Raw genomic sequence first — 72,089 nt, 5'->3', positions numbered from 1 at the left:
ACAAAATTTATTTTTTTATAAGAATTTAGGTAAAAATATTTTAGGTTTATGTCTTTAACAATTCTCTAAAAATAAATTTTACTTGCTAAAAACTAAATTTGCACTAAACATTAGGGAGTGTGACTAAAATTAACCCTTTAGGTATATATGTTTAACAAAAATTTTATTGTTTATTTTTCATTTAATGTTAAATTTTTCAATAAACATTGAAAGGGAATTGTTTTTTCTATATGTTAACAAAAAATGATTTGAACACCTATAAAAATGAAATCTTGTAGTAAAATTGAAGTTGCATTATGAGACTTTTAACGAGTGTTTATGTTTAGAGATGCCAATTAAAGCAAGCATGCATTTAGAAATTGTAACTTAGATGTCATACTAAAATAGTAGTTCTACTTGAGTATATCATAAAATTTGGTTTGAAGTAGACTAAATCATCCTATAAATTTTCAAGTTCCAATTAGATGCATCAAACATGAGCAACATGTTTGATATGACTAATAATTTCTTAAGTAACTAAACACTTATTTTTCTATAAATTTACTTGATTATCGATGAATACTTACATATATTTACATTGTTTGATAAATATTTAAAATAGTATTAGAATAACGTTGTTTTTTCTCAATTAACATATATATTATGAAACTATATATTTGTTTATTGAATTTAATGGTCCCACAAATCATTAGTTACTTATAAATTTTATATCATTTTCTCAAAGTCAAGTCATTTACAATTATTTTTATCTAGCCTTCTCCATTACGACAACTTTTATATGATAGTCGTTGATTGAAAGAATCTACATGTCTTTTTTGATTGGGTAGTTATTTTTTTTTGTTTTTTTTTATTCCAAGAATTTGCTTTTATCGTTGAAACATTCAAATCCTTTATGTATATTACCAATCATTTTACAAGTGAGTTAATTTCACTTAAGGTAAATATACTTAGCCACAAATGGTTTCAAATTTCATTGATTTGCACTCTTATAGATGTAATTTGTATTTAAATTTTATTCTTTATTTATGTAAAAATATCTTGGGTATATGTGTTCAACAATTCTCTAAAAATAAATTTTCTTATCTAAAAATAATGTATATAAACAAAATACATCTATAGAAGTTCTAACTAATGAAATTTAAAATCAATGGTCGTTTAGTGTATTTACATTAAACCTTATGGGGTATGATTGGAATTAACCATTTTACAAACACTTGTAACTAATATATTTGAAGTTGTGGTGTTGGAAATTGATAAAAAAAAAAAAAAAAAGGATTTGAAGACTCCTAAAAATGAAATATTGCAATAAAATTAAAGTTTACACTATAGGACTATTAACGGGTGCTTTATAGTTAAGATAGGCCAATTAAAGTAGAAATACTTCTAAAATTATAATTTAGGTAACAATAATAAAAAGATAATATTTTTTGAAACAATGTGGACTTTCCATTAACATCTTGGGAGACATGATAAGGAGCAAAATCATCCTAGAAGGTACTATAGAGGTACCTTAACTCCATTCATCTAGACTATATAATGTTTAAAGATCAAATTCAATTACTAGATTTCAAAAATCAATATAAGCTTTCTCACATTCTACCCTCTATAAAACAATGGTATGATACCTCTCTTGTGTCGTGGAATGCACATGAAAACCTTATCATTTTAACATTAGTTTGAAGTTTAAAAGTCACTTAGCACATTCTAGTTATTAATTTAAGAGCATTAAAAGAAAATATAAAAAAAGTTACTTTATCCTTGTGATTTTGACCTAGGACTTTTAATGATATTAAAAAAACAAAATAGAAAAATAGGAAATAAAATCAAAAAATTAAACAATTGAATTAAATTAGTTTAATTTTTGCATCGTTAAATGGGTAAATAAAGACTCTTAGATTTGATATTAATATGAATATCATGACTTTAATAAATCTTACAAGAAAATTTTAGTTTGAAAGACTTCATCCTTTAAACGTGTGGCACATATTAAAGTAAAACCAAGTCTTCTCTATAATTTGTAACTATCACGGTTTCTTTCATCATAAATAGCCTTAAATATAATATAGATTTCAGCATGCATGGTGGGGCCTATCAAACTACTAGTCAAGACAACTCATGGGCAAGAATGATGTACCAACTACATTAAATACTCTTCATCTATTTCCATATCAAGAGTAATTTAGTAGTGTCTTTCTTATGTACCTCATTTCTAAACTTTCAATGGAGAGTTCTTCATGTAAAAATTTGACGTGGTTTTCACATTAGTTTTGGTTTAAACATGTGGATGCAAAGGTTGCATCAAAGAAGAGAAGTAGGCTAAGTCATGTTAAAAATTTTCAAGTTCAAATTAGATGCATCAAACATATGCAACATATTTGATATAATTAATATTTTCTTAAGTAATTGAATACTTTTTTTATTATAAATTTACTTGATTATTAATGAATACTTATATGTATGGTATTGACATAGTTTGATAAATCTTTTAAAAATAGTATTAGAATAACTTTGCTAAAAAAAATAAAAATAAAAATAAAAATACATCTATATTTAAATATATATATATATATATATATATATATATATATATATATATACTCCAATGATACTATTGTTCCGTACCATTATGGAAGCAGATCCGGGTAAAATATGCACTTCCTCGGGAATGAAAAAAAATCGATCTACTTTCATTTGGTATTTTGGCTTAAATTCGTTGACTCCTTGATATTCAATCAAATCCTCTTTTTTAACAATTGAATGCGCCTCTATAGTCCCATATTTAGTAATTCCTGAGCTATTTCTTCTGTAGCGAGGATCGTCGAAATAAGCAAGAATACTATTTCTACGGAAAATATCATTTATAGGTATTTCAATCGAGATACCTAAAGGGGGCATTAGTTCTTTCTCTCCTTCTTGAATCGATTGGAATGGAATGATGAATCTATTTCTTCGCCTCTTTGCCAATAAATCAAAATTCTCGTGTAGAATGGCAGGATCTATGAGATTATAACGACCAGTATATATGATTTGATTAAGCTTTGAATAAGTAGGAATCCTACCTTCTGTTTTACCAGAAAGATTAGAACTAAAGAATTCGTGTATCACTTGATATTAGTCACTGAGGGGTTAGAAATATATCTTCGTTCGACAGAAAGAGAACGAAAGGTAGGATTTCAGGTCTTTTCCCAAGCTATGAATCTTCATCAATGGCATAGTATAAAGTTAAGAGATAAAGAAATTTTTTCTTTGATGAAAGAAAAACCGCAAACACGACGAAAAAGGTAGCCGAACCACCTCCCTCAAGTGCTAGCGTACAAGAAGTAGCTTTCGACAGTGAATCACATGTCGAAATACCGAAATGTTTAATCATCTATATTTGTGCTTGGTCTTTCGCCTATCGTGTATGGTGTAACGACATCTTGTGCCAAGAAAAAAGAAGAGTTGAACCTGGTGTATATATATATATATTTGCGTGTATGTGTGTGTAGTCCCACAACTCATTAGCTACTCATAAGCTTTATATCACTTTTTCAAAGTTAAGTCATTTTGTAATTATTTCTATATAGCCTTCTCTATTACGACAACTGTATAAGATATTGATTGATTGGAAAAATCATCATGTCTTTTTTGATAGGATAGTTTTCTTTTATTCAAAGAATTTGCTTGTATTATTGAAACTTTCAAATCCTTTATGTTTAGTGGTCCTACAATTCCCTATTCGTTGGTATTTCATATTACCAATCATTTTACAAATAAGTTAATTTCACTCGGTAAATATACTTAACCACCAATGGTTTCAAAATTGTAGCACTCTTATAGAAGTAATTTGTTTTTAAATTTTATTTTTTAGAAGAATTGTAGGTAAAAATATTTTAGGTATACATGTTCAACAATTTTCTAAAAAAAATTTATATAGATAGAATACATTCATGGAAGTTCCAACTAATGAAATTTAAAACCAATGATGATTTAATGTATTTGCACTAAATCTTATGGGGTGTGGACTAAAATTAACCCTTTTTCAGATATTTATAGCTAGTATATTTGTAGTTGTGGTGTTGGAAGTTGATCATTTTCTTAAAGGCCACTAAGATATTGGAAATATCACCAAAGTTAAGAACTTTTTGTTTTACACCTAAAAAGAATATCATTAATTTAATATATATACATATATACTCTTCACTTGAAAGTATAGTCTCGCAATATTGTATGAGGTCCTAGGTGACAATATTTGGTAAAGTTTTTTTTTTTTTTTGTTTACTACAAAATATAAATAATTTATTTATTATATGATAAAATTTTGTACAATATATTGTTATAGATGCAAAATTATTGGTAAAGGAAGACTCTTAGATTTGATATTAACATGAACATCATGACTTCATTGAATCTTACAAAAAAAAATTAGTTTGAAAGATTTCATCCTTTAAACATGTGGCACATATTAAAGTGAGACCAAGTCTTCCCTACAATTTGTATTTATTGCAATTTCTTTCCTAATGAATAGCCTTTTTGAATAGAATATAGACTTTAGCATGCATAGTGGGGCCTACCAAACTACTAGTCAAGACAACTCATGGGCAAGAATGATGCACCAACTAGATTAAGTACTCTTGATCTATTTGCATATCAAGACTAATTTAGTGGTGTCTTTCTTATGTACCTTATTTCTTGACTTTCAATTGAGAGTTCTTTATCTAAAAATTTGATGTGAGATTTCATACTAGTCTTGGTTTAGATACGTGGATGCAAAGGTTGCATCGAAGAAGAAAAGTAGGCTAAGTCATCTTACAAATTTTCAAGTTCAAATTAGATGCATCAAACATGTGCAACATATTTGATATAACTAATATTTTCTTAAGCAACTGAATACTCTTTTTTTATATATAAATTTACTTGATTTTCAATGAATACCTACATGTATGGTATTGACACAGTTGGATAAATTTTTTAAAATAGTATTAAAATAACTTTGCTAAAAAAAAAAGTAAAAAATAAAAATAAAAATACACACACACACACATATATATATATATATTAGTGGTCCCACAACTCATTAGCTACTCATAAGCTTTATATCACTTTCTTAAAGTCAAGTCATTTACAATTATTTATATCTAGCCTTCTCCATTACGACAACTGTACAAGATATTGATTGATTGGAAAAATCATCATGTCTTTTTTGATAGAATAGTTTTTTTTTTTATTCAAAGAATTTGCTTTTATTATTGAAACTTTCAAATCCTTTTATGTCTAGTGGTCCTACAATTCCCTATTCATTTCATATTACCAATCATTTTACAAATAAGTTAATTTCACTCGATAAATAGTAATTTGTTTTTAAATTTTATTTTTTAGAAGAATTGTAGATAAAAATATTTTAGGTATATATGTTCAACAATTCTCTAAAAACAATTTATATAAATGGAATACATTCATGGAAGTTCCAACTAATGAAATTTAAAACCAATGATGATTTAATGTATTTGTACTAAATCTTAGGGGGTGTGGACTAAAATTAGCCATTTTACAAATATTTATAGCTAGTATATTTGTAGTTGTGGTATTGGAAGTTGATCATTTTCTTAAAGGCCACTAAGATATTGGAAATATCGCCAAAGTTAAGAACTTTTTGTTTTACACCTAAAAAGAATATTATTAATTTAATATATATACTTTTCACTTAAAAGTATAGTCTCTTTAATTTGTATGAGGTCCTAGGTGACAATATTTGGTAAAGTTTTTTTTTTTTTTTTGTTTACTACAAAATATAAATAATTTATTTCTTATATGATAAAAATTTGTACAATATATTGTTATAGATGCAAAATTATTAATTGAGTTTTATTTTTTACTAAATTATCATTTCAATAAATAAGAACTTATTTGTTAAAAGAAAATTATAAAATATATGCAGTTGAAAAACATTTAGTTTTTTATTTAATTTAGTATTTTATTCGAATTAATAATTGATATTTGTAAGATCTTTTAATATTAAAAGAAGTTAACATACTTAAAAAGATATTCAAGATTAAGAGAGTATTTGATATGAAATTAATTTCTTTATTTTTTCTATTTTAATAATTTTTCACATCCATTAAAAAAAATTTATTGTTTATTTTTCACTTCATTATTTTTATTTTGCAAAAGAAATATAAATAAAATCAACAAATAAAACAATTGAATTAAGGTAGTTTAATTTTCCATTGTTAAATTGGTAAATGAAGGCTCTTAGGTTTGATATTAATATGAACATCATGACTTCATTGAATCTCACAAGAAAATTTTAGTTTGAAAGACTTCATCCTTTAAACATGTGGCACATATTAAAGTAAGACCAAGTCTTCCCTATAATTTGTATTTATCACAATTTCTTTCTTTATAAATAGCCTTTTTAAATAGAATATAGACTTTAGAATGCAGGGTAGGTCCTATCTAACTACTAGTCAAGACAATCTGGTGGCAAGAATGATGAACCAACTAGATTAAATACTCTTCATTTATTTGCATATCAAGAGTAATTTAGTAGTGTATTTCTTATGTACTTCATGTTTGAACTTTCAATGGAGAGTTTGTCATCTAAATGTTTGATATGGGTTTTTATACTACTCTTGGTTCAAATATGTGGATGCAAAGGTTGCATTGAAGAAGAGAAGATGGGTTTGCTTGAATTCAAGGCTTTTCTTAAATTGAATGATGAGTATGCAGATTTTCTTCTCCCTTCATGGATAGATAACAATATGAGTGAATGTTGTAACTGGAAGTGAGTTATTTGCAATCCCACCACAGGTTGAGTTAAGAAGCTTTCCCTCAACAATATAAAGCAACAACAATAGTGGTTGGAAGACAGTTGGTATAATTATAAAAATGTCAAATTCTGGTTATTAAATGTCTCCTATTTCTTCCTTTTGAAGAACTTCACCATCTAAATTTGTCTGCAAACTCATTTGATGGGTTTGTTGAGAATAAAGCTATGTTACCTCTAACCTTTAAAATTTATTTTCACTTATACTCCAAACATTCTAAAGGAACTACTAGCATGTATTTTTAAAAGTGTTTAGGTGGAGACCAGATGATCACTAGTAACTATTGAATTTAATATAAGAACAATTACTAATTATTAAAATTTATAATGTAAATCAACATTTAAATAGAGCAATAAAAAATTATTATTTTAGAATATTATAGATTACATTAGTCTTATATATATAAGCATACTTGTTATTTATGCCATCACATCATCTCACAATCAACCCAATAAGTGGGATTCAACTAAAAGTGAGCAATTTCACAATTATTAATTAACATGAACACTTAGGCTCCCATATCCTTATCCCTTTTGTTGAATTCTCTTTTCTTATCATCCATTCCTAAAAAGCTTGATTTTCTATATTCCAAATTGATAGAGATTGGTTAAAGAAAGGTGATCACAAAATTTGACTATTGATTTCAAATAAGGAATCACCATTTTCAGAATTTCACATTTACAAAAAAATAAAAAATAAATAAAAATAAAAAATCCTAGCCTTGGGTAGGGCACAGGCCTTATTGTTTTAAGCTTATGTCAGGTTGGTTTAACAATGAACAGAGTAAAACCCAACCCATGACCATCTACGCATTTCCAAATTCGACCCATCCACAACCCATTGATATGACATTTTCAAGGACAAAATTTAATCAATTAAACCTATTAGATGGATTCTACATACATTGTTAAAATGAATATAAAAACTTTAATTCAAAAAATAATTTCCTTTATTTAGTTAGGATTAAGATTATAGGGGCACGAAACATGAAAATTTTCATGTTTAAATTCATAAAGATCACAAAAGCTCTTTGAAGCTCTATGGACTTTTTTATTTCTAACATTTAAACACAAAAATCACAAAGTTGAATTAGAAATTTGGATACATATTCTTATATTAAAGACATGTAAGCTTACAGATTTAAATATGTAGATCACAAAAGCTCTTTGAAGCTCTATGGACTTTTTTATTTCTAATATTTAAACACAAAAATCATTAAAGATTTTATCTTCTTCATTTGCTTGATCTTTTCTATTAAGTTTAGGTGTTGCGATTTTGCCAACAAGTGGTATCTAAGTCGTGGCGAGAAGATTATGGGAAAAATTATTTTGAGGATGGAGTCAAACTTAAAATATGACATTGAACCCTTTGATGGAAAGAATAATTTTAATATTTGACAGAGTATTATTAAAGATGTTATGATACAACAAAGACTTCTCAAAGCATTACAAGGAAAAAAACTAGAGAGCATGACAAATAAAGAAATGGAAGAATTAGAAGCAAGAGTTAGTGAATACCTATTACATGCATCAAACATGTGCAACGTATTTGAAATGACCAATATTTTCTTAAGTAATTGAACACTTTTTTCTATAATTTACTTGATTATCAGTGAATACCTACATATTACGACAACTTTAGAAGATATTTTTATTGTTTATCTCTCATTTAATGTCTGGATTTTTCAATAAACATTGAAAAGGAATTGTTTTTCCATATATTAACAAAAAGAAATTTGAACACCTATAAAAATGAAATCTTGTAGTAGAATTGAAGTTACATTATCATACTTTTAACGAGTGTCTACGTCTAAAGAGACCAATTAAAGCAAGCATGCATCTAGAAATTATAACCTAGATGTCATACTAAAATAGTAGCTCTCCTTGAGTATATCATAAAATTTGGTTTGAAGTAAACTAAATCATCTTATAAATTTTCAAGTTCCAATTAGATGCATCAAACATGAACAACATATTTGATATAACTAATAGTTTCTTTAGTAACTAAACACTTCTTTTTCTGTAAATTTACTTGATTATCGATGAATACTTACATATATTTACATAGTTTGATAAATATTTTAAAATAGTATTAGAATAACTTTGTTTTTTCTCAATTAACATATACTTTATGAAACTATATATTTGTTTATTGAATTTAATGGTCTCACAACTCATTAGTTACTTATTAACTTTATATCATTTTCTCAAAGTCAAGTCATTTACAATTATTCCTATCTAGCCTTCTCCATTACGACAACTTTTATATGATAGTTGTTGATTGGAAGAATCTACATGTCTTTTTTTTTTATAAGATAGTTGTTTTTATTTTTTTTATTTCAAGAATTTTCTTCTATCATTGAAACTTTCAAATCTTTTATGTATATTACCAATCATTTTACAAGTGAGTTAATTTCACTTAAGGTAAATATACTTAGCCACACCCCTATAGATGTAATTTGTGCTTAAATTTTATTTTTTATTTAGGTAAAAATATCTTAGGTATATGTGTTTAACAATTCTTTAAAAATAAATTTTCTTATCTAAAAGTTTATATAGATAAAATACATCTATAGAAGTCCTAACTAATGAAATTTAAAATCAATGGTTGTTTAGTGTATTTACATTAAACCTTATGAGGTATGATTGAAATTAACTCTTTTACAAGCACTTGTAGCTAGTATATTTGTAGTTGTAGTGTTGGAAATTGATCATTTTCTTGAAGACCTCCAAGATATTGGAAATATTGCCATACTTTTAGAATTTTTTTTTATTATACCTAATAAAAAATATTATTAGTTTAACATCTATATTCTTGACTTAAAAGTAAGGTCTCTCCATATTGTATGAGGCCTTGGGTGACAATATTAGGTGAAGTTTTTCTTTCGTTTATTACAAAATATAAATAATTTATTATTGTAGGATAAAATTTTATGTAATATTTTTTTATAGATTTAAAATTTTTAATTGGGTTTTAAAATTATAATTTAGGTAACAATAATATAAAAAGATAATATTTTTTGAAATAATAGTTCTCTTGGAGTTTTAATAAGATGGACTAGACTTTATGTAACAATGAATATACGAACTTTCCATTAACATCTTGGGAGACATGATGAGGAGCAAAATCATCCTAGAAGGTACCATAGAGGTACCTTAGCTCCATTCATCTAGACTATATAATATTTAAAGATCGAATTCAATGACTAGATTTCAAAAATCAATATATGCTTTCTGACTTTCTACCCACTATAAGACAATGGTATGATACCTCTCTTGTGCTGTAGAATGCACCATGAAAACCTTATCATTTTAACATCAATTTGAAACTTGAAAGTCGCTCAGCACATTCTAGTTATTAATTTAAGCGCATTAAAAGAAAATATAAAAAAAGTTACTTTATCCTTGTGATTTTGATATAGGACTTTTACTGATATTAAAAAAAAAAACACAAAACAGAAAAATAAATGGAAATAAAATCAACTAATTAAACAATTGAATTAAGTTAGTTTAATTTTTGCATCGTTAAATGGGTAAATAAAGACTCTTAAATTTGATATTAATATGAACATCATGACTTCAGTGAATCTTACAAGAAAAATTTAGTTTGAAAGACTTAATCCTTTAAAGGTGTGGCACATATTAAAGTAAAACCAAGTCTTCTCTATAATTTGTACCTATCACAGTTTCTTTCCTCATAAATAGCCTTTTTTTTAATATAATATAGACTTCAGTGATGGGGCCTATCAAACTACTAGTCAAGACAACTCATGGGCAAGAACGATGTACCAACTACATTAAATACTCTTCATCTATTCGCATATCAAGAGTAATTTAGTAGTGTCTTTCTTATGTACCTCATTTCTAGACTTTCAATGGAGAGTTATTTATCTAAAAATTTGACGTGGGTTTTCACACTAGTTTTGGTTCAGACATGTGGATGCAAAGGTTGCATCAAAGAAGAGAAGTAGGCTAAGTCATCTTACAAATTTTCAAGTTCAAATTAGATGCATCAAACATATGCAACATATTTGATATAACTAATATTTTCTTAAGTAATTGAATACTTTTTTTTTGTATATAAATTTACTTGATTATTAATGAATAGGTACATGTATGGTATTGACATAGTTTGATAAATCTTTTAAAATAATTTTGCTAAAAAAAATTAAAAATAAAAATAAAAATACATCTATATATACATAAATAAATAAAATTGAAAATGAAAAAATAATATATATAGTATGTGTGTGTGTGGTCCCACAACTCATTAGCTACTCATAAGCTTTATATTACTTTCTCAAAATTAAGTCATTTTGTAATTATTTCTATCTAGCCTTCTCCATTACGATAACTGTATAAGATATTGATTGATTGGAAAATCATCATGTCTTTTTTGATAGGATAGTTTTCTTTTATTCAAAGAATTTGCTTTTATTATTGAAAATTTCAAATCCTTTATGTCTAGTGGTCCTACAATTCCCTATTCATTGGTATTTCATACTACCAATCATTTTACAAATAAGTTAATTTCGCTAGGTAAATATACTTAACTACCAATGGTTTCAAATTTAAGTGATTAGCACACTTATAGATGTAATTTTTTTTTAAATTTTATTTTTTAGAAGAATTGTAGGTAAAAATGTTTTAAGTATATGTGTTCAATAATTCTTTGAAAACCATTTATATAGATGGAATACATTCATGGAAGTTCCAACTAATGAAATTTAAAACCAATGATTATTTAATTTATTTGCACTAAATCTTAGGGGGTGTGTATTGAAATTAATCCTTTTACAAATATTTGTAGCTAGTATATTTGTAGTTGTGGTGTTGGAAGTTGACCATTTTCTTAAAGGCCTCTAAGATATTGGAAATATTGCCAAAGTTTTATTAAAGTATTTGTTTTAGGTAGTTTGTTACTGATTTGTTTGTATTCCTTATTGATAAGGGATGTGTTGTTTAGTTTGATCTATTCTTTAGTCATAGACCACATTTCTAGGATTGTTAAACATGGATTACTTTCAATTATGTTTGATTTATCTTTGTAGGGCTATTCATAAGCCAGTAAGTTATTTATTCAATAATAAAATTTCTTAACAAGTTTTGAACTTTTTGTTTTACACCTAAAAAGAATATCATTAATTTAATATATATATATATATATATATATATATATATATATATATATATACATATACACTCTTCACTTGAAAGTATAGTCTCTCCATATTGTATGAAGTCGTAGCTAGGTAACAATATTAGGTGAAGTTTTTTTTTGTTTACTACAAAATATAAATAATATATTTATTATATGATAAAATTTTGTAAATATATATTATTATAAGAACTTATTTGTTAAAAGACAATAATATATTAATTGAGTCTTATTTTTTACTAAATTATCATTTCAATAAATAAGAACTTATCTATAAAAAGACAATTATAAAATATATGCAATTGAAAAAAAAAAGCTTTTTATATCTAATTTAGTATTTTATTTGAATTAATAATTGATATTTTTAAGATCTTTTAATATTAAAAGAAGTCAACATACTTAAAAAGACATTCAAAATCAAGAGAGTATTTGATATGAAATTTATTTATTTATTTTTTCTATTTAAATAAATTTTTACATCCATTAAAAAGAATTTATTGTTTATTTTTCACTTCAATATTTTTATTTTATAAAAGAAATAGAAATAAAATCAACAAATTAAACAATTGAATTAAGTTAGTTTAATTTTGCCACCGATAAATTGGTAAATGAAGACTCTTAGATTTGATATTAACATGAACATCATGACTTCATTGAATCTCACAAGAAAATTTTAGTTTGAAAATTTTCATCCTTTAAACATGTGGCACATATTAAAGTGAGACCAAGTCTTCCCTATAATTTGTATCTATCGCAATTTCTTTCCTAATGAATAGCCTTTTTGAATAGAATATAGACTTTAGCATGCATGGTGGGGCCTATCAAACTACTAGTCAAGACAACTCATGGGCAAGAATGATGTACCAACTAGATTAAGTACTCTTCATCTATTTGCATATTAAGGGTAATTTAGTAGTGTCTTTCTTATGTATCTCATTTCTAGACTTTCAATGGGGAGTTCTTTATCTAAAAATTTGACATGGGTTTTCATTCTAGTCTTGGTTCAAATATGTGGATGCAAAGGTTGCATCGACGAAGATAAGTAGGCTAAGTCATCTTACAAATTTTCAAGTTCAAATTAGATGCATCAAACATGTGCAAAATATTTGATATAAGTAATATTTTATCAAGCAATTGAATATATATTTTTTTTTTATATAAATGTACTTGATTATCAATGAATCCCTACATGTATGGTATTGACATAGTTTGATAAATCTTTTAAAATAGTATTAGAATAACTTTGCTAAAAAAAGTAAAAATAAAAATAAAAATACATATATATATATATATAATTAAAATTTTAAAAAGAATATATACATATATATATTAGTGGTCTCACAACTCATTAGCTACTCATAAGCTTTATATCACTTTCTTAAAGTATCATTTACAATTATTTCTATCTAGTTTTCTCAATTATGACAACTATATAAGATATTGATTGATTGGAAAAATCATCGTATTTTTTTTTATAGGATAGTTTTTTTTTTAATTCAAAGGATTTTCTTTTATTATTGAAACTTTCAAATCCTTCATGTCTAGTGGTCCTACAATTCCATATTCATTGGTATTTTATATTATCAATCATTTTACAAATAAGTTAATTTCACTCGGTAAATATACTTAACCAACAATGGTTTCAAATTTGTCTTTTAGAAGTAATTTGTTTTTAAATTTTATTTTTTTAGAAGAATTGTAGGTAAAAATATTTAAAGTATATAAGTTCAACAATTCTTTAAAAACAATTTATATAGATGAAATGCATTCATGGAAGTTCCAACTAATGAAATTTAAAACCAATGATGATTTAATGTATTTGTACTAAATCTTAGGGGGTATGGACTAAAATTTAGCCCTTTTACAAATATTTATAGATAGTGTATTTGTAGTGTGTGGTGTTGGAAGTGGATCATTTTCTTAAAGGCTACTGAGATATTAAGATATTAGAAATATCACCAAAATTAAGAACTTTTTGTTTTACACCTAGAAAGAATATCATTAATTTAATATGTATACTCTTCATTTGAAAGTACAATCTCTCCATATTGTATGAGGTCTTAGGTGACAATATTTGGTAAAGTTTTTTTTTTTTTTACTAAAAAATATGAATAATTTATTTATTATATGATAAAATTTTGTACAATATATTGTTATAGATGCAAAATTATTAATTGAGTTTTATTTTTTACTAAATTATCATTTCAATAAATAAGAACTTATTTGTTAAAAGACAATTATAAAATATATGTAGTTGAAAAACATTTAGTTTTTTTATTTAATTTAGTATTTTATTTGAATTAATAATTGATATTTGTAAGATCTTTTAATATTAAAAGAAGTTAACATACTTAAAAAGATATTCAAGATCAAGAGAGCATTTGATATGAAATTAATTTCTTTATTTTTTCTATTTTAATAAATTTTCACATCTATTAAAAAAAATTTATTGTTTATTTTTCACTTCATTATTTTTATTTTGTAAAAGAAATAGAAATAAAATCAACAAATTAAACAATTGAATAAAGTTAGTTTAACTTTACCGCTGTTAAATTGGTAAATAAAGACTCTTAAATTTGATATTAACATCAACATCATGAGTTCATTGAATCTCACAAGAAAATTTTAGTTTGAAAGACTCTATCCTTTAAACATGTGGCACATATTAAAGTGAGACCAAGTCTTCCCTATAATTTGTATCTATCACAATTTCTTTCCTCATAAATAGCCTTTTTGAATAGAATATAGACTTTAGCATCCATGGTGGGCCCTATCAAACAACTAGTCAAGACAATTTGTAGGCAAGAACGATGAACCAACTAGATTAAATACTCTTCATCTATTTGTACATCAAGAGCAATTTAGTAGTGTCTTTCTTATGTACTTCATGTTTGAACTCTCAATGGAGAGTTTGTCATCTAAATATTTGATGTGGGTTTTTATACTACTCTTGGTTCAAATATGTGGATGCAAAGGTTGCATTGAAGAAGAGAAGATGGGTTTGCTTGAATTTAAGGCTTTTCTGAAATTGAATGATGGGCATGCAGATTTTCTTCTCCCTTCATGGATAGATAACAACATTAGTGACTGTTGTAACTGGGAGCGAGTTATATGCAATCCCACCACAGGTCGAGTTAAGAAGCTTTCCCTCAATGATATAAGGCAACAACAAAATATGTTGGAAGTCAATTGGTACTATTATGAAAATGTCAAATTCTGGTTACTAAATGTCTCCCTATTCCTTCCTTTTGAAGAACTTCACCATCTAAATTTGTCTGCAAACTCATTTGATGGGTTTATTGAGAATGAAGGTATGTTACCTCTCACTTTTAAAATTTCTTTTCACTTATACTCCAAACATTCTAAAGGAACTACTAGCATATGTTCTTAAAAGTGTTCAGGTGGAGACCAAATGGTCACTAATAACTATTGAATTTAATATGAGAACAACTACTAATCATTAAAATTTAAAATGTAAATTAATATTTAAAAATTATTGTTTTGAAATATTATAGATTACATTAGACTTATATATATAAGCATACTTGTTATTTATGCCATCATCTCGTACCCAACCCACTTAGAGTGAGCAATTTCGCAGTTATTAATTAATAGGAACACCTAGGCTCCCATATCCTTATCCTTTATGCTAAATTTTCTTTCTTTATCTTCCATTCCTAAAAGGCCTAATTTCCATTTTCCAAATTGATAGAGATTGGTTAAAGAAAGGTGATAATAAAATTTGACTATTGCTTTCAAATAAGGAATCACCATATTCAGAATTTCACATTTTCACCCCAAAAAAAAAACTTAGCCTTGGGTAGGGCCTAGACCTTATTGTTTTAAGTTGATGTCGGGCTAGTTTAACAATGAACAAAGTAAAGCCCAACCTATGACCATCTACGCATTTCCAAATTCCACCCATCCACAACCTATTCATATGACATTTTCAAGGACAAAATTTATTCAATTAAACCTATTAGATGGATTCTACATACAATGTTAAAATGAATATAAAAAACTTTAATTTAGAAAATAATTTCCCTTATTTAGTTAGGATTCATATTATAGGGGCACAAAGAATGAAAAATTTCATGTTTAAATTCACAAAGATCACAAAAGCTCTTTGAAGCTCTATGGACTTTTTTTATTTCTAACATTTAAACACAAAAATCACAAAATTGAATTAGAAATTTGGATACATATTCTTATATTAAAGACATGTAAGCTTACAAATTTAAGTATGAAGATCTCAACTTGTAATTACATGCTTCTAATTAAAATTATATTACTCTATTTTACAGGATTTAAAGGGTTATCAAGTTTAAAGAAATTGGAGATCTTGGACATAAGTGGTAATGAGTTTGACAAAAGTGCCTTAAAATCTTTGGGCGCAATAACATCACTCAAGACATTAGCTATTCGCAGCATGGGACTGGATGGATCTTTTCCTATTCAAGGCATGTTATGTGTCCACATTGTTTCTTTGAAATTAAGTATAATATATTTCTAACCTTTAATGTTCCTTAGTTAATCTCTCTTTTGATTCATATTTGTTGTAGAGTTAGCTAGTTCGAGAAATTTGGAAGTGTTGGATCTAAGCTATAATGATTTAGAAAGCTTTCAACTAGTGCAAGGTACTTCATTAACTTACTAAAAAAACTTATGATATTTTGTTATTAAATTAACAATATTAGCTAACAATTTCATCTCTGTTTTGATTCATATTTGATGTAAAATTAGCTAGTTTGAGAAATTTGAAAGTGCTAGATCTAAGCTACAATCATTTGGAAAGCTTTCAATTAGAACAAGGTACTTCGTTAACTTGCTAAAAAAACTTATGTTATTTTGTTATTAAATTAATGATATTAGCCAACAATTGCATCTCTCTTTTGATTCATATTTGACGCAAAATTAGCTAGTTTGAAAATTTTGAAAGTGTTAGATCTAAGCTACAATAATTTGGAAAGCTTTCAACTAGTGCAAGGTACTTGATTAACTTGCTAAAAAAACTTATGATATTTTGTTATTAAATTAAAGGTAAGATTAATCAACAAGCATCAAGCATGCACAAGATGTTTGATATAACTAACATTTTCATAAGTAATTGAAAACTTTTTTTCTATGAATTAATCAACTTGATTATCAATAAATACTTACATGTATAATATTGTTATAGTTTCATAAGTATTTTAAAATTGTCTTACAACACACACACACACACATAAAATACTTTTATGCTATGTTTGGTTTTCAAAAAATTTGAGGGAAAATGAAAGGAAAAGAAAGTAGAGAGGAAAATTAAAAGAAAAAAAAAAGTGAAGAAAAATATAAAATTGATTAAAGTGAATAAATTATTTTTATATGTTACTTTAAACTTGTTTCACTTATTTTAATTCTTCAATATAAAGATGAAAGATTTGAAAATGCATAAGTTTCTAATTATTTTTTATTATATTTTCTTTTACTTGATATTTTCTACAATACAACCAAACATGATAAAATCATTTTCTTTAATATTTTTTTTCCTTTCTTAATACTTTTCAAGAAGCAAACATAACCTTATAGTATGTTTGGTTCACATAAAATATGAGTAAAAGAAAATAAAGAAGAAAATTAGAAGAAAAGAAAAAATGAAGTAAAATAAAATAGATTTAAAATTAATAAATTATTTTTATATGCTACTACAAACTTATTTCACTTATTTTGAATGATTTAAATTCATTTCTAGTAAATAATAATGGAAATTGTAGAGAAGTTTGCATTATTCAAGGTTCACAATGACTTTTCAAGGGAAATAAAATATTTTTGCTGAAACTGAAAAAGGAATACCCTCCTAAATATAAAAATTACCCTAAGATATACATGCACCATTATTATTTATACAATCATGTAATACTTAACCAAGTCAGTGGTATTTTGGTGGTCGTTTCTGTCTTGGTTTCCAATATTTCCAATTGATAGTGCTCGGTTTATGAAAGATCATAAAATTTGACTCTAACAAGAACCTCAATTAGGGCTAATCCCTATATTTAACGTAACTAGATGACCTGAGCCTAAATGACAAGCCCAACTCATGGAAACACATCTTTCTAATGGAGCCTAAATAACCTAGCCTTAGGTAGGGCCCATGCCTTACCATTTTAAAATGTAGTCTAGTTGGTTTGACACTGGGCTAAGTAAAGCCCAACCCATGAGCATATGTGCATTTCCATCCATCCACAACCCACCAACATGGACAAACTTTGATCAATTAAACCTATTAGAAATGTATACAAAATTTTAAGTTGAGAAGATAGTTTTCCTTATGGAGTTAGGATTCATATTAAAGGGGCACAAAGCATGAATTTTCATGTTAAATTCACAAAGATCACAAAAGCTCTTTCAAGCTCTATAGACCATTTTATTTGTAACATTTCAACACAAAAGGCAAAAAATTGAATGAGGAATTTGGACATCACACACATATATGAACTTACAAATACATGTATAAAGATCACAACTTACAATTACATGCATTTGATTAAAATTATATTATTATTTTTTTACTAGATTTAAAGGATTGTTGAGTTTAAAGAAATTGGAGATCTTGGCCATTAGTGGTAATGAATTTGACAAAAGTGTCATAAAATCTTTGGGCGCAATAACATCACTCAAGACACTGGTTCTTTGCCGCATAGGACTGAATGGATCTTTTCCTATCCAAGGCATATTGCATATCTATATTGTTTTTTTGAAATTAAGTACAATATATTTCTAAATTTTAATGTTTCTTAATTAATCTCTCTTTTCATTCATATTAATTTATGCATAATTAGCTAGTTTGAGAAACTTGGAAGTATTGGATCTAAGCTATAATGATTTGGAAAGCTTTCAATTAGTGCAAGGTACTTCATTAACTTGTTAAAAAAGCTTATGATATTTTGTTATTAAATTAACTATCAAATTGACCAACAAATTCTTCTCATTAGTTACTTTTCTTTTGTAATGTCATAAAATTTCATATAAAGTAGTCTCAGTCATCGTTTCAACTTTCAAGTTCCAATTAGATGCTTCGAGCATGTACAACATGTTTGATATAACTATTATTTTCAAAAGTAATAGAAAACTTTAAAAAAAAAAATCAATTAACATGATTATCAATGAATATGACATAACCATAACAATAACCATAACATTCGAACCTTAGATATGCTATAACTATGTTTCCTTCATTCAATTTAGCAATTTTTTCCTTTCATAGGCTCCATAAAACCCTAACAAATTCATAATTTTGGGCATAGTTAGTAACAAATTCATAATTCAAGGAAAGGAAAAAACATTTTTATGTATAGATAATAATCCTAAATCTTTTAAAAAATCTCCTAAAATCATTTATGTTCATCTTTCTTTTTATGGATTTGAAAAACTCAATAATTTGAAGGAAAAGTTTACTATTTAAGAAGATTATAAATATTATAATCACCATTGAATAGATAATGGTAAAAATATTTGTAGGGAATTTAGATACTTTTATAGAAAAGTGGACAAGTGTTCTAGTTTATAAAAAACATGCATTTCTTTAGTTTGGTATAAAAAAAAGAAAAAAAAAAGATAGGTTTTGGTCATTTTTTAAAAGTAGCAAACGCTTGCATTTAAGAACAATGTCATTTCTTACACTAGTTAGTTTAATTTTCTTTTGACAGATTTTGCAAACTTAAGCAATTTGGAGATACTAGATTTGAGTTATAATTCCTTAAATGGGATTATTCCATCATCTATAAGATTGATGTCTCATCTCAAGTCTTTATCCTTGGCTAGAAATCACCTCAATGGTTCTTTACAAAATCAAGCTACGTATGTTATGATTTGTTTGTTTCATATAGATTAGAGCAGATAAATATTGTAAAAATGAGTTGTCATAGTTAATATAAGCTAGAAATAAATAACTTGCTTTTTAAATTTTATAAGCATGTGTTTGTTCTTAATGAATCTTTACAACATTCATAGTTACCAATGTTTATAATTCATAAAGACCTCATTAACAATGAGGAACAACTAATTGTAGGTAACTATGGAAAAAGTAAGGAAAACAAAATGAGGGAAAAGCAAGGAATTAGGAAAATGATTTCATCCCCATTAAAAAATTCTAAGGAATAAAAAGTTAAAATAAAGTTTTAAAAAAATGTATTTTTCAAAAATTTGATGTCTTTCCTTTCATTTTGCTATGGACAACCAAACAAGAAAATTATTTTGTAGTTCTTTTTAAAAAAAAAAAAAAATTTCTTTCATTCTCTTTTTTTTTTCCCCTACTTTATTTATTTTGCCTCAAACTTTCTTGATAGTGAACATAGCCTAAGATAAATAAGGAAGAAAATTTTTAGTATTTATTTAATTAGTTGAATTTTTCTTACTTTTTTTTTGTATTTTATCCAAATATACGAAAATTATTTCTTTATTTATTCTTTTTCCTCCTACTTTTTAGGAGTGAATCATACTTTAAAAGAAAATTAATTTTTAATTAGGAGTTAGATTTAAGGAGAAATGTGGATCATAGATAAGAAAAAAAATTAAGGAAATTGAATTTTTGAAACTAAGTCTAATCATATTGCTTCATTTGATACAAATTTGAATAAAAATTCTTTCAATGAAAATTCAAGGAAAGGAAAAAACATTTTTATGTATAGATAATAATACTAAATCTTTTAAAAAATCTCCTAACATCATTTATGTTCATCTTTCTTTTTATGGATTTGAAAAAATCAATAATTTGAAGTAAAAGTTTACTGTTGAAGAAGATTATAAATATTATAATCACCATTGAATAGATAATGTTAAAAATATTTGTTGGGAATTTAGGTACTTTTATAGAAAAGTGGACAAGTGTTCTAGTTTATGAAAACAATGCATTTCTTTAGTTAGGTATAAAAAAATAAAACTATCGGTTTTGGTCATTTATTTAAAGTAGCAAACGTCTTATTTCATTTTGTATTTAAGAACAACGCCTTTTCTTACACTAGTTATTTTAATTTTCTTTTGACAGATTTTGCAAGCTTAAGCAATTTGGAGATACTAGATTTGAGTTATAATTCCTTAACTGGGATTATTCCATCATCTATAAGATTGATGTCTCATCTCAAGTCTTTATCCTTGGCTGCAAATCACCTCAATGGTTCTTTACAAAATCAAGGTACATATGTAATGATTTGTTTGTTTCATATAGATTAAAGAAGATAAATATTGTAAAAAAAAAAAAAACAGTTGTCATAATTAATGTAAGGTAGAAATAAGTAACTTGCCTTCTAAATTATATAAGCATGTGTTTGTTCTTAATGAATCTTTACAACATTCAGAGTTACCAAAGTTTATAATTCATAAAGACCTCATTAACAGTGAGGAACAACTAATTGTAGGTAACCATGGGAAAAGTAAGGAAAACAAAATGAGGCAAAAGCAAGGAATTAGGAAAATGATATCATCCCCATAAAAAAAATTCTAAAGAATTAAAAGGTAAAAGAATGTTTTTAAAAAAAATGTATTTTTCAAAAATTTGATTTCTTTGCTTTCATTTTGCTATGGACAACCAAACAAGAAAATTATTTTGTAGTTCTTTTTTTTATTTTTTTTCTTTCATTCTTTTTTTTTCCCCCTACTTTATTTCTTTTGCCTCAAACTTTCTTCATAGTGAACATAGCCTAAGATAAATAAGGAAGAAATTTTTTAGTATTTATTTAATTAGTTTGAATTTTTCTTACTTTTTTTTTGTATTTTATCCAAATATACGAAAATTATTTCTTTATTTATTCTTTTTCCTCCTACTTTTTAGGAGTGAATCATACTTTAAAAGAAAATTAATTTTTAATTAGGAGTTAGATTTAAGGAGAAATGTGGATCATAGATAAGAAAAAAATCAAGGAAATTGAATTTTTGAAACTAAGTCTAATCATATTGCTTCATTTGATACAAATTTGAATAAAAATTCTTTCAATGAAAATTCAAGGAAAGGAAAAAACATTTTTATGTATAGATAATAATACTAAATCTTTTAAAAAGTCTCCTAACATCATTTATGTTCATCTTTCTTTTTATGGATTTGAAAAATTCAATAATTTGAAGTAAAAGTTTACTGTTGAAGAAGATTATAAATATTATAATCACCATTGAATAGATAATGTTAAAAATATTTGTTGGGAATTTAGGTACTTTTATAGAAAAGTGGACAAGTGCTCTAGTTTATGAAAACAATGCATTTCTTTAGTTAGGTATAAAAAAATAAAATTGTAGGTTTTGGTCATTTTTTTAAAGTAGCAAACGTCTTATTTCATTTGTATTTAAGAACAACGCCTTTTCTTACACTAGTTATTTTAATTTTCTTTTGACAGATTTTGCAAGCTTAAGCAATTTGGAGATACTAGATTTGAGTTATAATTCCTTAACTGGGATTCTTCCATCATCTATAAGATTGATGTCTCATCTCAAGTCTTTATCCTTGGCTGCAAATCACCTCAATGGTTCTTTACAAAATCAAGGTACATATGTAATGATTTGTTTGTTTCATATAGATTAAAGAAGATAAATATTGTAAAAAAAAAAAAGAGTTGTCATAATTAATGTAAGGTAGAAATAAGTAACTTGCCTTCTAAATTATATAAGCATGTGTTTGTTCTTAATGAATCTTTACAACATTCAGAGTTACCAAAGTTTATAATTCATAAAGACCTCATTAACAGTGAGGAACAACTAACTGTAGGTAACCATGGGAATAGTAAGGAAAACAAAATGAGGGAAAAGCAAGGAATTAGGAAAATGATTTCATCCCCATAAAAAAAAATTCTAAAGAATTAAAAGGTAAAAGAATGTTTTAAAAAAAAATGTATTTTTCAAAAATTTGATTTCTTTGCTTTCATTTTGCTATGGACAACCAAACAAGAAAATTATTTTGTAGTTCTTTTTTTTATTTTTTTTCTTTCATTCTTTTTTTTTTTTCCCCCTACTTTATTTCTTTTGCCTCAAACTTTCTTCATAGTGAACATAGCCTAAGATAAATAAGGAAGAAATTTTTTATTATTTATTTAATTAGTTTGAATTTTTCTTACTTTTTTTTGTATTTTATCCAAATATACGAAAATTATTTCTTTATTTATTCTTTTTCCTCCTACTTTTTAGGAGTGAATCATACTTTAAAAGAAAATTAATTTTTAATTAGGAGTTAGATTTAAGGAGAAATGTGGATCATAGATAAGAAAAAAATCAAGGAAATTGAATTTTTGAAACTAAGTCTAATCATATTGCTTCATTTGATACAAATTTGAATAAAAATTCTTTCAATGAAAATTCAAGGAAAGGAAAAAACATTTTTATGTATAGATAATAATACTAAATCTTTTAAAAAGTCTCCTAACATCATTTATGTTCATCTTTCTTTTTATGGATTTGAAAAAATCAATAATTTGAAGTAAAAGTTTACTGTTGAAGAAGATTATAAATATTATAATCACCATTGAATAGATAATGTTAAAAATATTTGTTGGGAATTTAGGTACTTTTATAGAAAAGTGGACAAGTGCTCTAGTTTATGAAAACAATGCATTTCTTTAGTTAGGTATAAAAAAATAAAATTGTAGGTTTTGGTCATTTTTTTAAAGTAGCAAACGTCTTATTTCATTTGTATTTAAGAACAAGGCATTTTCTTACACTAGCTATTTTAATTTTCTTTTCACAGCTTTTGCAAGCTTAAGCAATTTGGAGATACTAGATTTGAGTTATAATTCCTTGAGTGGGCTTATTCCATCATCTATAAGATTGATGTCTCATCTCAAGTCTTTATCCTTGGCTGCAAATCACCTCAATGGTTCTTTACAAAATCAAGGTACATATGTAATGATTTGTTTGTTTCATATAGATTAGAGAAGATAAGTATTGTAAAAACGAGTTGTCATAGTTAATGTAAGGTAGAAATAAATAACTTGCTTTTTAAATTTTATAAGCATGTGTTTGTTCTTAATGAATCTTTACAACATTCAGAGTTACCAAAGTTTATAATTCATAAAGACCTCATTAACAGTGAGGAACAACTAACTGTAGGTAACCATGGGAAAAGTAAGGAAAACAAAATGAGGGAAAAGCAAGGAATTAGGAAAATGATTTCATCCCCATAAAAAAAAAATTCTAAAGAATAAAAAGGTAAAAGAAAGTTTTAAAAAAAATGTATTTTTCAAAAATTTGATTTCTTTGCTTTCATTTTGCTATGGACAACCAAACAAGAAAATTATTTTGTAGTTCTTTTTTTTTAAAAAAAAAAAAAAATTCTTTCATTCTCTTTTTTTTTCCCCCTACTTTATTTCTTTTGCCTCAAACTTTCTTCATAGTGAACATAGCCTAAGATAAATAAGGAAGAAATTTTTTAGTATTTATTTAATTAGTTTGAATTTTTCTTACTTTTTTTTTGTATTTTATCCAAATATACGAAAATTATTTCTTTATTTATTCTTTTTCCTCCTACTTTTTAGGAGTGAATCATACTTTAAAAGAAAATTAATTTTTAATTAGAAGTTAGATTTAAGGAGAAACGTGGATCATAGATAATAAAAAAATTAAGGAAATTGAATTTTTGAAACTAAGTCTAATCATATTGCTTCATTTGATACAAATTTGAATAAAAATTCTTTCAATGAAAATTCAAGGAAAGGAAAAAACATTTTTATGTATAGATAATAATACTAAATCTTTTAAAAAATCTCCTAACATCATTTATGTTCATCTTTCTTTTTATGGATTTGAAAAAATCAATAATTTGAAGTAAAAGTTTACTGTTGAAGAAGATTATAAATATTATAATCACCGTTGAATAGATAATGTTAAAAATATTTGTTGGGAATTTAGGTACTTTTATAGAAAAGTGGACAAGTGTTCTAGTTTATGAAAACAATGCATTTCTTTAGTTAGGTATAAAAAAATAAAACTATCGGTTTTGGTCATTTATTTAAAGTAGCAAACGTCTTATTTCATTTTGTATTTAAGAACAACGCCTTTTCTTACACTAGTTATTTTAATTTTCTTTTGACAGATTTTGCAAGCTTAAGCAATTTGGAGATACTAGATTTGAGTTATAATTCCTTAACTGGGATTATTCCATCATCTATAAGATTGATGTCTCATCTCAAGTCTTTATCCTTGGCTGCAAATCACCTCAATGGTTCTTTACAAAATCAAGGTACATATGTAATGATTTGTTTGTTTCATATAGATTAAAGAAGATAAATATTGTAAAAAAAAAAAAAGAGTTGTCATAATTAATGTAAGGTAGAAATAAGTAACTTGCCTTCTAAATTATATAAGCATGTGTTTGTTCTTAATGAATCTTTACAACATTCAGAGTTACCAAAGTTTATAATTCATAAAGACCTCATTAACAGTGAGGAACAACTAACTGTAGGTAACCATGGGAATAGTAAGGAAAACAAAATGAGGGAAAAGCAAGGAATTAGGAAAATGATTTCATCCCCATAAAAAAAAATTCTAAAGAATTAAAAGGTAAAAGAATGTTTTAAAAAAAATGTATTTTTCAAAAATTTGATTTCTTTGCTTTCATTTTGCTATGGACAACCAAACAAGAAAATTATTTTGTAGTTCTTTTTTTTATTTTTTTTTCTTTCATTCTTTTTTTTTTCCCCCTACTTTATTTCTTTTGCCTCAAACTTTCTTCATAGTGAACATATCCTAAGATAAATAAGGAAGAAATTTTTTAGTATTTATTTAATTAGTTTGAATTTTTCTTACTTTTTTTTTTGTATTTGATCCAAATATACGAAAATTATTTCTTTATTTATTCTTTTTCCTCCTACTTTTTAGGAGTGAATCATACTTTAAAAGAAAATTAATTTTTAATTAGGAGTTAGATTTAAGGAGAAATGTGGATCATAGATAAGAAAAAAATCAAGGAAATTGAATTTTTGAAACTAAGTCTAATCATATTGCTTCATTTGATACAAATTTGAATAAAAATTCTTTCAATGAAAATTCAAGGAAAGGAAAAAACATTTTTATGTATAGATAATAATACTAAATCTTTTAAAAAGTCTCCTAACATCATTTATGTTCATCTTTCTTTTTATGGATTTGAAAAAATCAATAATTTGAAGTAAAAGTTTACTGTTGAAGAAGATTATAAATATTATAATCACCATTGAATAGATAATGTTAAAAATATTTGTTGGGAATTTAGGTACTTTTATAGAAAAGTGGACAAGTGCTCTAGTTTATGAAAACAATGCATTTCTTTAGTTAGGTATAAAAAAATAAAATTGTAGGTTTTGGTCATTTTTTTAAAGTAGCAAACGTTTTATTTCATTTGTATTTAAGAACAATGCATTTTCTTACACTAGTTATTTTAATTTTCTTTTGACAGATTTTGCAAGCTTAAGCAATTTGGAGATACTAGATTTGAGTTATAATTCCTTAACTGGGATTATTCCATCATCTATAAGATTGATGTCTCATCTCAAATCTTTATCCTTGGCTGCAAATCACCTCAATGGTTATTTACAAAATCAAGGTACATATGTAATGATTTGTTTGTTTCATATAGATTAAAGAAGATAAATATTGTAAAAAAAAAAGAGTTGTCATAGTTAATGTAAGGTAGAAATAAGTAACTTGCCTTCTAAATTATATAAGCATGTGTTTGTTCTTAATGAATCTTTACAACATTCAGAGTTACCAAAGTTTATAATTCATAAAGACCTCATTAACAGTGAGGAACAACTAATTGTAGGTAACCATGGGAATAGTAAGGAAAACAAAATGAGGGAAAAGCAAGGAATTAGGAAAATGATTTCATCCCCATAAAAAAAAAATTCTAAAGAATTAAAAGGTAAAAGAATGTTTTAAAAAAAATGTATTTTTCAAAAATTTGATTTCTTTGCTTTCATTTTGCTATGGACAACCAAACAAGAAAATTATTTTGTAGTTCTTTTTTTTATTTTTTTTTCTTTCATTCTTTTTTTTTTCCCCCTACTTTATTTCTTTTGCCTCAAACTTTCTTCATAGTGAACATATCCTAAGATAAATAAGGAAGAAATTTTTTATTATTTATTTAATTAGTTTGAATTTTTCTTACTTTTTTTTTTGTATTTTATCCAAATATACGAAAATTATTTATTTATTTATTCTTTTTCCTCCTACTTTTTAGGAGTGAATCATACTTTAAAAGAAAATTAATTTTTAATTAGGAGTTAGATTTAAGGAGAAATGTGGATCATAGATAAGAAAAAAATCAAGGAAATTGAATTTTTGAAACTAAGTCTAATCATATTGCTTCATTTGATACAAATTTGAATAAAAATTCTTTCAATGAAAATTCAAGGAAAGGAAAAAACATTTTTATGTATAGATAATAATACTAAATCTTTTAAAAAGTCTCCTAACATCATTTATGTTCATCTTTCTTTTTATGGATTTGAAAAAATCAATAATTTGAAGTAAAAGTTTACTGTTGAAGAAGATTATAAATATTATAATCACCATTGAATAGATAATGTTAAAAATATTTGTTGGGAATTTAGGTACTTTTATAGAAAAGTGGACAAGTGCTCTAGTTTATGAAAACAATGCATTTCTTTAGTTAGGTATAAAAAAATAAAATTGTAGGTTTTGGTCATTTTTTTAAAGTAGCAAACGTCTTATTTCATTTGTATTTAAGAACAATGCATTTTCTTACACTAGCTATTTTAATTTTCTTTTCACAGCTTTTGCAAGCTTAAGCAATTTGGAGATACTAGATTTGAGTTATAATTCCTTGAGTGGGATTATTCCATCATCTATAAGATTGATGTCTCATCTCAAATCTTTATCCTTGGCTGGAAATCACCTCAATGGTTCTTTACAAAATCAAGGTACATATGTAATGATTTGTTTGTTTCATATAGATTAGAGAAGATAAGTATTGTAAAAACGAGTTGTCATAGTTAATGTAAGGTAGAAATAAATAACTTGCTTTTTAAATTTTATAAGCATGTGTTTGTTCTTAATGAATCTTTACAACATTCATAGTTACCAATGTTTATAATTCATAAATGACCTCATTAACAATGAGGAACAACTAATTGCAGGTAACTATGAAAAAAGTAAGGAAAACAAAATAAGGAAAAAGCAAGGAATTAGGAAAATTATTTCATGCCCATAAAAAAATTCTAAAGAATAAAAAGGTAAAAGAAAGTTTTAAAAAATGTATTTTTCTTTACTCTATTTTTTTTCTTTTTTCTTATTGCTTTTCAAGTACTTTAAACTTTAATGAAGAGTTACATAGATTTATAGAGAAACAATGCAACTGGTAACAAAAAATTAAGGAAATTTAATTTTTTGAGAGTAAGTATAATGAGATTGGTTTGTTTGGTACAAAATTTGAATAAAAATTCTTTCAATGAAAATTCAAGGAAAGGAAAAAAAAACAACTTGATCTCTAGACTATAATACTAAATCACTTAAAAAATCTCCTAACATCATTTATGTTTATCTTTCTTTTTATGGATTTAAAAAACTCAATAATGTGGAGAAAACTGATTCAAGGAAGAATAATTTTTAGAGTAAAAGATTATTATTTAAGAAGATCTTAAATATTATAGTCATTGTTGAATATGATAAATGATAAAAATAAGATAAAATAAAGTCATTGGAAATTTAGATACTTTTATGGAAAGATAGACAACGTGCTCTAGTTTATAAGACGAATGCATTTTCCCAGTTTGGTATGAGAAAAGATAAAATGATAGGTTTTGATAATTTTTTAAGGTAGTTTGTTTAAATCATTTTAATTTATTGTGATTTAAGAACAATAACTTTTATTACATTAGTTATTTTGATTTTTTTTTTTGATAGATTTTGCAAGCTTAAGCAATTTGGAGATATTGGACTTGAGTTATAATTCATTTAGTGGGATCCTTCCATCGTCTATAAGATTGATGTCTTCTCTCAAGTCTTTATCTCTAGCTGGAAATCAACTCAATGGTTCCTTACCAAATCAAGGTACATATACTATGATTACAAGTTTTTCTATTTTCTTTTTTAACATCTTGTTTGTTCTTTATGCCAATTAAGTCATGCATGTCTATTAATTTTTGGTATTTAATGAAAAACTTTATTCTTAATTCATAAAGACCTCATCAACTGTAAGTAATAGCTAGTTGTAAGTTTGGGGGCATTGACAAGACGAGGAGATGATTGGTTGCATGTCTTATTCTCTTTTGTAGGCTTTTGCCAACTGAACAAGCTTCAAGAGTTGGATCTTAATTCCAACTTCTTCCAAGGGATCCTTCCTCCATGTTTGAATAATTTAACATCTCTGAGGTTATTGGATCTTTCTCACAACCTATTCTCTGGAAATGTTTCTTCTTCTCTCTTGCCTAGTCTCACATCCCTGGAGTACATCGATCTCAGTTATAATCTTTTTGAGGGTCCATTCTCTTTCAACTCTTTTGCTAATCACTCCAACCTTCAAGTGGTCATACATGGAAGTGATAACAACAAATTTGAGATAGAAACTGAATATCCAGTTGGTTGGGTTCCCCTGTTTCAGTTGAAAGTGCTTGTGCTATCCAACTATAAGCTCATCGGTGACTTTCCTGGTTTTCTTCGATACCAATTCAGATTAACCGTGGTTGATCTCTCCCATAATAACTTGACTGGAAGTTTCCCCAATTGGCTACTTGAAAACAATACGAGACTAGAATATCTAGTCCTGAGGAATAACTCTTTAATGGGTCAACTACTTCCCCTCAGACCTAATAGTCGTATCACTTCATTGGATATCTCAGACAACCGACTTGTTGGGGAACTTCAACAAAATGTGGCCAATATGATTCCAAATATTGAGCATCTAAATTTGTCCAACAACGGTTTTGAAGGTATTCTCCCATCCTCAATAGCCGAAATGAGTTCCTTATGGTCGTTGGATTTGTCTGCTAATAGTTTCTCAGGGGAAGTACCAAAGCAATTGCTTGTGGCAAAAGATTTGGAGTTTTTGAAATTATCAAATAATAAATTTCATGGTGAAATATTTTCAAGGGACTTTAACTTGACTTCGTTAGAGTTTTTGCATTTGGACAATAATCAGTTCAAAGGAACACTATCAAATGTAATCTCCAGAAGCTCTTGGTTAAGGGTGTTGGATGTGAGCAACAACAACATGTCAGGTGAAATTCCAAGCTGGATAGGTAACATGACCGATTTGACTACACTGGTGTTGGGCAACAATAGTTTTAAAGGCAAATTACCACCTGAGATTTCTCAATTGCAGCGGTTGGAGTTTCTTGACGTTTCTCAAAACACTCTTTCAGGATCTCTTCCTTCTTTGAAGAGCATAGAGTATTTAAAGCATCTACATTTGCAAGGGAACATGTTTACAGGATTAATACCCAGAGATTTTCTCAATTCCTCAAATCTATTGACTTTGGATATCAGAGACAACAGGTTATTTGGAAGTATCCCCAATTCAATCTCTAGACTTTTGGAGCTAAGGATTTTTTTGCTAAGAGGAAACCTTTTAAGTGGTTTCATTCCAAATCAGCTTTGTCATTTGACTAAAATAAGCTTGATGGATCTTTCAAACAACAATTTTTCTGGGTCAATTCCCAAATGCTTTGGTCATATCCAATTTGGAGACTTCAAAACTGAGCACAATGTGTATAAACCGATGTTTAATCCATATTCATTTTTCTCTATATATACAGGTTACTTAGTAAAATATTTATTTTTCTCTACTGAGGCACACCGTGATGAAGTAGATGAAGTTGAGTTTGTTACCAAGAACAGGTCTAACTCCTACGGAGGTGGCATCCTTGATTTCATGTCTGGATTGGACTTATCATGTAACAACTTGACAGGTGAAATCCCTCGTGAACTTGGAATGCTAAGTTCGATTTTGGCATTGAATTTGTCTCATAATCAATTGAAGGGCTCCGTTCCAAAGAGTTTCTCCAAACTTTCTCAAATAGAGAGCTTAGACCTTTCTTATAATAAACTGAGTGGAGAAATTCCTCCAGAGTTTATTGGACTCAATTTTTTAGAGGTGTTCAATGTGGCTCACAACAACATCTCTGGTAGAGTTCCAGATATGAAAGAACAATTTGGGACATTTGGTGAAAGCAGCTATGAAGATAATCCTTTTCTTTGTGGGCCAATGTTAAAGAGGAAATGCAACACAAGTATTGAGTCACCAAACTCACCATCACAACCTTCTCAAGAAAGTGAGGCAAAATGGTATGATATCGATCATGTTGTTTTCTTTGCAAGTTTTGTTGCATCATATATCATGATATTGCTAGGATTTGCAGCCATCCTTTACATCAACCCTTATTGGCGTCAAAGATGGTTCAATTTTATTGAGGAATGTATATATTTTCGTTATTATTTTGCTTTTGATACTCATTCCAAGTTATTAGCATATTTGTGTAATTAGATACTTTTAGTTTGGATGATGTTTGTATAATTAACCACTACTTGTTTCTGGCATAGAACCAAATATGGTGATACAAATAATAATCATCTTTGTGTTTACTAGTGAAATAATTGTTATCATTTAAAGTCTATCTTTGCTTAAATTTCAGTATCCCTTGTTTGTAATTTCAATTTTTATTTTGTTTTATATTTTTTTTTAATTTAATATCTTAAGTACATTACTTTTGAGGTTACTTTATTAGGTATGGTGTTTACTTTTATATAGATAAATTGAAACTTTTAAGATTTTTTTAGCATTTGAGTAATTTCATGTTCACATTAGAAAAATAAAAAATAAAAACAAAAAAAATAATAAATAATTCAAGGAAGCATTAAGTTATCATTTACATTTGTTTGTAATAATATGGGAATTGTAAAATAATCTTCCAATTTGTTAGTATCCTCTGCAATAGCAACCATTGAAATATCAAATATGAAGTCATGGGCTAACACTCTTTGTTTAATCATAATAATTGATAAATGTATTACATAATTATTATAATTTATTACAAAGCATGAGAGATGGTTACCATGCCAACACGTGAGAGGCTGGGCTTGACTTTAAGGATTGGGCATAAAGTTTCCTTGGGCCAGTGCCCTTAGTCATGTTGATAGCATAAAGTCTCGTGACAGTATCATTCTAAAATATATCAAATAAAAGCTTCAACTAAGATAAATACCAATATCCTGTCATGTTTCAATATGCTAATTTTACAATAAAAGCTTCAACTAAGATAAAATATATATTTCAATAATGTAGAAATAATTATATATCTACAAAACAATAAACAATTGGGGGTTGAAGAAAATTGATTTATTTTTAAAAGGGGAGGGATGACAAATAGAAAAGGTGAAGAAAATTGGGCTTTTGGCAATGCCCAGAACTTGCCGGTTCGGCTTCAGGATGGGTTCCAGAAAACACCCAGTAAACTATCAAGTCCCAATAGACCCAATTAGACGTCGGGGAATAGGGTTCCTGAAACAGTTGAAAAGAAGAGAATTTGGATAGCAAGGAGAGCCTAAGATGGTATTCGAGGATGCTGAGGAGTTGTGCTTTAAATGACGGGAAGGCTATTCATGGGCAGGTGATAAAAAGTGGGATAAACCCGGATTCCCATTTGTGGACTTCGTTGGTTAATGTTTATGCAAAATGTGGGAGCTCTAAGTATGCATGTAAGGTGTTTGGGGAAATACCTGAACGAGATGTTTTGACCTGGACTGCTTTAATTTTTTATAGCTTCTTAGGCATGACAAATTATTCCAATTTTTTTATAAATTGGAAATACCTCACCCTTCTCCCCTGCATCCTTGTGCATTGAATCTAGGACCTCCTTTACCTACGGCTTGAGCAATGTGAGACTTGTTTGTAAATCTTGTGATCCCGATGCAAACCCCACGCCCATCATCACGCCACCATTGAATGCTGGCACAAAATAAACCCCACCCGAAGAATCAACCTTTGCTGCTAATTCCTCTTTATCTCACTTGCAGTGCTTATTATACCAAGGCTGTCTCTGAGCCACTGAACTGAAGCTCCGGCAATTGCAATAGAGCCCTCTAGAGAATAGTTGGTTGGAGCTTATCGTCCAAGCTTAAATGCCAAAGTGGTTAAAAGCCCATGTTTTGACTCATCAATTACCTCCTCCCCTGTGTTGAGAAGTATGACAGCCCCAGTCCCATATGTGCTTTTGGCCTCACCTTTTGGGCGTGTTGGTCACCATCTTTTGTTTTTATTTTTGGTTATTATCTATTTTAGGGTTATTTAATTAAAAAAAAAAGAAAAAATTCACATATGTATTTTTATAAAAACATAAAACATAATATTCTTTTTTTATAAAAATACCCTCCAACATTTTTTTCCATCCTTGTCTCCTATCCAAACACTTACAATGTATTGTCCTATTCCAGATATGAAACACATAACTCTCAAGGTTATTTTTTTTATTAAATATGTTGTTTACTTTCATAAGGACAAATTCAAATTTTCAGGAGTTTTTTAGTGTTAAATTAATTTATAGCTTAATGAGAAGAAAAGAATAAATAATTAGAATAGAAACTTAGGAAAATAAAATTTATTCTCTTAAATTTTAAAATAATCTTTCTTGAAGAAGTACATTGAGTTGGTCGTGTTAGGCCTACACCAGATTTTAAAGACTGGGTCTTGAGCTGCCCTTGGGCCTAGGTCAGGGCCTTCTCTTGGTATCATCATTTTGAAGCAGTGCATTGCTTGGATGTGAAAAAAAAAATACTAAATAGAAAATAAATAAAAGCCAAGATGCTTGAAAAGAGATCTTTAAATTTGTTGGATATATAATTTCAGTAATGAACATACCAATTAAAATAATATATTACATAATTATATTTTATTACAACATATATGTTAATAAACTATATAATATCATATTTTTTATGCTATATCGGTTAGTCAAACATGACCTATATGTTTAATTTCAAATATAGTATAAGATCATTAAAGTGACAAATTGTATAATGAAATATATTGTATAAGTTCAAATTAGAAGTTTTAACCTCCATTAAACATACGGTATCTATTCAAAATTGGGCTGGACACCATGCTAGCCCGTCAGAGAAGTAAACTGGGCTTTGAGTTCCCTTGGGCCAGTGCATGGACTGTTGTTGAAATCATTTTTGAAAGAGAAGCAAACTTCTTACTTCACTAAAGTAAAAAAACATAAATAAAAGCATTAAAGAGAAAAATGATTTATTTTAAAAATGTAATAACATGTGCAATATTTTTTGAAATTGTGATTGCAAATAAGGCACCAAACTAGGGTGTTATATTATTCATTTTAGTTTGTATGAATTTATTTATTTTTATTTGCATTCTTGATCAAATAATATAAAAAATCTCAAATTTCTAATAAAAGTAAATAAAACTTTTTTTTTTTAAATTAAGGATATTAAAGCATTCTCCTTGATAAGAATTTCTTATTTCTACTTATATTCTTAATGAAAAAAAAATGAAGCATTAAGAAAAATTAAATTGTTTAATTCCCTAGAAACCCAATGTATAAAACATGGAACAAATATTTATGAAACAAGATTTAAAATTGAAAGGAGAATAATTATTGCACACGTACAGTACCACCAAGAAATTCTGGCAACGCACTGCAATGATCCCAAAATTTTCCAGAAGTTTAGAGACAGGTAGATGCAGTTGTGACAAGTGATCACCAATCACTTGGTGGGGAAAATTAGGTTTTGGGCTCTTGATATGGAATATATATGGTTTTGAAAACCTAAGTGTATAAAATATGAGATGTCACTGTTAATATGTAAAATAATATACAAAACATGCACTATTTCCTGTTTATTTTTACTCTTCCCAGATTGCCCTTAAATTTCTCCATCTCATCAGCAAATCCTCTCCATGTCAGCAGAACAATTTGAAACTTGAACTCGTTCTCAAATCTGAAACACAAAGAAACCCGACCCGATAACCAAAAGTAGTGAGTCTGTCTCACTTCTGGTCATTTTGCCCTAACCCCATCTCATGAAATTCCCAATTTCGATATTCCATTTCCAGTTTTTGGGATCCAATGAAAATCGTAAACCTAATGCTCAGTGCATCCACTCAGTTATCGTTGAAATCAATTTTGTTAGGGTGTATTCAGCGGAAGAATGCGAAGAGCATTTCGAAGAAGCTGTGCGACACCGTTTCGGAGTTGGCGTCGTCGATTTTGCTGGAGAACGGGTGGCCGAATCTGTTGTCGTTTATGTTTCAGTGCATGACCTTCGATTCGACGAAGCTTCAGGAGGCAGTGTTCTTGATTTTTGCGCAGTTGGCGCAGTACATCGAGGAAACCCTAGTTTCTCATATCAAGCATCCATACTCGATGTTTTTGCAGAGTCTGACGTCGTCGTTGAGCTCCAATGTGAAAATCGCGGCCTTGAGCGATGCAATTAATTTCATTCAGTGTTTGTCGAGTTCGACGGACCGGGATCGGTTTCAGGACTTGTTGCCGGCGATGATGCGCACGATAACAGAGGCGTTGAATTGTGGGCAGAAGGCGACGACAAAAGAGGCGCTCAAGTTGTTGATCGAATTGGTCGGGACAGAGCCGTGGTTTCTGAGACTGCAGTTGGTGGATGTGGTGGGGTCTATGTTACAGATTGCAAAGGCTGAGACCCTGGAGGAGGGGACGCGACATTTGGCGGTGGAGTTCATGATAGCTCTGGCAGAGGCGAGGGAGCGCGCACCTGGGATGATGAGGAAGTTGTCGTAGTTTATAAGTAGGCTTTTTGCTATATTGATAAAGATGTTGTTGGATATTGAGGATGATCCAGGGTTGCATAGTGCGGATAGCGAGGACGAGGATGCGAATGAGAGCAGTAATTACAGTGCTGGGCAGGAGTGTTTGGATAGGTTAGTTATTTCATTGGGTGGGAATATGATTGTACCTGTTGCTTCAGAGCTTTTGCCGGCATATTTGGATGTGCCGGAGTGGCAAAAACACCATGCAACTCTGATTGCTCTTGCTCAGATCGCAAAAGTCTGTTCAAAGGTATTGGAATTGTTATTTTCTTTTTAATTTTGCTTTGTTTTTTTTTTTTTTCAAAAGTACTTTGATTAAAATCTCATAGGATTTTCTTGGAGTTGTTCTTTTCTCTTAAATTGTTTTTTCTTTCTTTCTTTTTTCCAAAGTACTTTTATAAAAATCTCATAGGATTTTTTTGTATTATAACTGCTCACTTGGTGGAGTTTATCCGGAATTTAGCATAATTCTGGTAATTGAGTTTGGTTGTGAAGTATTTAACCCAATTTTCATTAAGGAAAATTATTTACTACCTTTGTTAAAAACACATACTTCCCACACTAAGGAAGGTGAATATTTAACATTTTGGAGTATGGGTTGAAAGGTGGTCAATTTGTTTTTAAATGAGAGGAAACAATAATGGGAATACATTGTTAATATGGTTTGTTAGTATAGGTTGTTAGTTTGTCTGTGTTGCTTGTTTGTTTGTATTTATTAGAAATAAATCATAATAGTCCCTACATGCTACTATAGTTATTCATTCTGACTATTTTATTTTCAGGTGATGATAAAAAATTTGGAGCAAATGGTGACAATGGTTTTGAATACATTCCCAAGTCCCCATCCTTGTGTGCGATGGGCAGCTATTAATGCCATTGGGCAACTGTCCACAGACATGGGCCCAGATTTGCAAGTTCAGTACCATCAACGAGTGCTACCAGCTCTAGCTGCATCTATGGATGACTTCCAGAATCCACAGGTGTAGGTTCGTAATTTTTTATGCGTGTTTTTGTCTATATCTTAACCAGTTATGAATGTTATCTTGCTATATTTTAACGGGCAAAAATTTTATCTTGTTCTCATGGATGCAAACTATTACGTGGTTATCTTATTTGTTTGTTTATTTGATGGCTACGTTATGCCTTCTAGATGCCGAGTCACTTATATTTTTCTTTTTTTGAATTTTGTAAACATAGTTATAATTTTTATGTCTGGATTAATCTTGGTAGCTTTTTTCTCATAGGCAAAATGCTTTTCTAATTTTATTATCTGTAATGGGTGATTTTGTCGATGTAGAAGTCTGGATATTTCGGCACTTAGAACTAAAATAGGAAATGCCCCCAAGAGTAGTGAATAGGTTCTTTACAGTTTGGTTTACTGGACTGTGGTTGCTTTCCAATATTTGAATTTTTTGCCATTAGAATAAGTTGGTATTTCTGATCTGGTATGCTGGTGGTCCTTTTCAAATCTCTTTACGTATTTGTTAAATCTTGTTAACACAACATAACTTATTCATTTTACCTCCAATTCCATTAGATGAATTGTGGCAATAACTGATTATGCTCTTTATGAGGTGAGAAACCTAAAAGGAAATGTAATTGCCATATGGATTATTTTATAAGAGAAGATCATAGTGGGAAAAAACAGCACGTGGGAATCGTGGTATGGATGTATTTGATTGTGTTGTTGGAAAATTATGCTTTAGTTTTGAATGATAACGGGTTTGAATTTTTTTCCTGTTTAAAATTTTGGAACATGGTATGTTCAGAAATTATGGGGAAAAAGATTTTTTTTTTTTTTTTTTGGGTTTAAGTTTTTTTTGTCGGGGTGTTGGAAGCATTTGCAAATCAAGAGGACTGCCAAAGGCCTAATTGATTGATAGATGATATCACATTGTAAAGGGTGGAGGGTTGTATACTTGTATCATGCAAGATGTATCTATTCCTATCAAATCAATAGGAAAAGTAGGTTGTATTGCACAATATCAAATATCGTGTTATATATTATTTCATATCATGTGATATAACATGACACATTTTCACAAGATAATCCAAACTGTCCCTTTTCTTTTAGGTTTTCCCCCCTTTATATCGTAAATTTTCAAATAGTTCTCTCCAAGAAGCTTCAAATCCAATTTTATTTTGTTCCATATCTTTCTTTACATGGAAAATATTTTTTTGGACACAAGTTTGGAAGGATTTCAAGTCTTTTTGAGGTTCCCCATTAAATGTAATTTTCTTTATTTATTTGTTTTTTATGGGTCTCCTTTGGTTACCTTCCATTTCTCTTCCCTCTTGTATAAAAAATGAGTTGATAAAAGGTGCTTTTACACGCTCATAGTCTTCTTTCGATATATTGATTAGGTAATTTTTGTATGTATGTATGAAATATTTTTATGTGTGAGATAGTTGATAAAAGGTGTTGCACATTTTATATGTGAAATTTTTTTTTTCTCCTATCTAGTTTCTAACTACAGGTTGGATTGCTAAGGTCATTGAACATGTTAGAACCAATATGACTTTATGAAATAAATTACATAGAATTAGATAGGTCATTCATTAGAGAATTGGTTGCTAGAGATTTTGGTTGCAGTTGTGAATTTTTTGTTAATAGGAAAATAAAATTTTGTTGGAAGGCGTCTAGCAAAAATGGAAGTACACCATGAACACAGGAATTATGAAGGGAAAGTTGTGTTTTGGGGCCCCATTTCCCAATAATATTGTTTTCAAAACCCAAGTTTGCATAACCCAAGATATGTCCACTATTTCAAGAAAAATTTTCTTTTTCATGCACTCTGGTCCAAGGTGTTATTTCATACCGAAAATGCCTTCCCCTTAGGCCAGCTCAACAAACTCATATGTGAACTGGAACAAATTTCTCCCGGATTTTGCTTCTTGGGTTCCCCTTTGTGACCCTTAGAGCATCCCATTATGTGGTTCTCTTGAGTGCTCAAGAGGTCCACCAAAGGTTTTTTGGGACTGTAACTTAGGTACTACCTTAAAGGCCCTTAGGTACTACCTTAATGGCCTTTAGGTACTACCTTAAGGGACCCTAGGTACTACCTTAAGGTAAACATGAACTCAACCTCTCCCAAGCCTCGAGTCTTCCTTTGTGACCCTTAGAGCATCCCATTATATGGTTCTCTTGAGTGTTGAAGTGGTCCACCAAAGGTTTTTTGGGACTATACCTTAGGTACTACCTTAAGGGCCCTTAGGTACTACCTTAATGGCCTTTAGATACTACCTTAAGGGACCCTAGGTACTACCTTAGCTAAACTTGAACTCAACCTCTCCCAAGCCTCGAGTCTTCCTTTGTGACCCTTAGACCATCCCATTATGTGGTTCTCTTGAGTGTTGAAGTGGTCCACCAAAGGTTTTTTGGGACTGTACCGTAGGTACTACCTTAAGGGCCTTTAGGTACTACCTTAATGACCTTTAGGTACTACCTTAAGGGAGTCTAGGTACTAACTTTGCTAAACTTGAACTCAACCTCTCCTAAGCCTTGGGTCTTCCTTTGTGACCCTTAGTGCCCATTATATGGTTCTCTTGAGTGTTGAAGTGGTCCACCAAAGGTTTTTTGGGATTGTACCTTAGGTACTACCTTAAGGGCCCTTAGGTACTACCTTAATGGTCTTTAGGTACTACCTTAGCTAAACTTCAACTTAACCTCTCCCAAGCCTCGGGTCTTCCTTTGTGACCCTTAGAGCATCCCATTATGTAGTTCTCTTGAGTGCTCAAGAGGTCCACCAAAGGTTTTTTGGGACTGTACCTTAGGTACTACCTTAAGGGCCCTTAGGTACTACCTTAATGGCCTTTAGGTACTACCTTAAGGGACCCTAGGTACTACCTTAAGGTAAACATGAACTAAACCTCTCCCAAGCCATGAGTCTTCCTTTGTGACCCTTAGAGCATCCCATTATATGGTTCTCTTGAGTGTTGAAGTGGTCCACCAAAGGTTTTTTGGGATTGTACCTTAGGTACTACCTTAAGGGCCCTTAGGTACTACCTTAATGGCCTTTAGGTACTACCTTAAGGTAAACATGAACTAAACCTCTCCCAAGCCTCGAGTCTTCCCTTGTGACCCTTAGAGCATCCCATTATATGGTTCTCTTGAGTGTTGAAGTGGTCCACCAAAGGTTTTTTGGGATTGTACCTTAGGTACTACGTTAAGGGCCCTTAGGTGCTACCTTAAGGGACCCTAGGTACTACCTTAAGGTAAACATGAACTAAACCTCTCCCAAGCCTCGAGTCTTCCTTTGTGACCCTTAGAGCATCCCATTATATGGTTCTCTTGAGTGTTGAAGTGGTCCACCAAAGGTTTTTTGGGATTGTACCTTAGGTACTACCTTAAGGGCCTTTAGGTATTACCTTAATGGCCTTTAGGTACTACCTTAATGGCCTTTAGGTACTACCTTAATGGCCTTTAGGTACTACCTTAAGGGACCTTAGGTACAACTTAAGGTAAACATGAACTAAACCTCTCCCAAGCCTCGAGTCTTCCTTTGTGACCCTTAAAGCATCCCATTATATGGTTCTCTTGAGTGTTGAAGTGGTCCACCAAAGGTTTTTTGGGACTGTACCTTAGGTACTACCTTAAGGGCCTTTAGGTACTACCTTAATGGCCTTTAGGTACTACCTTAATGGCCTTTAGGTACTACCTTAAGGGACCTTAGGTACTACCTTAGCTAAACTTGAACTCAACCTCTCCCAAGCCTCGAGTCTTCCTTTGTGACCCTTAGAGCATCCCATTATGTGGTTTTCTTGAGTGTTGAAGTGGTCCACCAAAGGTTTTTTGGGACTGTACCTTAGGTACTACCTTAAGGGCCTTTAGGTACTACCTTAAGGGATTCTAGGTACTACCTTAGCTAAACTTGAACTCAACCTCTCTCAAGCCTTGGGTCTTCCTTGGTGACCCTTAGAGCATCCCATTATGTGGTTTTCTTGAGTGTTGAAGTGGTCCACCAAAGGTTTTTTGGGATTGTACCTTAGGTACTACCTTAAGGGCCCTTAGGTACTACCTTAATGGCCTTTAGGTACTACCTTAGCTAAACTTCAACTTAACCTCTCCCAAGCCTCGGGTCTTCCTTTGTGACCCTTAGAGCATCCCATTATGTAGTTCTCTTGAGTGCTCAAGAGGTCCACCAAAGGTTTTTTGGGACTGTACCTTAGGTACTACCTTAAGGGCCCTTAGGTACTACCTTAATGGCCTTTAGGTACTACCTTAAGGGACCCTAGGTACTACCTTAAGGTAAAAATGAACTCAACCTCTCCCAAGCCTCGGGTCTTCCTTGGTGACCCTTATAGTCTCTAATGGTCTATCACTTGTCCTGTATAATGCATGGTCTCTCTTCTCTTATTATTGAATGAAAGTTTAGATCACATTCAATACTAGTATTCTTACATAATGAATAAACAAATGCATATCATACATGCCAGTTAATTATGTTATAATCTTAGTGATTTTATTGAACATGGAAGCTAATTAGTTTGCTAGCTTACATGACAAATTTTTTTATAGATACACATTTTCCAAATAGAAATTGACTACCATATACTTCTTATGGTGATACAAAAGGTTGTGTAAAGGTTGAACTTGGAAAAAGGAAGCTGTGTAACCTTGGCAATTCAGAATCCATTTCTAAAAGTCATGCCTTGTACATTGCATTTCTGAAATGTCTTCATATTTGAATTGGCTGAAACACATCAATGAAGTGGAACCTTGGATGATGCAGAAATTGATTTTTACCTTTTTCGATAGGCGTAAGTCCAAAAGTAAACATAAGCATGAATGTGGTGCTAAGAAAATAAATGAACATTTGAAAGACTGAAAGGAGAAGAGGCTTTTTTTCTTGCCTTTTTTATTTGTGTTGGGGGGTGGGGTTTGGTTTGGTTTGTTTTTTTTGGATTGAGATATGCGTAAAAAGAGGGATGCTGGTGCAAAATGTTGCGTGTCCAACTCTTGTGAATTTATTGTGGAATTAAATGCTGCTGTTGTCTAAATAACAGCTGATGTAAAAGTTTCAGAAAACATTTATAAAATTATATTTTCACAACATAAATAATAAACTTTCATATTTTGGCCCAAAATTATAGGGCTTTTTAATGTTGAAAACAAATTGTCCTATTCCATGCATTCTTCTTTTGTTTTCTCTTTGCTATTTTAATTTCAGCATATAACATATTAGCCTTTGCATTATTTGGGTGTGTATAAATATCATTTCTTCAAACCTTTTCAGTTACTATGATCCATATAGAGTGATCGTATATTTTCTTGTCATTTATGGGACTATAAAGAAAGGTGACAGGATTTATTTTATGGCTAGCAAGAAGGTAAAGTATTTCTTTCAAGTATTATTTGTTTTTTGTCTTTCTTTCCGAACTCAATTAAATTACATTGGCAGGCATTATTTTCTCATTGTAGATATTTGCACATGGTTCTATACACCACGTTCCATTTTCCATCAATGTAGTGTTATTCATAATTAACTTTGAAGAATTGTTGTGCATATTAAAGTTTTCTTTAGTGGTCTTTATGATCACTGTTTTGGTTTGAAAGATTCTAAATATTCGTGACATCCTTTATGCTAATTTCTTAACTGCTTAATCTTTGATTGCAGGATTATTTTGCTGATGAAATTGGAGTTTTATCTCCCAATCAGTTCCAGGTTGATGAATTATATGCTGGTGAGGTACAATAATACATCTCAAACATTTGGTTCTTTATATGATTTCTTGGTTTCTGCCTTTTTTGCTTCTTGATTGAGGTTTCTCTTATGTTTAGTTTTTGATGTGAAAAGTTGGTATGCATTTTCTAAGCGTACCATTTTCTGACTTAAAATAGTAAATGTATATAGGAAATTGAGAAATGGTTCATGTAGAATGATGGCACTTTCCATTTGCAAGGCTCATTCAAAGCAAAGTTCATACAATAAATATACTTTAGGTAAAAGAGCAGACTAGGTTTAATGTGGGCTTACCCTTACTAGATCCATTTGTACATCTGAATGAATCATCTGGTTTGCATCAGACCTAGCTCATCTATAGATCATTAAATGTATGCTCGATTTGATAAGCCAAATGAGGGATGATCCTGAAATCGAGGTAAAAGGGATATAGAGTGAAGCTGAGAGAGGAGTACATCCTGAAATGGAAGCAGGATGCATGGCTGGGAGTGACCAAAAGATTGGCTGGTAATTGGATCACTGCCTGAATATTGATTTTACCTTATGAGGAAGAATGTATCCACAATTAGAATCATCATTTGTTAATTTTATGAATTTGTATTAGATATTTGTTGTTGTTATTGTTGTTATTGTTGTTGTTACTGTTATCAACCAGGTGCAGAATGTATGTGTCCATCATATTTGTTGTTTTACTTATGGTTTGTCTTATTATAGGAAAACTTGATGCTGAAGGAACAAGTGGAAGCTCTGCTTCAGGAGAACATAATTCTCTAGCGGGCTGTGTCTATTCAGCATGAGCATCAGAAAGAGAGTGAAGAGAGGAACCAGGAATTACAGCACCTGAAGCAGGTGGTCACCCAGTACCAGGAGTAGTTGAGAACGCTAGAGGTAAAGCTCATAAACCTGAAATCTTCTAAACTACATGTTAGTTAATTTTAGATGGGAAAAGTTTCAATCCATTTCACAGATTGCATGGTTTTTCTTAAATTTGCTTCAGTAGTTCCCCAATCTTTTATTCAAAACATGATTTCTTGGTAGCCAGATCATCATTACAAAAATTGTTTTCCTGGTGTTTTTGTAAATTTTCTGTAGTGCAATGACACTATTATTTGATCTTGTGATGGTGTAACAGGTGAATAACTATGCACTCTCAATGCACCTGAGGCAGGCTCAACAAAGTAGCTCCATCCCTGGCCATTTCCATCCAGATGTCTTCTAAAGAACATGCTATTGTGCTTTTCAGGAGACAACTGTTGGGAAGCACTAAGAATATATAGACTGGCTTTTAACTTTGTAAGGTGTTGTCTCATACACAGATTATGCCTACGATTCAAAGACACTAAAATTAGTCTAAACTTACATTGTGAAGGGGTGCTTTTTGCCATCGTTTTCCTTGATTTGAAAATGGATGTGATGCCCATAAATGTTTGAAACTAGATGTTCAATGGTAAACTTCGTTTTTTTTTTTTGGATAAAGACACAATTACCATATTTGTTTCTTCAACTACTTTTGTTTTGCCCCTTGATAGCCGTCTTTCTCATTGAGAGTTCGCCAGAGCCCATATTTATTCTCATGAGTAAGATTTTGCCTTATTTTTTTCCTGGTGGGATCCACACTTGTTCATGCCTGGAATGAATATACCCTGAATGTGGGGTTAGGGTATCTCTTTTTACACAAGCAGAGCTTTGATTGCTCACATCACGAGCTATACCCTTGTTGCGCATTACGCGTGAGGTGATTCTTGAGATGGGATGATCACATTTTACTGTGTGTTGCCACAGCCATGCCATTGTTCTGTTTGGGTGCGAGTGAATTCGGTTTTGAATACTTTGCCCTTGATGCCTTTGCCTGAAGTGGTAATGAAGAGGACTGGGTGGGGTTGTGGGAGGCTTAAGGTTCCAAGTCCACCAGGAAAAAAATGTTACATACTAAAACGATCGTATTGAATTAGCTCATAATTAACTTACCATGTCACAATTCTGTAACTATACATCTGGATGGTTCTTGGGGTTCATTATCATACAAATTCAATCAATACCTAGGTAAAAAATAGTACCATTTTGTATAAGAGGCTTCAGATATTAATGGTCCCATTTGTGAGACCTGAGTTCATCCAAATAGATCATCTCATCATAAGCATCTGTAATCAGTACTTATAGGTCCATCGTTTTCACAGGATACTTGAATGCTCATTCTGGTGTTTGATTTAATGCAAGTTCAACATCAATTTTTTTTTTTTAATGCACTAAGGGTGTCCCTTTTGCTTATGTATACAATGGAGAAGCCAACAGAAATAGGAGACAAGATTAATATATATATATATATATATATAGATAAAAGTTTTACACCACAATGTACGGTATCACCCAACCTTAAAAAGATGGAAAACTTTCCATGCCAAGCTGGTTGATTTGTCAACATTTTGGGCAGTACCAGGCTGTCCATCACGCCAAATTTTCAAACCATATTGTATTGCCCTGCATATCTTATCCCTAGCTTCAGCTTTGTTCAAATACAAAATTACAAGAGCAAGTTCTGCTCGAGTTGCATCCGGAGTACTCATCTTTTAACCTAAATTCACCTGCTAAGTCAAAACATCAGCGTTCATTTCAAGAGAAAAGCAAAAAAAAAAAAAACATAATGAGGTTATAATGTAACATTAAATAAACATAATATACATGTAGAGAAAATTACATTGACCAAAGCAACAACAGTAAAAAAATGAAATAAGAACCAAATGAAAAATCATGCTTTCTTGCCATTAAATAAAATGATATTTATTGTCCAAATCAAATGAAGCTAGCACGAAGTCAACTTGTTCCCAGAATCAGATATGCAATCAAAGCTATTCTTAATAACAGTAAGCAATAGTTCCATGCTATTCAAAGTGAAGTATTAGACACTGCAGGGTACAGAAAAATGCTAATAGCCTACTTATTTATGGTCCAAATAACATATTCCAAATCATGGTTTACTCTCATTCCCACAACATAACTAACAATCAAAAGAATCACTCACCTTCAGAATCATTTTGAGGATTAAAATATATTAAAAGTAACAAATCGAAATATAATAGAACAGAGAGTTTCATTTTAAATAAAATGTTTTATTAATCCACCTTTTACTAATGGAAAAAGCAAATTGATATTTTATTTGAGATTGTTTATTGTTTTCTAAATAAATACTCTAAATGAACCTACACCATCATGCCACATTTCAATGTACTGGTGCAACACACACCACATTGATCCATTTTCTAGATCAAACTTAGCTACTCAGGAAAACTTGAAGTAAATAGAAGTTTGCCAAAGTACAAATATACCATCATACATAAGCACGATGTTCAAACTATCTGTAATTTTACTCTCTCCAACAGTGCCCCCAAAGATTGACAACAAATCAACAAAATTGACTATTACCCAACTCATAAAATCCTTAAATCCCAACTATTTCAGCTTTGATACAGAAATCCCCCATTTCCATTTGGCTCTGCTAAAGGCATACTCTGTTAAATCAAATGAAATCATGTGTTTTCTCCCCATGTTAACCTATGCCGTTCTTGGGCTTCCTCTACTCTCATCCCTCCTTCAATCTAAATCTAACCATTTTTTTTTATTGGTGCATCAGACGGTCTTCAATGCAAATGACCACATCATGTTAGATACTTTCCCGCATCATTACCTTGAATTGATCCCACCTCATAACTCCTTCAGAATCCGATTGTTTCCTATTCCACATTTTCTAGTATTACCACTCCTTCATATTAAAATGCACAAATATAAATGAGCTCTATTAACTAATGAAATAGCGAACTTACTCCCAAGGATCATCCCCCACTAGCAGACCGTCATTCTCATGATCCACATACACGAGTTTCCAGCCTATCCTCTGTTGGTCCTCCAATTGTCCCTCTATACCAAACCTATTAGCCAAATCTTGTTTAAGCTCATTGATGGCTGAGTTTCTCTATCTTGACTCGTGTCTTTTAACATCATTGATGGCTGATTAAAAGACAATGGGTTGTTATTCTGCTGTAAGTGGTCATTCAGTGACAAGAAAACCGAAGTTGGTGAAGATGATGTGTCCAAGGATAAAGTTTCTACATATTTTTTTCTCAACTTTTCTCTCACATGTTTTAAACAACCAAGATTTCAACCAACAAACATGTAGTATGCCATCGGTGCTCAAATTCAAAATGGAAAATAAAAAACCAGCACCCTCCCATTAATAAGAAGCCAACCAGTCAATGCAATCTAACATAGACACAGATCAAGCATCAAGACACTCTCTTCAGCAAAGGAGAAGGGCTCATATGAAACAGGTTTTAAGCATTTGGGCTATTCCACATCTTCAAACTATCTATGATTTTTATCCACCCAAATAATAAAAAACAAACATAGTGGCACAGGTTTCCATGCTTTCCTCTGCCTTTTGCCCACAAAACTCCCATTTCCACCCAAGAAGGTTCCTCTCATTGAAGAAGGATTGACCTAAGCAGTACCAAAAAGAGATAAAAAAATCTTATAGGCTCTTAGGTGGCTCTAATCATGACCTTGCCATTAAATTAACATTGGTCCAAAATAGTAGCATCACCCTAATTTATTCGGTCCAGCTTGAAAACCATTAAACCATCACTTAACTTTTAAACTAGCTACAGGTTTTAAAATAGCTTTTAAAATTCTTTAACACAAAAATCAAATGAGACATGATTAGACTGATGCTCTGAGATAGTGCAAGTGCTTTTACCTCAAACCAACTCCATTTTGACCGAGTATTGCAAAGAATACTCTCTGTCACACAACATTCGTCTTCCATTCTGCACCTCAGTTTTGTCTCTCATGATCCACCTACAAAATTAATGGACTTATAGTGAACACCAAATTCAGAAGAAAAATGCAAAATCAAACTTTACTGCCAGCTACTGATCAAAGTCTCAAACAATGAAAAATCACAAAGAACCATTTGCAGCAGATAAATGGGAAAATATTATACAGATGCTCCTACATGAACCCAAGTTGCACGTTTTGATATAGGAAGCTTGCTTACCCAATGTAGGCTCCTTTTTCTAGGGTGCTAGAATGGGCTGCCTAGTAGCAGACCTAAGCCTCTGCATTTTGCAGGAAATGGCTGCATGTAAGCACGGTTCCACATTTCATTATAAACAGCACAAATCAGCAACACTCCAAGAACTGGCTTCGGCGACTAGCTTTTAAAGTAGTTGAAAATTTTCCATTAAAATGCATGCATCAAATGGGATGTTGCAATATAGTTATCAAACTATGATCACACCAAGTCTGATGTGGTTGGGTTTGAGTTCAGCTTTCTAAAAGTACCATCATACAATAACATTCATAAAAATTAGGTTCAGGTTATGTCACTCTTGCACTATTTTGTGATTCAAGGTGAGCATATGTTTTCCAGAACCTAGTCTCAAGCCAGCCCATGTATGGATAAACCAAATCAATTGTCAGCATCAGCATACCAGCAGATCTGATTCCTAAGAGTTCAGAAGGCCCTCAAATTCCAAATCCAAGACTCACCCAGTGAGATCATCTTAACTCTCCTATCCCTTTTTGAGCCAGTCTCCAAATACATTATCTATGTTCATCGAAATGGGTCAAATATTGGCCAGTTATCATAGTTGCCATGCATTTTAGAGCCTATGTCCCCGAGATATACACTTTATCTTACATTGAGAACAAGGACATTCATGTCATCCTTGCTGCTGACATGTACAATTACAGATAATGTTTTTTTACTACCTTGTGTTTGGGTGAAATTGGATAGGGTACAAACTTCTCAACCAAATAAAGTTGGTTTGAGTGAAAGTATTTTAAATTTCTTTCTTTCAAGTTTAACCATAGTTAAAAATAAATGACACATTGGATTATGAATCAAATCTGGGATCTAACATTAGACCTTTTTCACATGTCCTGTTTGCAATTTTTCATTTTATATGCTAGTATAACTTGCATGCACACTGAACAGATGAACTTTTGAGCAACTTATGCAGGTAATGTATTTCTCGTTAAGCATACTCCTAATATTAGAAGCAGATGGGGGATGAGCATGCATTTCAGTAACATGACAAATGCTAAGCATACTCAAATGCAACTCCACCCCCCAAACACATACATATCCTTTAAATGGGAGTATTGCTTACCTTGCTAGTACCATCGATTGAGTTCATCCCCATATTGACTCCATGTCATCATTACTGTCAAATTTTCCCCAAGTTGGTTCATCAAAGCTCTTATCTCCTTAAAGGAAAGAGTCTGTTTACCTTAAGGTAGTACCTAGGGTCCCTTAAGGTAGTACCTGAAGGCCACTAAGGTAGTACCTAAGGGCCCTTAAGGTAGTACCTAAGCTACAGTCCCAAGAAACCATTGGTGGACCACTTGAGGAATGAAGAGAACCACATAATGGGATGGTCCAAGGGTCACAAAGGAAGACCCGAGGCTTGGGAAAGGTTGAGTTCAAGTTTACCTTAAGGTAGTACCTAGGGTCCCTTAAGGTAGTACCTGAAGGCCACTAAGGTAGTACCTAAGGGCCCTTAAGATAGTACCTAAGGTACAGTCCTAAAAAACCTTTGGTGGACCACTTCAACACTTAAGATAACCACATAATGGGATGCTCTAAGGGTCACCAAGGAAGACCCGAGGCTTGGGAGAGGTTGAGTTCAAGTTTACCTTAAGGTAGTACCTAAGGTCCCTTAAGGTAGTACCTAAGGTCCCTTAAGGTAGTACCTAAAGGCCATTAAGGTAGTACCTAAGGGCCCTTAAGGTAGTACCTAAGGTATAGTCCCAAAAAACCTTTGGTGGACCACTTCAACACTCAAGAGAACCACATAATGGGATGCTCTAAGGGTCATCAAGGAAGACCCAAGGCTTGGGAGAGGTTGAGTTCAAGTTTAGCTAAGGTAGTACCTAGGGTCCCTTAAGGTAGTATCTAAAGGCCATTAAGGTAGTACCTAAGGGCTCTTAAGGTAGTACTTAAGGTACAGTGCAAAATAACTTTGGTGGACCACTTGAGCACTGAAGAGAACCACATAATGGGATACTCTAAGGGTCACAAAGGAAGACCCGAGGCTTGGGAGAGGTTGAGTTCAAGTTTAGTTAAGGTAGTACCTAGGGTCCCTTAAGGTAGTACCTAAAGGCCATTAAGGTAGTACCTAAGGGCCTTTAAGGTAGTACCTAAGGTACAGTGCAAAATAACTTTGGCGGACCACTTGAGCACTGAAGAGAACCACATAATGGGATACTCTAAGGGTCACAAAGAAAGACCCGAGGCTTGGGAGAGGTTGAGTTCATGTTTAGCTAAGGTAGTAACTAGGGTCCCTTAAGGTAGTACCTAAGGGCCATTAAGGTAGTACCTAAGGGCCCTTAAGGTAGTACCTAAGGTACAGTCCCAAAAAACCATTGGTAGACCACTTGAGCACTCAAGAGAACCACATAATGGGATGCTTTAAGGGTCACAAAAGAAGGCCCGAGGCTTGGGAGAGGTTGAGTTCATGTTTACCTTAAGGTAGTACCTAAGGTCCCTTAAGCTAGTACCTAAAGGCCATTAAGGTAGTACCTAAGGGCCCTTAAGGTAGTACTTAAGGTACAGTCCCAAAAAACCTTTGGTGAACCTCTTGAGCACTCAAGAGAACCGCATAATGGGATGCTCTAAGGGTCACAAAGGAAGACCCGAGGCTTGGGAGAGGTTGAGTTCATGTTTAGCTAAGGTAGTACCTAGGGTCCCTCAAGGTAGTACCTAAAGGCCATTAAGGTAGTACCTAAGGGCTCTTAAGGTAGTACCTAAGGTACAATTGCAAAAAACCTTTGGTGGACCACTTGAGCACTCAAGAGAACCACATAATGAGATGCTCTAAGGCTCACAAAGGAAAGCCCGAGGCTTGGGAGAGGTTGAGTTCAAGTTTAGTTAAGGTAGTACCTAGGGTCTCTTAAGGTAATACTTAAAGGTCATTAAGGTGTACCTAAGGTACAGTCCCAAAAAACCATTGGTGGACCACTTGAGCACTCAAGAGAACCATATAATGGGAAGCTCTAAGGGTCACAAAGGAAGACCCAAGGCTTGGGAGAGGTTGAGTTCATGTTTAGCTAAAGTAGTACCTAGGGTACCTTAAGGTGGGAGCTTTTAAATAGGATATTTTCATTGTCAATTTATTTTCATGTCAATTAATTTTTATGTCAATTTATTTTAATTGATTTTTTTTTAGAGGGAAAAGGTGTCCATGCCCCTTTTTTGGATCATTTTTAGCCAAGTCTTCACAACCTAAAATTTGAGTTATGAAGGATTGAACAATTAGACAAACACCTGCACTTGACACTCATACCCCAACCCATGCAACATAGTCCACAATCCTTTAGAAGCACATTAATCAAATTCTCTCCTAAGCACAACAAAAGTCTTAAGAAAACTAATCAAAGTAAATTCAAAAATATACATCAAACTTCCACCAAACAATATGAACGTATTTCAGAAGATGATAGACATACAAATATGAATTCTAGCTTTTACGAATAAAGGATAATACCAACAAGAATAATTAAAACATAAGTCTCTACTTACCTAATTAAAACATAAGTCTCTACTTACCTAATAAAACCTAAGACGTAATAAATATGAACCTGATCACTGATTTAAATAAGCTACCTTGATATGTATCATTGATTTTCACACATTTTAACCAAGCCTGCAAGCGTACATGTTTTCTTACAACACAAAACTAACAGGAACTAGGAAACATTTTGATAATTTCATCATTTCTTTTTTTTTTTTCTCTCTTTGATTGGGTTGATGATTTCATTTCTTTTCTTAAAAACTCTTTCTAGTGCATTCATGGAGAAAAAGCCAAGAAAACTGGTTTTCACATTTAAGTTCTCAAAAAAAAAAAAATTATTCTTGAAAACAATTTAAAATTTTATTTAAGAAATTTTTTAAACATTCCTTAACACCTAAGCAACCATTTATTGTTGCAAAACATCTCATTGGGAAAATACAAAAAAAAAACATAAGATCACTAGTAACACAACCATTTAGGGTGTTGTATTGAATTTCAAATCCAATTAAGAGATAAAAAAATGTGCCATAAACCTTAAAAGCAGCTCAAAATATTATATACAAGCCTAGTCCCTTCTTGTATCTCAAAAGCCCGTGAAACCAGAGGCAAAATCCTAGTGTTTGGGGCTATCACTGGTCTAGTATCTAGCCATACTTCAAAAGCCTGTGAAACCAGAGGCAAAATCCAAGTGTTTGGGGGAAACCCATGTCGAGTCTGCTTTCATAGTCATGTTTTGCCTAGAGCAACATTATCAACATTGTCACAACCCCAATATTTTGGAGCTACCTTGTCTTACTTCTGCTCTTTATCTCCTTATTCTCCCTATCCTTATTGTTTACCATTAATTCTCTGAGAGCCTCGAGAATCCTTTTAGCAAAGGTGGATAGGCAGATTCTATTTGATCAAATTCCTAAGAAATTATACTAACTTACCATTGCTTCATTCATAAATTCATATAAGCTAGTAAAAAAGAGATATTTGATTCCTGTATAAGTAAGGAGACTTTTGAGGAACATTGGACACGTATCCAAGAAGTTTATAGTCTGAAAATGTTAGACCTAAACACGACGTGTAAGAATCAGAATAGTTCCCAATTCAAAAAATGTCTAACATCAATGATGGATCCCCAAAATTACTCTATCAACCAATTAATAAGGATTTTCCAAACCACAAAAACGTAATAAATCTCGATTCAATCTTCTAAAGAAAAACTAGTTCAGCCCTATCGAGAATATTCTCCACAAACTAAGGACCATTCGGATGAAAGAAAAATAAAATGCTTCAGAATGGTCCATTTTCTTAAGCATTTTCTTCTCTTTTACTTCAAAAAATCCCCAGGTGTCATGTAATCACAAATTCAATAACCAGAACACACCAATTTCATAGCACCGACTGAGGAAAAAGAATACCTTCTGGACGAGTTTCTTCATATTCTCGGAATTGTTTGCCAAAGTATACATCAGATCAATCGGGATTGAGACATAGAAAGCGAACTTTCCGATTTCCAGGATTCCCTTTGAAGTTCCGATGGAAGACATTTTCGTGAGGAAATTACGCAAGTGAAAATTTTTTTGGGCACTTTAAAATTGGAGCAAGTGAAGCAGGTGTATTAAAAAGGGAAAGTTGTGATTGCAGGCTGCTATGGAAGATATATGGTTTTGAAAACCCACGTATCTGAAATATGAGAAAGATTTGATTGAAGGGTTGTCGACCGAAATGCCACGACATGAAGAGGTAGCTAGCAAATTCAACGAGGGGCTTGTGGGAAGAAGATGAGAAATTTAGAAATTGGGAATTTCCTGAGATGGGGTTAGGGCAAAATGACGGGAAGAGAGAGAGATTCCTGGTTCTCGGGTCGGGTTTCTTTGTGTTCTGCTGACATGGGATAATTTGCTGATGACATGGAGAAATTTAGGGGCAATCTGGGAAGAAGAAAAGTAAACAGGACATAATGCATGTTTTGGATATTATTTTACCAATTAACAGTGACATCTCATATTTTATACACTTAGGTTTTCAAAACCATATATATTCCATATCAAGAGCCCAAAACCTAATTTTCCCTATTTTAAAACATTTCAAAAAAATAGAAAATGTGAAAATGGCTTGCCGAAGAGGAAATAGCAACCAAATTTTATTGAAAATGAGTCTTGTGGAACCTAAAGACTCTAAGGATGAAAACTTTGAAGACTTGAAGTTATTTTAAAACAAAACAGAATTTGGAATTACAAAATGAAGTTTGGGAATTATTTTCAAAATCAAAGAGGTATGGGGGAAGTGAAAGATGACAAGTGGCCCCTTGGTTGCATGCCAAAGGTGGCCATGCAAAACGGGTCATGCTTGTAGGTCCAGTGCACAAGTGGGATTCTGAACTTGGTGCACCTTGAACACCAGTTGCATGCCTTCTCTAAAATCCCAACGGAACCAGAGTGATGAATACTGCAAGATCATGAGTATACTGAAACTGATTATGGGCGAGGACTGATCAGAGGTACCCCGAGGTGGCCATATGAATGAGGAGCCTTGTGAACCAGCTATCAAAGTCCAATAATTCTGCATTGGAGCCTGAAACTACTGAAGACCCAACTTGTTCTGTTGTGATCTCTACAGCAGTTGATGTTTCTTCCTTGTAGGGAAGCAGCAAAACTTCAGAACTTTGAATTTGCACTGGGGGTTCTTCTTCCTATGAATAGGTAGAACAAGAATCTATTTTTAGATTTGGCTCTCCCTTTGAACGCTGCAATATGCAGAGGAATTCATCCGTTGCTGTCCAATTCGTTTAGATCCAAACCACGTTTCAGCAACTGATACAACAATAGGTCATCTCCTCTCAAAACTGCAAAACACAAGCTGAGAGGCAATTCCATTCTTCCCTGAACTAGCATGCTCTCTATGTCAGCCAAAACTCCTTCCATTACTGGGTTTTTGTGCTCTTTCAAATGCTGAAGTAGATTGTTTATGATTATTGCTCCATCTCCAACGTTCGCTAGAACAAGATTTAGAAGTGCAGTACGATTCAGACGAAGCGGCTGGCACAGTCACTTGGTCCGAGCCGTGAACAGTTGTGGCCTGTAACAAATCACATCTATCTTACCACAGACATCCCTTGTCCTTGTCTCTCCAATTCAGTCAACTCTTGCACCTATAAGCTCCCCTCCTCTTCTGCCTTGTGAGTTAACATGGAACCTGGAATTACATCATCAATAGCACGGACGCCAGCTGAGACAGGAACAAAATCAGCCTCAAGTGTGCTCTGCTCACCACTGGCTGCTGGTTCAAGTGTCAATTTAACAAGGTCTCCAGATGTATCAACACTTGTTACCTTTATTCTGAACATGAACTGCATCTTTTGTTTCTCGAGAACACGCTGAAATTGCTTGCGAACTTACCCTTCCATGCTTGGAACAATGTCTGGAACAATGTATTTATATCCCATGGAGTTACTTAAAATCATTCGGCATTTTCAAGTTGACTATTATCATTGACAGAAGAAGTTGGCGCATGCTGGATGTCTTCATTTTCTGATCACTTGAGGGGGTGGAGAAACTGAGAGGAACAGCTTGCAGAGGTAATGGCAACCGAAATGTTGTACCTGATACCACCAATTTATTTATAGTATATAAAAAAAAAGGTTGGGATCACTGGCAACCAAAAGGAGGCAGGATGACCTATCCCACTTGAAGGTCTTGAAGGTTTCAAGGTCAAACTAGAAGGGGAGCCTAGGAAGCTCATGAATATCACCATCCGGGACTGATGGAGGCACCAGGTCAGCGGATGGAAGACTTCAGGATGGACTCGAATTAGATGGAAACCCCCTAAACGCATCCTCAGGGCCAACTGTGTCTCTTGAGATGGAATTGCATTGGCTGTCACTAAGCAAGTCATGTGACGACTTCCCAGGTCTGGAATACATCGGTGGCGGTGGATAAGGCTTCCATGCACCCAAACTGGAGGTGTAGTTCTCAAGCCTTATCACTGCTTCTGGTGCCTCCCCACACACTTACTGAATAGCATCCTGGACACCTAACCAGTCCCTTCCCTTGACAGTATCATACATGTACTATCCACAGTCATTTTCAGTCATGCATCCCAATGCAGCCTTCATACCATCCTGAGCTTTAACCATGTGTGACCGAGTTAGGAAAATCCTTATAATACAAACAGAGTTGAAACCATGCCCAGATAGTCCTATGGCGGCTTTAATCTCTGCCTCACCAGTGCCTGAGGACCCTTCATTAGTCGATACAGTAGAGAAGAATTGCCACACCTCTATTGTCTGCGTATCTCTCTCTCTCTCACTGGTCATGGCTTAGACCCGAGGAACAGAGACTCTGAGTGAGAGGATGAGAGGTTACAGAAGAGCTTTTGAGTTCCGTAAACCATTAATACCTCTCATGGCATCTCTAACTCTTGAATTCTGGTTCTTTGGATTATTCCATGGTCAAATCTCCTTCATTATGATCTCTTTCACTTGCTATTATGACAAGGAATAAAACAGGCTTAAAGCAACACCTGGAAATTGTGAGGAGCATAATATAAACATGTGAGAACATCCACACATGGCATGTCCTAATGGAGCCCGACCCCGTTTTACTCTCGCTGCCACCAAAGGAGAATATAGCTTTCTGTATCAATGGCAAACCTAACAGCTAGAATAGCGGCTGATGTAAACCAGGCATATGTCTTGTCCACTAAGGTCACAGATTTGGGGTAGTAAGCTAACGCGCAGCCCTCTCATTCTCAAGCACAGGTCAGAACAGGCAAACGATCATCCAGAGCAGATCCAAAAATATGAACCAGAGAGCAGAGATATGGGTTGAGGCACCGGAAATAGAGGTGAGAGAGCAAGACAAAACACAACTTACTTAAAACCCAATAGATAAGGTGAGCAGAGCCATAGTGGGATCCCCTTTCAAGTTGAAATCAAGGGTTCCCCAACCAGTGGTGCAACAAGACAAGTCATAACAAATATCAAGATGAAAGCATCAACAAAATTCCATCATAGGAGTGAGCCATATTCAGATAAACAATGTAAGAGAAAAGTAATACGTCATCACATGCTCAAACAATCATCCAATGCCCAGAAAATCAGAGATAACCATAGAAAAAAAAGATAGAAGATCAAAGAAAACAGAGTCATGAGTGGAAATGATGAAAAAAAAACTACATCAAACGTACCTGGAACTGCCTTCTCAGATTTCCTTTTCTTCCTTGTTACCCTAGACTCGTCTTCCAAATGCCTGAGTTCCTTCTTCTCTCAAGCTAAACTCTCCTCCCTTAAAGCTCTAATGTCTCTCTCTATTCCTACCAGCCAGCCCTCCTGAAAATGATACCATCCTCCAAAAAAATATCTCCCCCCTCCTCAGCAGAATCGCCCCCTCTGAAAAAGCACCCCCCTCCTGCAGATACGCTCCTCCTGCAACAGAAAAAGGCACCTCCCTCTCTCCTGCAGCTCCAAAAATATCTTCCAATGGCAGCCCAGGCACCTCCCTCTCTGCAGCTGCCCGCCTCCACTACGCCACTAATAACAGAAGACGCTCCTCAAGACAACGGCCTGCAGATCCCCATGCCACCTGTCAACCTTCCATTGGCACTTCAAAAGCACCATATGATTCTGCACTGTCCTCTCAAAAGAAGACACGTGGTTGAGCAAGGCTCTTCCACGTGGCAAAATGAGCAGCTGCATGAAAGGCCCCAAATGGGGGTCTGCAAATAGCTCTTTACTTTTATAGGTAGCATCGATTTTTAAAAACAATTTTTATTATTAAAAACAATTAATTGTTTTTTATATTCAAAAACATATTTGACAAATTTTTAATAGAAGACAAGTTTTGAACATTTATTCAAGATATATTTTCACTTGTTTTAAAAAATAACTATCGGAAGGTCATTTGTTCTAAAAAATTGTTTTTAAGAACTTTATTTAAAAAAAACTGTTCTAAAAAACTATTTTAAAAATCATTATCCGTCACATTCTGATTGATTACCCAATCATCTTTTGCTATCTAATGAGATGGGTAAAAGTGGTGAAATGACGAGCATTTCCTTCTCCAAAATACAAAAAAGAAAAAAGAAAAAAGAAAAGAAAACAAAAAATCAAAGGGAGCAACATCTCAACAAACAATATATCCATGTTTGGTCCTCTATAATCTCAACATGCCCACCCTGCTTTCCCCTGTTTCACCCCCCTCAAATGGCTAAAAACCCAGGTCTATTTTTCTACAAATACCATTACTTTCCGCGTTACAAGAGTAGGGCAGGTCATGCATTAATTGGGCGAGTAAGAACATCTCCAAGTTTGAATTGACGGATGAACCGAAAAATTAATGACAATATCGTGTCACCTAAGGGTTATTGTCTATTAAAGAGCATGCATGTGTTCCACCAAACCATGGAGCTGTGGTGGGGTTCATCAATGCCAACCCCATCTCCCACGTCTTGTCTTTGTCCGGTTCAAACCAATCCAATCGTCATTAGCACAATATTAAATCTCAGTATCACCCAATCTCCAGGTTCAATAGATGAAAAGATGGTGATCCCTGGTTTGTTCACAAAGGTGAGGTGAGGTCTGTGATGTTGATATACTAGCATTTTAGTAAAGGAGAGTTTTAGCCATGCTACATAGTGTACCAACATCTCATTTTTCTCCCTCATCTACCTACCCCATTTCAGATGATTATAGGTGAAGCAAAACCAAAGGTGCTACTTCAGAAATGAGATCAATGCCCATATGTAACTGCCTACAATGGAAATGACTCTTAACAGAAAGATAATGCATGGCACACTGCTTGCTTGCCTAGCAACTGGCAAAAATAGAAGGTGGTTTAAGAAAGACTTAAGGAGAAAGTTAAGTTGACTTGTCAACATCTCTCTCTCTCTATCATCATCATCATATTTTGTTTTGTCTAATAATGGATCATAATAAATTGATAGATCAGCTGATAAATAAAATTCAGCTACTATGGAGTATTCAGATACACAATTTCCACCAACAGACCATGCATAGATTGAAAGCAACAAACAAGCTTCTTAGCCCTAAGTAGGAATGTCAATGTCTGCCACCATACAATCAAAGCCCCTCAAAGTACCTTACATGGTCTTCAAATGTCTCTCCATGCCTGATCTTGGACACGGATCCATCATCTTCAACCTAAGACATCAATTCAAAATCCCAGCACTTATTTCTTGAAAGAATAGAATTTGGGAAAGAGCAAAATAAAATTTTAACTAAATGCATGAGGCATGCTGGAAATTTAGTGGCAGACACTATCACGAATTTTGTCGCATCATTTGTATGGCAGAGATGAGTGGAACAGCCACTTTAATTCTATGTTTTAAGATTTACTACAAGGAAAAGTTGGATTTATAAGCCAGTGATAAATGATGATTCATGGACCAACTGATGACTTCTACAAGGAAACCATCACGAGGCCTTGAAAATCATTTGATGTTACAACTAGCGAGTTGCCACGTCTAGGATTTGCCCTTCAATGGAAATAAGATCCCTAAGCAGTAAGATATCTTAGGAGATTGTTTAACTCCAAAGAATAGCCATTAATGAATTCTAAGATAGTACCAAATGAAGGTTGATTAAAATTTAATCTAATCAATGAATGTGAACAGAATTATTTACTAAGACATAGCTAAGAGATGAAATCAAATTTGAAAATAAATAAAAATCAGGTAAAAACAATTCAAAGCGAAACTTCCATACCCAGTACTCAGGTGGGCGCATCTTGAGATTGTAAGATGATGCCATGCTCATGCAGTAAGCACCCGCATCATGAACAACCAGGCCAGCTCCCTGAAAAGTAGAACTCTAAATCAGCAAAAATATCGACGATTATTGCAGCCTAAAAATAAATAAATAAATAAGATTTATACGGCCAATGTCCATACATCCCCTAGAAAAGACCAAGCTCATACCCTAGGTGGAGTGGGAAGTTCTCTATCCTTCCCCAAGAAATCTGCAGATTCGCAGACAGGGCCCACCACATCAAAAGTTGAAATCTGAGCATCAGAAGGTGGAGGAGACACCAGTTCTATGTGCTGCAATCAGACAAAGAGAAGCAAACTGTAACCAAGATATGCCAAAAAACGTAACTGTTGTAAGAAAAGATTACAAGAGCATAATAATGTTCAAGTTATAAAATTGTGTTTACTTTCTTTACCACCACATAATTTCTTCAGAAAAAAAAGGAGACAAACTTGAGAAAATGAAGATTAATAGCCTGGTTCATGAAGAACTAGATCAATCTATTAAAATAGGGGTCAAGCTTTTAGTGGAGAAAAGGCAGGGGCAAATAAACTCTTTGGCTCAGTAAGGTTGCAAAGACAGGTACATAGGGATATGAATGTCAGTGTTTGCCACAGTTATGGAGTGTACAAATGCAATGAGGCTAACCTCAAAATAAGATGACATGTGGCATGAATCTGCTCTTTGAAAGGATGTCACAAGTGCATAGCAGTTAATGTGTGCAAGAAGGTGTTCATTACTCAATGCAAGTCCTGTTTCCAATGCTCTAAAAACCCTGACTTGTAATGGAGCTAATCCCAAATATCATGTGGGAAACAGCTGCATGCTTTTCCAGTGAAAAAGGAGAGCATCAGAATTGCCACAATGGAAATTCGCCTTTGTCATCTAGAGTGGCTCAAACAAAAATTTATATTTAGTACACAGATTCTCAATTGTAGATCCATTCTTAAGGAATGAGATATGATCAATTAGTATCAATATTACTACACCAGCATATTTCAATTTGACACCTCAAGAAATCACGCTTTCCAAGTACTTCATTGAAAGTATTCAGGAAGACACTCATGATACTACTAGAAAAGCTGGTATGGACGTGTGTTTCATGGAATAGGGCCAAAGGAAAACCCACCAACAACTTTCTGATGTGAAGGGCCAACAGACTCTTAAGAACGTTTTTTCTTTGAAAAAAATAAAAATAAATATCAATAACTCAATAAATTATATTAAAAAGCAGAATATTCATCATTTTTAATCACCACATGCAGCCAAAAGCAGATTCAACAACAAGAGTAGCTGATCTAATTTAATTACTTACTTGATAAGCATCGTAAAGACTAGGACGGATAAGTTCAGCCATGCTGCCATCAATCACAACAAAATTTTTTGTTCCATTAGTTTTCACTCCAATGACCCGATTAACTAGGCAGCAAGTGTTAGCAATAAGTGATCTCCCAGGTTCAATGATAAGATTAAGATCTCGTGAAAGAACCAGCTCCCGAACCTACAGCAACAACCCATAATGAAAAATATTAATTGACCTTTTGTTGCTTGAAGCAATAATTGCCAATTCTGACAATTCTCGTTATGACCATACTCCACTAGGAAGCTTGGTCTCAATCAGCATTTGAGCATCATTTTCAATCCTTCATGAAAAGAAATCCCAAAATTTCATCCAATCTCAGAAACCTTTGAAATAAAACTATCATAATTGGACATGAGTTCAAGCAGCTTGTAAAGATTCAAAGTATCTATCTCAATGTAGTCAACCCTTAGTCTTGCAGGGAAATGAGCATCATCGACATGCATTAAGGTCTACAACCTAGGCTAGTGATTATTCCTTGAAAAAAGGAAGCACCGATGAAAACCACATAACAAATTGAACTAGGAGTTTATATGCCATGTCAAGATTGCAACATGCTGGGCCTGGCATGATCAATATATCCAAGCCAGCATTATCAGCATCAAAGCCAGATACCCACAAACATACAAATCTGATTCCCTATTTAATCCAAAATCATACCAACAGATGCATAAATATGTAAGCATGAACCCAAGCATCTATAATACAGTATATCATAAAAGTGTGTGGAATTAAGTTGTTGAAAGCATCAAAGTATTCTAAATTAGGGGGCCCTTAACTGCCTATATATCATTATCGTCTAAGAATCCATCAATTTTATTTATTTATTTATTTTTTAACAAAAAAAAGTCCTTTTTGCTTCACTTTAGTCGGGATTCAGCTGGCAACAATTTTTCCCCCATTAATTAAATCCCTCCTTTTCTTACATGTCTTTTACTGCTTTCTTGTTTCTGAATAGTGGAACAGAAAAATTGAAAGCTCAAAATAAGGCGTAGACTAGGTAGATCTAGAATTCTAAGACCCACTTATGATGTGCCAGAGCTTGGAAGGTTTCCTCACCCAGTTTCCAGATTTATAGGTACGGTTCTGTCAATAGTATTCAGTGCATTATGCACAAGGTATCAAGAATGTAAAGAAGTATAATTGCTAGCCACATATTAGGAATTGTCATTTTCAAAACCTATTTAAACATGCTTACTACCATGGTGAAGATATGGACAATCATGATACTATGCACACACTGTGTATTATACAAGCTATTTGCCTAGATTTAGAAATATGATCCTCACTGTATCTATAAGATCTCTCGGAGTGGGAAGGACAGCACCAGCATGATAGTAATCAATCCCAAGACCACCTCCAATATTTAGGTAACTTATTTCAAAGCCTTGAGCTCGGATTTCATCAATGTAGTTGACCATAAGAACTGCAGCATCCCTAAATATGTCCACCTGAAAATAAGAAAAATAAAATTCAAAATTTAAAAGGTAGAAAGACTGATTGATAAAGAAGAATAGTGAAAATGGAGGAGAATAAAAAGGTCTATTAAGAGAGCAAAACAAATAAATCATGAGCAAGAGGAAAAAGTTATGACAGACCTTCAACCAACATCAATTGAAAGAAAGTTTCAGTACCAGATCAGTTAATCAACTTGAAAGGCTGAGAAGACACATGCAACAAAGAAAGATCTCAAAGACAATATTGTCTTATCACAATGCGGGACACTAATGTTTGCTTACAGGAATAGGGGTTTTGCCACGTAAAAACAAAATGACTATTATGAAATTAGCAGATAGATGTCCTTGTCAATTTCCAGAATGCACAATTCACATATACACATACTTGATTTGGTGAGATATAAGTAGAAACAGATCTAAAATAATTTAATCTTTTAAAAAATGTTAACCATGCAAAGACAAGTAATCATCAAATAACAGAAAAAGCTTTGTTTAACTCAAGTCAACTTTGAAAAATCATAGTAAAAAAAAAACGAAAGGAAGAAAGTCAATGACATACCTTGGTAATGGTAGACCCAAGATGGCAATGGGCCCCCACAAGCTTCAGCTCATTGGGATGTGCCTTTACAGCATCAAGAAACCATTGCAGCTTCTCGTTTCTAATACCAAATTTGGAGTTCTTGTTCCCAGTAGCTACATATGGGTGGACCTATGAAAAAAATATATACATACATAACTATTTAAGTGCAAAATTGAAGATTATGACACTGAAAAATTCGAACCTAGCTAGCTCTATTATAAAATATTCACAAAGGATTGCAGCAAATAGGGGTCTTAACCTCCAATACCCAGATATCTAACTTCTTAACTAGATGGCACCAACAACTTCTTAATAAAGTACTCTCAGCTTGGGTTTTAAAAAATGATTTTTTTTTTTTGGAAGGATGATTCTGGAGGATGATAGTTTTAGAGAACTTTGAATCATTTCTGCTGATAGATAATTTAAAATTTATGGTTAATTGACAAGACCACAATTAAAGCAATGATTGTACCTTTTTTTAGTCAGAATTACATGATAGTATTCCCAAATCCAAATATATCATAACATACATTTGACTTGATGGAAAACATGACCAATTAACTCGACATAAAATCAAATAAGTAGCACCAAGGACCTTTTTCTCACCAAGGCCCTTGTGTGTGTCCTTTCCCTCTTTGTATGTTTTAGCCTTATCCACAGAGGCTTGGGTGGCAGATTTATGGGATGAGAAGAGGATCATTAGAATTCATGTTTCTCTAGACACTTAAACAATTGGGAATTGAATATAATTGAGACTTTTTTTCTCAAGATTGCAATATAAGTTAGTGAAGAAGGAAGAAAACGATATGGTGGTTGGATGGATTTGAGGAATGAAGTTGTTCTATCAAATCTCTTTATTCTATTTGAGGGTCAAGGAGATCAATTCCCTTCCCAACGAGTATAATTTGGAATTCATGGGTCCCATCTAAGGCGAGCTTTTTTGCTTAGGGAGCTAGCTGAAGAAAGGTGTTGACATTAGATCAACTTCAAAGGAGAGGGTGACAGTTCTATTCTCCTTATTTGGCATAGTTTGGGTGTTCCCTTCCATGATCAAAGAGACTCTTTTAAGTTGGCCTCTATGGGAAGAAAATGAAGAAAGTATGGAGAATTGCTCCTTTATGAATTTTGTGGACAATTTGGAAGGAAAGAAATTGAAAAGCATTTGAAAACAAGAAATATTTAGATTAAAAGCTAAAATGTTCATTCCTAAGTAATCCTTTAGTATGGGTTAGGTTGTAAATAAAAAAGGCTCAATATCTTTGATTAATTTTGATTGGTTGGGATCATGTTGAGGGAGAGAGTTGATTTTTATGTTTTTTCTTTTCCGAGATTGTCGTTTGGTACTTGTTGTATACTGTGCAATTTGTTGTATTGCTTTTTTTGCATATCTATAAATTTTATTGCCTAAAGAAATTAATAATAATTAACCTTAAAATGACAACAACTAAACCAAAATCATGGATGTATAAAGTTTTAGCACCCAAAATTTTCACAAGTTCCAAGATTCGTACATTTAACCAAAACCAACTCTTGAATGAATTCAATCAACAGAAAACTTTTGAGATGTCAATTGTGTTCAAATGTTTTATTCTCTTCAATTCATATTACTAAATGAACAAAGCCAAACTTTGAACTGAAGGAGCAAAACCTTTTCTATGAACAGCCCAAAACATGAACATATTTACACAACTAAAAATGAAGTAGTTAAATAGCACCAAGTACATTTCTCCTAGAGATTAAAATAACTAAAAACGACCATCGATGCATAAAATTTTGACCACTCCAAATTCTCACATGTTTCAGGAGTTGGACCACATATTTAACCAAAACTTGACCCTTGAGTGAATTTAATCAACAGAAAACTTTTAAGTAGTCAGTTAAGTTCCATGTAGTTTTATCGTTAAAGTCTCATAACCAAATTTACCCAACCTAAGGGAAATACCTGTTCTATGAACACCCTACAACATTACATTATTCGTAACATTAGAATTAAACAATGACAGCACATACCTGAGGATCCACATCTGGATTGATCCTAAGTAAAACATTGACCTTCTTGCCAGCAATTCTTGCAGCTGATATAATATTATCCAAATCAAATTCACTATCAACATTGACAAAGACACCTTCTTGGGCAGCTAGCACCAAATCCTCCAAAAGCTTCCCATTCCCATTAAAGATACACCTATTCATCCAGAAATCAACACAAGGAGTTAAACTAAACAGGGAATTGCGCAAGCATAACACCAAATCAAACCCGAATAAAGAAGCAAATTAATAGATCTATAAAATCTTGTGTTAACAAATTTTCACCTCATGCAGGCCTCTCAGCCACCAAAGCAGAGATTTGAGAAAGAGCTTTTTCAAGGCCAACCAAACCTCGAATTTGCTGACTAAATATTCATTATAGTTAGATTTCAGGCCTATGGTCCTAGGCGTTTTCAATGCTTGGCATCTCTTGCGTTTTTCCTTGAACAATTAAGGATTCTTTCTTGGTTGGCATGGTGCTCTTGCAGGAGCCAATCACAAGACAATTTAGAAGCTGGCTCCACTATGCAGTTCTGGATCACTTAGAAGAAGCATCATCATAGATCATTTGATGGTATGGACAGATCTTATTCAATGGTCAAGTATGTGATTCTAAAGATGGTTCTAGTGGACCAAAGGGGATGTGAGCTAAACTGCTTGGCCTTTTTTGGACCTTGCTGATATTATGGGGATTGTTTAGCTAGTTAGAATCATAGGTTTTACTTTTCTTTTCTGTTTGTGCGCTGCTTGTATGCTGCATGTTTTTCTGGGTTGTGCATCCTTTTTGTTAGGTGCTTATCCTAATACGATTATCCTAATTTTCTTATAAATCGAACCTCTAAAGTCCACAAAAATATTTTCTATTCTACTTTTTCCAAATGCACTGGATAGAGATAAAAAGGCCATCATGGGTTAAAGTTGGGGCCATCATAGGTTATTTAAAATACTAATTTGATTGATCCCACTCTAGTCAGGGGGCAGAGTGTTCATTAAGTTGTTTTGTTTTTTGATCAGATTAATTAAACTGTTTCATAATCACATCAAAGGCTAACTTTTAGGGTGCAATTTCCTTTGTGGTTATTAGAAATTGTGAGAAACCAGGAATTGAGCACGCTTTTTGATTTACACAAAGTTTACCTATACTATGTTGTTCTACACTCATACCGAAGTCTCAATTTTTTGGTTGCATTTCCCCCTTCCTAATGATCAAACAAATAATAAGCTAATGGAGACTGCCTTAATTTGCAAGAAAGCATTCATTTTTATGATTTGCCTCTTAATATAATATAATCTGCCAACCCTTGAGGCCTGGGTTGAGTGGCAAGGAGTTGTTTGGGGATGCAGGAGCTTCCATGTTCACTTGCCAATGGGGTAAAAAAGTTACCAACAAATAATAAACTAATCTCCCCACTACAATAGTGATCAAACAAAAACCAAACAGGATACCACCTCTCCTAGCAGACAAGAAATAAATCTAACCACTTGTTAGTTGTTAAGTAGGAAAACTTAAAAGTTAATTGCAAATTAAGTGAGAAACTGTAGTCGTAAAAAGGCATAAGGAGAAATTGAAACACTTTACAACACCCATCATAAACTTCTAAGCACTCATCGTTCAAAAACAGAAATTGAAATGTGACATAATTCAACAACCTAGATTTTTACAACCAAACACTAAAACAGAAATTGAAATGTGACATAATTTCTCCCTCAATGCACAATGTAACACTCTTCTATTTATAATTATACCTTGTTGGATCAAACCCAGCTCGAAGAGCCAACCTCAACTCGTTCCCGCTCACCAAAACGGCACCGCACCCCAACTCCCTCAAATGCTCCAAAATCTTCAAATTATTGTTGGCTTTAATCGCATATCCAATTATCGATCTTAAACCCTCCAAAGCCTCCCTGTAAGCTTCAAAATTTCGCGCAATTTGTGGTTTACTATATAGGTAAAATGGCCTTTTCTCTACTTGGTTCATGACGTCTTGGACTCTGAGACCTTCGCAGTAGAGAAACCCATCTTCGGATTTTCTGAAACAGTGCTGAAATTTCTTGGCTTGTGCGTCTGGGGTTAAGGTTTTTGCAGGGTTTTGGGATAGAACAGCTTTGAGCGTCAGGGTTTTAGGGGAGGATCTGAGAAGTAAGTTGGGAAATGGAGAAAATGACTTTGGGTTTAAAGGGTATTTTAGGGATTTGGAGAATGTGGGAGTTTGAGGGAGAAGGTTAGTAGCCGCCATTGACGAGGAAGAAGCAGCAGCAGAGAGGACCTTCGGTGAAAAATGTTAAGGTGAAACAACAGATTCGCCCGTCAAGTCTCTAGGGGCCTGTTTGGTTGGTGTTTTCAATAACTGTTTTCTGTTCTTGAAAACAAAAAACACCAAAAATTTGTTTGATTTAGAAACTTGTTTTTGTTTTTGTTGTTCTCCGTGTTCCCAAAATTGCACTGTTTAGAGAACAAAAAAAATGGTGTTTTCCCCGTTTTTTTACTGTTTACAGAACAAAAAAAGCCATAAAGAGAACATCTGTTTCCCGATATTTCCTACCAGTCCAGCCCGCGCACAGGATACAAAAATCTGTCCAATTTTTTTTTTATATATATATAAAAAATAAGATGCTATTTGGTAATCTGATCATGATTTGCAGGCAAAGGTTGTGTTTTTCAGCCCGGCTCAAAAATCGTGGATTTAGCGTTCGTGAAATTGAAATCCAATGGCACAAAAGCAAAGAGACACCTAGAACAGATCCAGAAAACACAGGGAGCAAAAAAAAGCAAATTTTTTGGTTTTCCTTGGGGGTTTTGTATGTATTTTCTCGGAAATCAAACGAAGATGAATTTTCCCGGAAATCGAATGGGGGATGGATTTTCTTGGGAATCAAACGGGGGTTGCAAAAAAAATAAAAACATGATTAGATTAGTACCTGCGAGGATTGAGCGTGGCAGAGGAAAATAGGCCTTTTTTAGGGATTCTCTGCTCTGGATGGCAACTTCAGAAAAGGGCTTCTTGATGCCCGACTGAGAGAAGTGGGTGGCCCTCTTGATTTTTAGTTTTAGTAGACATTAATAAAAAAAAAAAAAAGAAGAAACAAATCAATTAGGGATTCTCTGCTCTGGATGGCAACTTCAGAAAAGGGCTTCTTGATGCCCTAGTGAGAGAAGTGGGTGGCGTTTTGATTTTTAGATTTAGTAGAGATAAAAAAAAATTAAACAAATCATGAGAACAATTTTATCTCATCTCATAGAATATACTATAATTTTTAATAAAATAAAATAAAAATATTAATAAAAATGATTTTATCATATTTGATTTATTTTAAAAAAATATAAAATATATTTTTATTTTAAAATTAATAAAATAAATAATTTTTTTAATTTAAATAAACTGTATATCTAAAAATTATTTATAAATTTATAATATAAAATTATTAGAAGAAAATATTTTATTAATTAGAAAAAAAAACATTTTTCAAATGTGTTTTTTGTTTTACCTGTTCTAAAAAACTTTTTTATTAACTTAACCAAACATGTTTCTTTTTTTTTAGAACAAAAATTGTTTTCCAAAATTCAATTCCTAAACATAATTTTTTTTCTAAAAACACCAAAAACTGTTCTCAAAAACTGTTTTTCAAAACAGATTTCCAAAACAGCAATCAAACAGACCCTAAGTCTACAGGGCCCAATGATCGTGCTAGACCCAAAATAACCTTTTCATGGTCTCCAAAATATGGCTCTGAAAATCAATAATGAATCAGATAAATATGAGCCAATGATGAGCCATAAAAAACAGAGTAAAAAGGGTTCCTAAACATGAACTAAAACAGATCACAAAACAAGAAAAAGAACAATAAAGGGGAAAACATATGCTAGGGGACTAAATAGAGGATTACACCCATTTTTACTTTTCTTGCAAAATTTTGAAAACTAAATTAGTATTTTTCAGATTTTCCATTTTTAGTTTTTCAAAAAATGGAAACAATAACCAAATATGTTTTTTAAACTTAAATTTCGTTTTCTCTACATATGAAAGCACAAAACAATCTAAAAATACATGAACTAAATTTTAATAAAAAGATTAATATTACCACCATGGGTACGATATTGATTATATGATTTGCTATAAAAGTTTTACTACATATATCATGATCTTGTTAGGATTTGTTACCATCCTTTGTAAGTTCAATTTTATCAAGGAATGTATATATTCTTACCATTATTTTACTTTTGATACTTTTTCCAAATTATTAACATATTTGTATAACTAGATAATTTTATTTGGATGATATTTGTATAATTAATTACCATTTGTTTCCATGAGATAGAATGGGATGTATAATTGTTATAAGTTAAAACTTACACCCTTATATTTGCTTAAATTTTGACATCATTTGTTTTTATTTTTAACTTTCGATTACTTTTTATGTATTGTTTAGTTCAGACTTAACCATATTTGTTACTTTTATAAACACAAATTCAAAATTTTATGAACTTTTAACATTAAAATAAGATCAACACTCTTAACCAAAGACTCGTACCCACCAAAACTCTCATCCTCAGGGATCTCATTCCTTCAAGGAAACTGAAAGCACTAAATTTCAAAACAACAAACCCACAAAAGACAATCTAAATCCAAGGGGTATGTTTGGTTTCAGAAAGTTCGAAGAAAATGCGAAGAAAAAAAAAATAGAGAAGAAAGAAAAAAATGAAGAAAAATAAAAAAATAGATTTTAAGTCAATAAAATATTGTTTTTCAAACTTGGAACTTCTCATTGTCTAGACTTTTCTTACATATCTAATATATATTTAGATTGCATTTATCGAAATTCTGAAAATCCGCATCCCTTATCTATATAAATATAGAATTATATTAAAACTACATATAACTAGAAGGAAATAGTTTTATTTGAATTCAAATGCCAAAATAATTTTACATCATACATAAACATGAGAAATCAACAGAAAATTACAGTAGACCAGTGCTTCCAAAAGGATTGTTAGTTTGAGGGTGAGCAGTAGTAGTGTTGGGGGAAAATTACACCAAATGCTGTTGTTGCTGCTGGTGGTAGGTAGGGTATGAAGCCTGCTATTGAGCCATTGCTGCAATTTGAAGTGTTGGAGGGGCGACACCACCAAATGTTTTAGATATATTTGAACTGTTATGATACACCTCATAGCATTCTACTGCTCCTTATAGGCATGATTACTAGAGGGAACCTGATACACAGCAGATAAGCTCTCAGTTTCCAGTTTTCTTCTTCAACATCATGGAAGAAAAAGGCATGATATAGATAGTCCTTTTCCAAATTATGCATGTGACATAACAACAAATTCTACAATAAAAAAATTAGTTTAAAAGAATAGCTTATTAGTGGTTTTAAGCATGTGAGGGACATCTCTCTGCCTTCTTTGTTTCTTGGACACCTCCTTGATACCTTATCTACCAAGGTAAATGTTTTAACTTCACCAAACCTGTCCATATGTTTAGTTCAGATATGTGTACAATTGTATTGACAGATTTTAGAAAAAGCTCTAACCTCTATGTCACTTGTAGGAGCTGCATGCTGGTCATTCAATAGCCTAATCAATGAAAAATATGGATGAAGTAATACAACACCAACAAAAAGTAAAACTATATTAAATAGTTAAAAGTAAAAACTGCATGCTGCTGATTCAACAAAACTGTAATTCATTTCAATACCAATTGGTTCTCTTTTTGCAAGATCCATGTCATAGCAACTAATAACTATCCAAAGCAAATAGGGGTCGGGAATGCCATGCAGAAAATACAACCAATGATGGAGAACAACATGAAAAGCACCCTACAAAATATTCTGAAAGAAAAAAGGAAAATTATTCCATAATTTAGTTTTAGCATTACATATTTTAGTTAGAGCCTTTTTAATGCTTTATTAGTTCTCATAGTTTATTTTTTTGTTAAAAGGCTATTAAGGCTTACGTGTTGAGGCTCACCACAAGGACTGACTCTACAAATTAGCCTTCAGGCTATAGGCTCCAAGTCAACTCCAGCTCCAAACATAGAATGCTAAGAAGAGAATCAAGAAAAGAAAGAAGAGGACAATCTCAATACCACTGGATGCTTAAGTTCATTGACAGCATGCATGCCTGGTGTGCTCAACAATTGCAAACCATATGAAAGCAAAGCCCTTGTTCTTCTGAGTAAGGGTATTCCTCAATTGCAGATGCATCATGAGCAACAACATTTAATCCCTGAAACCATTCCAAACAATAAAAGGCAACTATGAGTGCTATGGAGCATGTGTGAGAATAGAATTGATCCTACTAACATTAGTAAATTCTCAAGAAATATGTTTAGCTTCATCAGATTATGTAGAAAGAAGAAGAAGACCTCATCAGATTATGTAGAAAGAAGAAGAAGAAGAAACCTATGTCACCAATAACCTTTTATAACCCGAAGTTTTTTATGGAATTTAACAAATGCCTTTGTCATTAGCTCCTCTGCTTTCCTCAGCTCCTCCTTGCTGAATGACGAGTTGGATGTTGAAGTGGAGAGAATGCCCTTCGAAGTTGATATTGGAGTTTCTGGTTCCTAAGAATATCCCTTCTATGACAAAAAGAAAGGAAAACCAAGAACAAATCAAAATTTAGTACTTTTTTTCATCATATTTCTTCAATCCTGTTCTTGCTTTATATATAAAGGTAAGAAATTTAAAATCTGTAGAGCATGATTGAGTCTTTTCTATGAAAATAATTTTTAAAATTAAGTTTCTGAAAATCAAAAAAATAAAAATAAACACAGATTGTGAAATTTTTGATTGAAAATATGTTTGCTAAGATCAATTTCACATAGATGTTTTAGTAGATGGAAATTTTGTTTGTTTATATAAATTAAAATTAATTTTGAAAAAAAAAAAAAAGAGACAAGAACTTGTCTCATTTTTAAACTAAGTTTTTCTTATTAATTTTATTGTTTTTCTTATAAGAACTTGCATCATATTAAATATTTTCCATGTGGGTGACTACATAGAAAATGCATCAAACTTAACAATAAACCAATTATCAAATTTGTTAAATATAAAACCGAATAATAATAATATAGATTTCTACGACTGAAATGAAAATCTGAGCAAACAATTTCCCCCTTACTAGGCCTTCTGCCATTGTCCTGATGATCAAGCCACCTCTCTGCTGGGCCAGAACCACCACCTCCTGCTGCTCTAAACCCCACCAGTGATTCTCCACCTTGATCCGAAGAGCAACGAAAGCATCCATTTGCTTGTTCAGCTCCTCTGCCTCCTTTATCACTTCCTCCTTCCCCTTATAGAGTTGAGATATACTATGTTATCTTTTTTTTTTGTACTGTTAAATAATAAGATTTCTATTCTTTCTTGTTTTGTTATTTGTGATATTAAAGAATAGAAATAAGAAAGAAAAAAATTCGATTTCCCCTAAAAAACCCAATTTTGTTATCTGAACCTCCACCAATTCTAAAAAACTGCAGAAAAAAAATTCCATTATTGACCAAAATACAGAAAATTCACAAACCCTGAGAGAAAATTTAGGGGAAAAAGAAAAAACTAGTTAGGAATTTTTTTAATTAAAATTTTCAATTATTGTAAAAAATATCTAATTGGTTGACAATCATTCCCATTGCCACTACAGACTAAACTACCATTAAACCCCAATCCTCTATTAGATTGCTTAGAATATAGAGGAAGAGAAGGAAAAACAAAGTTTTGAATCCTAATTTCCAAATTCCAGCAATAATCACAAGCCAGTTAACTTTCAAAAATCCAAAACCACATGACTAATAAATATTCAACGTTGTTGCTTCCAAAAATTAAAACTACACAACTAATAAATATTCAGCAAGAAAAAGAAAAAAACATGATGCTTAGATTTTCCAATATCCCAAAACCTATAAAGCAGATAGTACGCCAAATTAAAAACTAAACTCGAAAAATCACGATATATA

General features: G+C 31.9%; 3 protein-coding genes, 1 long non-coding RNA gene and 1 pseudogene across 14 annotated transcripts in view; 2 read left to right on the top strand and 3 right to left on the bottom strand.

The window, feature by feature from the left end:
• The first annotated feature begins 14,810 nt into the window (after positions 1 to 14,810).
• LOC100255021 (receptor-like protein 14) lies at positions 14,811 to 31,502 on the top strand. The gene is made up of 11 exons (XM_059739683.1): positions 14,811 to 15,274; positions 16,268 to 16,423; positions 16,526 to 16,600; positions 20,986 to 21,132; positions 22,325 to 22,471; positions 23,665 to 23,811; positions 25,009 to 25,155; positions 26,350 to 26,496; positions 27,689 to 27,835; positions 28,818 to 28,964; positions 29,189 to 31,502. The coding sequence occupies exons 1-11, from the start codon at positions 14,842 to 14,844 to the stop codon at positions 31,393 to 31,395; spliced, it is 3,900 nt and encodes a 1,299-aa protein (XP_059595666.1). The 5' UTR covers positions 14,811 to 14,841; the 3' UTR covers positions 31,396 to 31,502.
• A 3,344-nt stretch (positions 31,503 to 34,846) lies between these two features.
• On the top strand, positions 34,847 to 43,857 carry LOC104880358 (uncharacterized; annotated as a pseudogene).
• Positions 43,858 to 44,687: 830 nt separating this feature from the next.
• Positions 44,688 to 56,131, bottom strand: LOC100855137 (uncharacterized). Of its 2 annotated transcripts, none has more exons than XR_786615.3 (3): positions 52,369 to 56,131; positions 47,140 to 47,240; positions 44,688 to 44,974 (listed from the first exon to the last, which is right to left on the bottom strand). It is a non-coding gene; the product is annotated as an uncharacterized LOC100855137 (long non-coding RNA). The 2 variants fall into 2 exon arrangements; XR_009466588.1 differs by lacking the exon at positions 52,369 to 56,131 and adding an exon at positions 47,440 to 48,968.
• Positions 56,132 to 57,782: 1,651 nt separating this feature from the next.
• LOC100265358 (diaminopimelate decarboxylase 2, chloroplastic) lies at positions 57,783 to 67,333 on the bottom strand. 2 transcript variants are annotated; one of them, XM_010656744.3, is made up of 9 exons: positions 67,060 to 67,333; positions 65,887 to 66,500; positions 64,123 to 64,297; positions 62,092 to 62,241; positions 61,365 to 61,526; positions 60,031 to 60,216; positions 58,886 to 59,008; positions 58,674 to 58,763; positions 57,783 to 58,109 (listed from the first exon to the last, which is right to left on the bottom strand). In XM_010656744.3, the coding sequence occupies exons 2-9, from the start codon at positions 66,375 to 66,377 to the stop codon at positions 58,029 to 58,031; spliced, it is 1,458 nt and encodes a 485-aa protein (XP_010655046.1). In that variant the 5' UTR covers positions 66,378 to 66,500; positions 67,060 to 67,333; the 3' UTR covers positions 57,783 to 58,028. The 2 variants fall into 2 exon arrangements, with proteins under 2 accessions (XP_010655046.1, XP_010655048.1); XM_010656746.3 differs by having other exon boundaries at positions 65,887 to 66,495; positions 67,060 to 67,314.
• Positions 67,334 to 69,015: 1,682 nt separating this feature from the next.
• The window catches only part of LOC104880357 (uncharacterized), a 5,292-nt gene continuing 2,218 nt past the window's right edge, over positions 69,016 to 72,089 (bottom strand). The window contains exons 3-6 of one of the 9 annotated variants that reach the window (XR_009466585.1): positions 71,261 to 71,431; positions 70,556 to 70,715; positions 70,224 to 70,363; positions 69,016 to 69,349 (exon numbers count right to left, since the gene is read on the bottom strand). Coding sequence is in view for 5 of the 9 variants with exons in the window: in XM_059739682.1 (XP_059595665.1) it covers positions 70,585 to 70,718; positions 71,261 to 71,431 (305 nt within the window). In the remaining 4 variants the exon portion in view is untranslated. Of the gene's footprint in view, positions 69,350 to 69,933; positions 70,719 to 71,260; positions 71,432 to 72,089 lie in introns of those variants that run through there. The other 8 variants (XM_059739682.1, XM_059739681.1, XM_059739679.1 and 5 more) reach the window with 8 other exon arrangements.

Source organism: Vitis vinifera, chromosome 9 (assembly GCF_030704535.1).
Source record: "Vitis vinifera cultivar Pinot Noir 40024 chromosome 9, ASM3070453v1".
In the NCBI taxonomy this organism is placed as follows: Eukaryota; Viridiplantae; Streptophyta; class Magnoliopsida; order Vitales; family Vitaceae; genus Vitis; species Vitis vinifera.
This window is presented reverse-complemented; position numbering and strand designations above follow the sequence as displayed.

What these genes read in the sequence shown, in the direction of transcription:
- LOC100255021 (XM_059739683.1), top strand. Translation starts at nt 14,842, where the DNA reads ATGTACTTCATGTTTGAACTCTCAATGGAGAGTTTGTCATCTAAATAT. An exon ending in TGGTTCTTTACAAAATCAAG is followed by an intron (nt 21,133 to 22,324) that starts GTACATATGTAA and finishes TTCTTTTGACAG; the next exon opens with ATTTTGCAAGCTTAAGCAAT. An exon ending in TGGTTATTTACAAAATCAAG is followed by an intron (nt 26,497 to 27,688) that starts GTACATATGTAA and finishes TTCTTTTCACAG; the next exon opens with CTTTTGCAAGCTTAAGCAAT.
- LOC100265358 (XM_010656744.3), bottom strand. Translation starts at nt 66,377, where the DNA reads ATGGCGGCTACTAACCTTCTCCCTCAAACTCCCACATTCTCCAAATCC. An exon ending in GCTGGGTTTGATCCAACAAG is followed by an intron (nt 64,298 to 65,886) that starts GTATAATTATAA and finishes CTGGATGAATAG; the next exon opens with GTGTATCTTTAATGGGAATG. An exon ending in ATCCAGATGTGGATCCTCAG is followed by an intron (nt 62,242 to 64,122) that starts GTATGTGCTGTC and finishes TTTTTTTCATAG; the next exon opens with GTCCACCCATATGTAGCTAC.